Here is a 55987-nt window from a genome sequence, read left to right on the forward strand (position 1 = left end):
GACAAGGCTCCCAGACCCACAACCACACAGTTCCTCCACCATGCTCAACAGAGGGTATTGGGATCTTTTCTGTGTAACTGTCCATTTTTTAGGCCAAACCTACTGTGAATGCCAAAAAGCTCTATTTCTCTCATAGAAGCTGGTTCTAGTCACAGTTCTAGTCGTATGTTTGCATCTCTCCTATGCAGGTTCATTACAGCTCTATTCATGTTGATAAATGAAGGGAATTTGGGCCTCTGTGTCAGCTCAGGAAGTCATGGATGACCACTTAAGAATTCCTAAACATAAAAAAATGTGCCAATATTTGTGACACCTGCCGTTCTATTAAAACATTTCTGTCATATTTTCAGTGTGAGATTAGGCTAATTAACCACAAAAACATTTTTCATAATTTTTTTAACCCATATTTACCAAGGGTGCCAATAATTCTGGAACTAACTCTACTACTGCTACAACTGCTATACAAGTGCTCAGGTCAGATGAATATCATACATTATATTTAAACTGATATATGAATCAAACATGACACATTTGAGCTTAGACAGTATATTAGTGAGAATTCAATTAAATAATAACAAATAAAGAGATAAAAATTACAAAGATTTAAAGCCTGAAAGTAGGAAAGAATCTAAAAGATACAGTTCTACTGATGATGAAGCGAATTTTAGAATAATAAATGAAAAACCTTGTAATAGCTTCTACTGAAGGGTCGATCACACAGAGTCTTAAAAACAGAATACTAAACACACAACATCACACCATCAAACCTCACCGCACAAACCTCACCGCACAAACCTCACCGCACAAACCTGACCGCACACAAACCTCACCGCACACAAACCTGACCGCACAAACATCACCGCACACAAACCTCACCGCACACAAACCTCACCACACACAAACCTGACCGCACAAACATCACCGCACACAAACCTCACCGCACACAAACATCACCGCACAAACCTGACCGCACAAACCTGACCACACAAACCTCACCGCACAAACCTGACCACACAAACCTCACCGCACAAACCTCACCGCACAAACCTCACTGCACAAAACTGACCGCACAAACCTGACCACACAAACCTCACCGCACAAACCTCACCGCACAAACCTCACTGCACAAAACTGACCGCACAAACCTCACCGCACACAAACATCACCACACATAAACCACACCGTGCAAAACTGACCGCACACAAACCTCACCGCACAAACCTCACTGCACAAAACTGACCGCACAAACCTGACCACACAAACCTCACCGCACAAACCTCACCGCACAAACCTCACCGCACAAAACTGACCGCACAAACCTCACCCCACACAAACATCACCACACATAAACCACACCGTGCAAAACTGACCGCACACAAACCTCACCGCACAAACCTCACCGCACAAACCTCACCGCACAAACCCCACAACACACAAACATCACTGCGAAAACATCACCGCACACAAACGTCACCACACACAACCCTCAGCACACACAAACCCCACAACACACAAACCTCAACACACACACACACCTCACCGCACACAAACCTCACCACACACGAACCTCAACACACACACACCTCACCGCACACACACCTCACCGCACACAAACGTGACCACACACGAACCTCAACACACACACACCTCACCGCACACAAACGTCACCACACAAACGTCACCACACAAACGTCACCACACACAAACCTCACCACACACAAATCTCACCGCACACAAACCTCACTGCACACAAACCTCACCGCACAAACCTCACCACACACAAATCTCACCGCACACAAGGCTTGTGTTTGGTGTAATAGTACTGTCACCTACTGGTCCATTAGAGACATAGACAGGTGAAAAAAACAATGTCTTTGTATGTTTAATTAGCACGGATATTTAATAGCCAAGAAATCTAATTTATAATATTAAGGCTTCCGAAACATGAACATAATTACCATAAATTGTCTTTAAACCTTGTCAGCTGATACGCTACAATCAGATAACTTTACTATTAAAACATTACTGCAGTGAGCACTATATTAGCTTAAATTGTAAAATCAACATAACATCTCCAGTATCTATTTCCTACAAGGTTTTTTGTAAACTACAGAATTATTTAACTTAAATAATTAAGAGGAAACACAACAGTTATACGAAAATGAGCCAGTTATGATTTATACACTCACTTAGCACTTTATTAGGAACACCTGTACACTAACTCATTCATGCAATTATCTAATCAGCAGTCGTGTGGCAGCAGTGCAATGCATAAAATCATGCCGATATGGGCCAGCAGCTTGGGGTAATGTTCACATTGACCATCAGAATGGGGAAAAAATGTGATCTCAGTGACTTTGACCGTGGCGTGATTGTTGCTATCAGATGGTTTGAGTATTCCTATAACTGCTGGTCTTGTGGGATTTTCATAAACAACAGTCTCTAGAGTTTACTCAGAATGGTGCAATAAAGAAAAAACATCCAGTGAGCAGCAGTTCAGCAGATGGAAACGCCTTATTGATGTTGAGGTCGATGGAGAATGGCCAGACTGGTTTGAGCTGACAGAAAGGCTACAATAACTCAGATAAGCACTCTGTACAGTTGGGGAGAGCAGAAAAGCATATCAGAATGCACAACAAGTCGAACCTTGAGGCGGATGGGTTACAACAGCAGAAGACCACATCTGGTACCACTTCTGTCAGCCAAGAACAGAAAGCTGAGGCTGCAGTGGGCACAGGCTCACCAACACTGCAAATACAACACTTGGAATCAACTCCAGATCTTTTATCTCCTTAATTTGTAATAAAATAATGAGGTAACAGGCCACACCTGGCCGTGAAACTGCTTATCAGTCAAGTGTCCAATTACTTTTGAGCCTGTGAAGATGGAGGGACTCTGTAAAAATGGCTGTAATTCCTAAACTTAAATTTCTGTTAAAACTCTTCTGTTAAAGCTGAAAGTCTACACTTCAATCCCATCTTAATTGCTTCATTTCAAATTCACTGTGGTGGTGTACAGAGACAAAATTCAAAAATTGTGTCACTGTCCAAATACTTATGGACCTGATTGTATCATATAATGCATATTATTTATTATATTTATTCTATAGTTTAAGCTGTTGTTGATTGTACATATTACACATCAGAAATTTACATGTGTAAGTTAAAATCTTTACAAGTATCTTTTCGAAGAAATCATCAGTACGTGTATACTAAACCACAATTCTTATCAGTCTTGTTTTGAAGATCAACAGTTATTTGTATTTTATTCTGTGATAATATTTAATATTTTAGTCTAGAACCTCAATAGTTCAAATATGAAAAACAGAACAAATACAGAATGGCATTATTTATTAGCTCAAGCAAAGAAGGTCAACTAGAAGAACTGTGCAAGTGTTTGTAATGAAAACTCGTGCTGATAAACCCTAAGCGATATTACGTTCAGCTCCTGAATCACAGAGCATGCAGAAGGAGGTAACAGAATGCTTTACTGAAGGATTGCGGTGTCTACTAATCCCATCGTATACACGTTCTGCGTGGTGAAGTGCGCGCTGTAATGTACCTGATACTGGAGTACCTGTTCCTAATAAAGTGGACTGTGAGTGTATATAACTGTGTATATGTTTGGTTGACATTATGATGTTTTTTTTGTTTTTTTTTGCATTAACATTTGCATAAAACAACTTGTGTTTTCTGCGTATATTTATTTTATTTTTTTATTAACCTATATACTTTTAGATTTTTGGTTGTTTATTATTTAACATATTCACTCCTGTTCAGTAAGCACTATCTGCTTTTGTTGCTCTTTAATAAAGAATAGTGTAATAATATAACAGTAGGAGAAAATGTAATAATTTAAAACATAATGTTTATTTTTAGAAAAAAAAAAACAATAATGAATAACGAGGGATAATAGTATTAATATAGCACATGACATTTTTATCTTATCCTATATATTACTACATACTTTGTTATTAATGAATTGGATTGTTGATATTATATTGTTCAAATGAATATGTAGTTTCAATCCTGTACTTTTGCACCAATTCTTGAAATGTTATAAATGTACTGACTTTGAACACATGGAATTGTGTTATAACTTTTTTGTTTGGCCATAAATAGTCAAACCTGCTGATTGGATAGTGCATAGTAAGCATTATTACACATAAGAAAATCTAACCTTACATTTAACCCCATCTGTAATTTCTCAGTTCCAATATTCAGATGCCCAGAGCCTTAAAGCAGAGATCTTAAAGCTAAACTTATTTATAATGTCTGCATGTAATGAATAAACAATGTAATAAAGACAGCTTCTGCTTAAAATGAATATAAAAGAAACGCATGAACATGAATTGGAAAGAAAGAATCTTTATATAACTAGTCAAGATTAAACATATAGCCAGTTATACAGTAAAAAGGACAGTACACATTTCTGAATTACACTAATCTACTTAACTCTTCATTTAAAAAGGAATTCTTTTATAAAGGTTTAAGCACTAAGAGTTTTCTCTTTTCATCACTTAGCAACTTTTCAAACTAGAACTTTCAGGCACTTTGTGTTTCCCGTACAGAATTAAGGCATTCATTAACTGATATGCTTCATATGAATCATCGATTATCTTTCAGTAGAATGAGATATATAAACACAGTTCTCATGTTTTCCGTTTCACTCTTCACGCTCTCTTCAGCAGGTGGTGGTCTGTAGCTGTGATTCTGTCAGGATGGACGTGATGCTGTTAGAATCAAAGCATCCATCCTCCTCCTCTGAGCTTAGAGTGGACCCCAGCGTGGGACGCCGCGTCTGCTGAATCTTCCTCCTGACAAACATCACAATAACAACAGTCACACACTCGCACACCTAGCTAAAGCCTGAGATTAGTTTCACGATGGCAGCCCATGTCGACACAAATCCAAGTTTTATTATTTGAATTTGTTTCAAAATCAAAGCACATTTAGTCAAGAAGTGCAAAAAAACCACACAGAAGGGCAATGAAGGAAAAGAAGTGCACTTTTACTGTGGAGTCACGGTGGCCTTCAGTATGAACGTGACGTCTACAGCAGACTGTAACGTGATAATTTTGCATGTAAACTTCTGTTCAGTTCTTGTCCTTGACAACAGAAAATAAATAAATAAAAACATAAGAGGTAGCTAAAGCTAGGAGAAGAAGATTCCACTGAGATTCCAGGGAAAGACGCTTACCTTCACATTTATATTTGTTTATTAGGAGACTAATAAAATATCTGTACAGTGTGTGTGGGAGTGCTCCTCTCTCTTTTGACAACCTGAAGGCTTATGGCTTATGTGCAGTTCATTACAGCATGTAGAGCAGAGTCACAATATGTTTTTCTGAGATTCTGTGGATATTGTGATTTTTTTTTTTTAAAAATTGGCTCAAAAGTTTTTTTAAAAAATAATTACAAAACAACTGAAAGCAGTTAATGTGATGTTAATTTTGTACTTAATTTTTTAACTGTAAAATATTAAAATTATTTATAGATATTTAATTGAATTTTAATATGTTTTATAAGAATTTTTTTTAAATATAAAAACTAAAAATAAATGTGTAAATGTGTTTAATGATATGTTTAATAATAAACTTTAAAAAAAAATAAATACATAAATAATTACATCTTTTTTTTCAACCTCAACAACTATTTTGCTGGCAGGTTATGAGCAAACCTATATACTGTGATATGATATCTTTGTCATATCGCCCAGCCCTAACAACATGTAACTGTCCAATAACTTGATCAAAACATGATCAGCATTTAGCTAGCTGGGTTTTAGACATTTTTAGACAGACTGATTAGATTGACAGCTGTTTCTTAAACTGGCTCCTTATTCAGTGTAAGTATCCCATACCTGTCCACCTGAAGGAAATATGGAGATGGGTATCGGGGCTTTAACTGAATGACAGAACTGAGCTGTCACGCTGGGGGAAGCTGAACAGGCTACTGAGCCCAGTGTTGATGTGGTGACACTCTGATGACGTGCCCAGGTTTTGTGGTATAAACTTTTTTGTTGCAAGGCAATTCCATGCAAATATCAACCTTCCCATGGAAAAATAAAGTTGTGAGCACAGGAACAAAACTCCTTTTACAATGTTCACTCGTCTTTCACTCATATTTCACTGTATATAATTCAACCAGAGATGTTAAAAAGAAAACTGAATCATTTATACACCAAATATCTGGAGTACTGGTTCAGACACGTCACATCCATGACGCAAAACGTCACATCCACAACATCAGGTTTTTCTTAATGATATAGTTGCAAAACCAAGAAATATTTCAAAATCAAATCAAAAAGAAAATGTTTCTCCCAAAAAAGTGTCCATCTGAGGTCACATCCATAACGCTGCTAAACTGCTGTGTATTGAAACACGTCAATTAATACAAGAGCTTTTAAGATTTTTCTGCATTTTCCTTAGAGGTTGGAATTGCCTTGTTCACTTTAAGTGTTTTTTTTTTTTTTTTTTTGAAGGGAGATTTTGATTCACAGCTGTGAGAGGACAATAAAGGCAAAAAAAACCATGAGACTTGACAGGTATGTAATCTCTGCAGGTAGGGAGCCAATGCATGGTTAGAAAGTCACCTAAACGGAAACATTTCCATGTTGTGGAATATAGTTATGTAATTAAGTACTATTATTAAGTATTACTGGCAGAAAAACTCAATTTTGGTCCAAACCTACAGGGTTTTGCTAGACTGCCACAAATCTAAAATATTAGCATAATTATGTCTTACATATTAAATGCAAATAAAATTCATACATAGTGTAGCTTCTAGACAATCAGTGTGTTGGTGTTTCTCAGTGGAGTCAGAATGGATGCATAGGACACTTTAAAAGCTATCATTTTAATTATGCTTCAGATATGTGCAATTAATACACCAATTTTAGATCAGAACCTATAGGTTTAACATATATATATATATATATCTAAGTGTGTATATATATACACACACACACACAACACACACACATATAGGAACATGTGCCTGACAGGTGTTTCTTGTTGTCCAGGTGTGCCCTGTTTGATTGATTGTTTAAATGATCAATAGCTCTGAATGTCTGATCTTGGTTTGAGCCCTGGGTTTCATCTCTGAAGACTGCATTTGTTGTTACAAAGGATAAACCAACATGAAGACCATAGAGCTGTCTATGGGAGAAAAGCAAGCCATTATGAAGCTGAGAAAATCCATCAGAGCCATTCCACAAGCATTGGGCACAGCCAATACAACGATTTAGAATGTCCTGAAAAAGGAAGAAGCCACTGGTGTACTAACAACAAGACATCGAACATGTCAGGAAAGGAAAAAAAACGGTAGTTGATAAAAGAAACATTGTGAGAGCTGTGAAGAAAAACCCAAAACAACAGTCAGTGACATCACCAACAACCTCCACATGGCAAGGGTGAAGGTATCACAATTCACCGTTCGAAGACTTTGAGAGCAGAAATATAGAGGCCATACCATAAAATGCAAACCTCTCATCAGCAGTAAGAATCAGAAGGTCTGATATGAACTCGCAAAGAAATACACTGATGAACCACAAAAGTTGTGGAACCAAGATTAACCTCTACCAATGTTATAGAAAGACCAAAGTGTGGAGAAAGAAAGGATCTGCTCATGATCCAAAGCATACGAGCTCATGGGCCAAGCACGGTGGAGGTAGTGTCATGGCTTGGGCTTGCATGGCTGCTTCTGGAACAGACTCACTAATCTTTACTGATGATGGAACTCATGATGGTAGCAGCAGAATGAATTCAGAGTCTACAGAAACATTCTCACTGCCAATTTACAGAGAAATTCATCCAAACTAATTGGGAGGAACTTCATCATGCAGCTGGACAATGACCCAAAACACACTGCCAACACAACAGAGGACTTCATCAGGGGAAAAAGTGGAAGGTTTTAGACTGGCCAGGTTTTAGTCTCCTGAAGAGAAACTGAAGTGAGAGACACCCCAAACAAACAACTACTGAAAGAAGCTACGCTGCAAACCTGTAAAAGCATCACAAACAAAGAATGCAGCAGTCCAGTGATGTCAGTAGGTCACTGGCTTGATGTAGTTATTGCAAGCAAGGAATACGCAACCAAATAGTAAGTGTTAAGTCTATCTGTTCCAGTACTTTTGCTCATCTAAAATTGGGTGGTCTGCCACCAAAGGTGCCACTTTCTAAGTTGTTTAGTAAATCTAGATGTAAATATCAGGAAATGAAACCTGAAATTCTGATCTATTGTTTCATATTTATCTTTTGATCTCAAACCCAAATGTTCCAATACTTTCGGAGGGGACTACTATATATATATATATATATATATATATATATATACACATACATACATATATACACACACACACACACACACTATATTACCAAAAGTATTCGGTCACCCATCCAAATGATCACAATCAGGTGTCCTAATCACTTGGCCTGGCCACAGGTGTATAAAATCAAGCACTTAGGCATGCAGACTGTTTTTACAAACATTTGTGAAAGAATGGGCCGCTCTCAGGAGCTCAGTGAATTCCAGCGTGGAACTGTCATAGGATGCCACCTGTGCAACAAATCCAGTCGTGAAATTTCCTCGCTCCTAAATATTCCACAGTCAACTGTCAGCTTTATCATAACAAAATGGAAGAGTTTGGGAACAACAGCAACTCAGCCATGGAGTGGTAGGCCACGTAAACTGACGGAGAGGGGTCAGCGGATGCTGAAGCGCATAGTGCAAAGAGGTCGTCGACTTTCTTCACAGTCAATTGCTACAGAGCGCCAAACTTCATGTGACCTTCAGATTAGCCCAAGTACAGTACGCAGAGAGCTTCATGGAATGGGTTTCCATGGCTGAGCAGCTGCATCCAAGCCACACATCACCAAGTGCAATGCAAAGCGTCGGATGCAGTGGTGTAAAGCACGCTGCCACTGGACTCTAGAGCAGTGGAGACGCGTTCTGTGGAGTGATGAATCACGCTTTTCCATCTGGCAATCTGATGGACGAGTCTGGGTTTGGAGGTTGCCAGGAGAACGGTACATTTCGGACTGCATTGTGCCGAGTGTGAAATTTGGTGGAGGAGGAATTATGGTGTGGGGTTGTTTTTCAGGAGTTGGGCTTGGCCCCTTAGTTCCAGTGAAAGGAACTTTGAATGCTTCAGGATACCAAAACATTTTGGACAATTCCATGCTCCCAACCTTGTGGGAACAGTTTGGAGCGGGCCCCTTCCTCTTCCAACATGACTGTGCACCAGTGCACAAAGCAAGGTCCATAAAGACATGGATGACAGAGTCTGGTGTGGAGGAACTTGACTGGCCTGCACAGAGTCCTGACCTGAACCCGATAGAACACCTTTGGGATGAATTAGAGCGGAGACTGAGAGCCAGGTCTTCTCGACCAACATCAGTGTGTGACCTCACCAATGCGCTTTTGGAAGAATGGTCAAAAATTCCTATAAACACACTCCTCAACCTTGTGGACAGCCTTCCCAGAAGAGTTGAAGCTGTAATAGCTGCAAAAGGTGGACCGACATCATATTGAACCCTATGGGTTAGGAATGGGATGGCACTTAAGTTCATATGTGAGTCAAGGCAGGTGACCGAATACTTTTGGTAATATAGCGTATATATACACACACACACACACACACACACACACACACACACACGATTATCTGTATATTTGATTGGAATGTATGCAGTAAGTAAGTACTGGTAAGTATATAGTATATGGACAGACCTCAGCTCGTTTTCCAGCGCAGTGACTTTGGCCTGCAGCACGTCCTTCAGCTCCTGCTGCTCCTCCAGATCCCTCAGAATCTTCCGCCTCACTCCCTCCAATCTCTCCACCTCTCCTTCACTATCATCCAGCTGCCTCTTCAGTGCCTTCACACGCAGAGAGAGCTGCACACAAACATTTTATTACTTTTATTACTTATATTACTTTCATTTGGATCCTGCTCCAAGTGCTGCATAAGAAAGACATGCAAGAAAGATCTGCAACAGCTACAGTTAGAAACTCTCTAACTCTCTCTCATAAACTCTCTGCTCAGAGTGTGTGTGTGTGTGTGTGTGTTTCTCTGCTCAGTGTGTGTGTGTTTCTCTGCTCAGAGTGTGTGTGTGTTTCTCTGCTCAGAGTGTGTGTGTGTTTCTCTGCTCAGAGTGTATGTGTGTTTCTCTGCTCAGAGTGTGTGTGTGTTTCTCTGCTCAGTGTGTGTGTGTGTTTCTCTGCTCAGAGTGTGTGTGTGTTTCTCTGCTCAGTGTGTGTGTGTGTGTGTCTCTGCTCAGAGTGTGTGTTCAGCTCAGTATAGTGTTTATTAGCTTGTTGGTTATAGTCACTGGGTTTCTGACTTTTCACTTGCTTTAATACTGCTGATATTTTGGCTGGTTGTTGCTTCTACATGTAGTAGTTTTTTTTACCTTTAACAAAAATGGCACCTGTACCTGTGCACCAGTAAATGTTACGGTTACAAGGTGAACGCTCTGAGTGAGATTAGCAATTAAAATATGATTGATTTGAATATACTGATGAACTCTTTGATAGTGAAACTCACAACCACCACAAGCACCAGGACTGCCTTCCTGAGTCGTGCTTCTGTGCTGAGGAGACATTTACTTTGGTTTTCCTGGTCAGAGATTGGAAATTACGAGGTATGACCTTTAGTTGAATGCAGCATATTAATATTCCGTCCCCTCCATGGTGATGCTCTCAGATGGTAAGAACAACATTATGCTAAACATTGCGCTTTTTGATGATGCACAAAAATGCTCCTTAAACTGTTATTGTGCATCAGACAGTTTCAGCCATATGCCTTTATCCTGTACAACACTTAATAATATAAATAAGTGCAAAGCAGATAATATTTAGTTTGTGTGTTTGTTTGTGTGTGTGTGTGTGTGTGTGTGTGTGTGTGTACCTGGTCTCGCTGTTCAGCATGCTGGTTTCTCTCCTGGTCCAGTGTGACATTGACATCCTTTAATTTCCTCTCCGTCCTCCTCTGGGCTGCTAGAATGCTGCTCTTCTCTCTGATCAGTCATTATTACACATAACAAGCAATTTAATACACAAACGCCAAACATGCCATTTTGTTTCATATAATATTAAACTAGACTAAGTCAAGACAAGTATGAATATACATAGGTGTGTGTGTGTGCGCGTGTGTGCACCTTTCCTCGCTGTGTAACCGATCTTCCAGCTCCTGAATTTTGCTTTCCAGTATGGTGACTCCTGCAGTAGATCGAGGCTGACCTTCCATATCAGCTAAACGAGACTTCAGCTCTTTTACCTGAGAAAGAGAGAAATGGGAGGGAAGTGAAGTGCTCTGTGGAGCTAGTGTTTGTTGGGTAGTTCCTACTTGCGCTGTCATGCACTTGTTCTTGTCTGACTCATATCTCACTATTTGTGCACTATGGTCCTCGACGCATCCCACTATATTTTATGGATGTGTAAAAGTACTCGTTTCCAATTAAAACTTTCTTTCTCACATGAAACCAGACTCAAGTTCCTCACCTCAACAGCCACATAGTAAGCAGTGCTAAGCTAAGATAAATTAACGTTTGGCTGAAGGTCATCATGACGTTGCAGTTTTTAGAAAGAAAGAAAAAAAAAAAAAAAACAACATGAAAAGCCTGTTTTAGATTATAAGGACTTGCAGCAAAAGGTGAAATGTGTTTCTTCATTTTTCCCTCTTATTTTCTCTTTAATTTGGTGATGGCCAATTCCCACCCTCCAGCCAGCTCTCCCCTACTGACAGACATCCAGCTGATCAAACACTGAAAGTCTTTCTGTAAATGTTCTATAGGAAAATCACTTTCATGTATCTGATCCTTTTTTTTTTTTTTTTTTTTTTTTACACACTGTTGAACACTAGGGGGCACTGACCACTCAGGTTTTTCAAAGCTTTTTGCTAAGAAAAATTGTTTTGTACTCTAATTGCTTTTAGGACCATATTTTGCTGAATGTTTAGTTCTATATCTGATGATAAGACTGCAAGACACGGTGCCCCTGTGTGTTCCTCTTTCAAGACATCCTCTGCAATGAACGACAAGGCTTTTTATTTACTAATGCCACACCATTCAATTAACTGAATGATTAATGTTTTACTTGATTAATGTTTTACCACTGAACTGTACTGCAGTGTCCCTGAATTGTTCCAGAGAATTCCTGAGAAAGCCTTAATAAAGCAGGCACTGTGGGAACACATTTGACCCAAATGAGCTATCCCAAAAGGAGTTAGACACTGAAAAAGCTAGCCATTTTGAGTGCAAGCAATTTTTTATTGGCCAATTTAATAAGAACACCTGCTCATTCACGCAGCTATCCAATCAGCCAATCATGTGGCAGTAGCACAATGCATAAAATCATGCAGATACACATCAAGAGCTTCAGTTAATGTTCACATCAAACATCAGAATGGGGAAAAATGAGATCGGGCATATTTGCTGTTGTCAGACAGGCTGGTTTCACTACTGATCTCCTGGGATTTTCACACACAACAGTCTCTAGAGTTACACAGAATGATGCGAAAATGAGGTCAGAGGAGAAGACTAGACTGGTTCAAGCTGACAGGAAGGCTACGTAAGCTCAAATAATCACTCTTTACAACTGTGCTGAGCAGAAATGCATCTTAGAACCCACAACACGCCGAACCTTGAGGTGGATGAGCTACAACAGCAGAAGACCACATCAGGTTCCACTCCTGTCAGGCAAGAACAGGAATCTGAGGCTACTGTGTACACAGGAACACCGAAACTGGACAGTTGAAGACCGGCTTGCATGAAAGAGTAGGGGTAAAGGTGTTCCTATTAAAGTGGCCAGTGAGTGCACTGATATATTCAGTATTGAAACAACTGTGTGGAAATAATGGTTAACTGATCATTTACTTGTACAGCAACAAAAACTGTACAAGTCGAGGATTTTTTTTTTTGTTTAAATGTTTAGTGAAGTGGATCGTTCTGACACAGCGTATAAAACCTGTGTACCTGTCTTTCCACTGAGCTCTTGTCCATCTCAAGGTCATGTCTGGCTGAGCGCTCTTGCATCAGTTCAGAGCGGAGTTGGTCCACCTTAAAAGCAAAAAAACAAAAAAAAAAAGGGGTTATTATTCACAAACTAAAAAAAAAAAAGACAGCACATTTGGCCATGTGCATTTAGCTACCTGCTCTCGGCTGCGTGTCATGCGCTCGTTCAGAAGCTCTGCTCCAGTCTTTTCCTCATCCAATTCTATCTCCAAAGCCTTTACTTTATCCTAAGACATGCAGACAAGTATGAGTGTCAATTACACACACACATTACTATAACAAAGTGCTGTTTCATATTGTGCTTTAGCAGGAAACACTCAGGCCTGTTCAGTGCGATTAGATCCTGCACTACTCCAATCAGACAATGTGGGGTCCTAAATTTGACTGTCAAATTAAATGCCTCTGTACCAGTAGAAAAAGGATATGGAGAACAAACAAATTAACACACACACACACACACACACACACACACACACACACACACACACACACACACACACCTCTAGAAGCCGTATCTCTCTGCTGCGGTCTGTCTGCGAGGTCCTCTCACTGTCCAGCTCACTCTCCTTTTGTCTGAGACGGCTGCTCAGTAGCTCCTTATCCAGCTGAGCACTATCCCTCTCCTCAGAACATACCAGCAGTTCCTTCTTTAGACGCGACACCTGATACACACCACCATGCAGGTCCGTGTGAGATGAGGAATTGAAAATTAAAGCAATGATGTTTAGCAGGTAGATGACTCAAAACACTTTGCCAGGATTAAAAATAGAAGAGCAAACAGCAATAGTCTCATGAGAGAAGGGGGTAAAAACCACGCCTAGAGTAAATTTCAAGCCACCATCAACTGAAACAGACAGGCACTGAGTGACATTTCCCCAAAAGAGAAACAAACAAAATCTGACTGTTTCACTACATTCCTCAGCAGTCAGGTGTCTCCAGGAGGGTAATTGGCTATCTATTCTAGCATGTCCTCCACAATTTCCTTATATCTGTAACACTGAAAGAGTCAGTTAAACTGTCTGGGTGTATTTGCAGTGTGCTGAAAACAATTTGTTTGATCTGATGTGAAGATGAAGTAGGTGGCATATGGCTAGTAAGAAAGTACAACCAAGAAAATATAAAAAGATCATATATAAGATGCTCCCCTTTTATCCAAAGGCTCATATAGTAAGTGAACTCTTCAGTTAAATCTCTCATGTCTGATTTAATGATGAGAAAAGAGAATGTGGTATTTCATTTTTACACCACATCATGGTTGAATTCTCGAATCTGATTGGACAGAAGGTGTGCAGTATTTCTGTATAACAGCACGGCTCAGACAGTAGCTCCGGCTATAACATGAACGACAGGTTTATATTAATGCTCTTGCTCTAATGCTTTATTGTTTCTTTAGTAAGAGCTCATATACAGGGACTCCACATACTCTAAGACTAATAATTAAACATATAAGAAAAAACATGTTTAACAAAGAAAAGTGTATCATTAATATGGTGAATTTTTTTTTTGTTAGGAGACTTTCACTTAATATTTATGGAAGGAGTCTCAAGTGTCAGCACTTTGTAATAGTCATGGTGCTTTGCAAAGTTTCCCAGCTCAGGAATGCGAATGAGAGAGAGAGAGAGAGAGAGAGAGAGAGATGCTGGTGAAGAAGTACTGTTTATTGTGGATATAATGTAAGTAAGAACAGGAACGTGACTCATGGATGTTCCACAACATTAAATCTTAACTATAAGTGTTAAACTGTGTGATGTGTCGGTCATTAACACTGTAATCGTTGGCAAATTGCTGTGGTATAAGTGGAGTAACACATGACAGACCATGCTGTTATACAAAAATAAGCCGCACTGGGGTGGTGTGATGCCTTTACCACCCAGCAGTAGATTAATTTTGTATAACTGCACGGTCTGGCGTGTGTTATTCCTTACTTACATAATAAGGATAATAGTTGTTTAACCCTTTAAGACAGTTCTATTTTATGTGGAATGTGAACAGGATAATCAGACTGCACTTGCCGAGGAAGATTCATGTAATTTATGCTTAGAGGAAGGTCTTCTGAATGGGACAGGAGCTTTCATATCAAGAGCATGTAACACTGTTCAAAACAGCTATCTACCTAAGCAGTGGAAAGATAGTGTAGTGACAGGATCTGAAGTCCAGAATGATGCCACTGGGTCTGTTAATCAGTATACTGATTATAATAGGAGGTAGCAAGCCAAAGTCATTGTTCTGAAGTTTTCTTACAAAAATCTCTTTCTATATAGACACAACAGTGTGTCATTACACACTACCAGCTGTTGTTTTTTCTGTTTATAGGTGCTTTAGATAATATTAGTCAAGACTGGAGCTGTAGCTCACCAGCTCAGTTAAGGAGGTGAAATATGACACTGAACCAATCTTTTACTCAGTGAACTCGCAAGGCCACCAGGGACCCAGGTTATAAGTAAGAAATTAAAAAAAAAAAAAAAATATCATGTATACTAATTAAGACATGCAGACAAGTAATACAGAGAAAAAACAACAGCCAACTAACAGTCCTGCGCTTCTGCCTCACCTCTTCCTGTGCTGCTTTGAGGTTGTTCTGCGTTCTTTGCAGCTCAACCAGTCGGTCCTTGTTTAGTCTCTGAGATTCCTGAAGCTCTCTACGAGAGCGATCTCTAAACTCATCCAGCTGAGACTGCAGATTCTGCACAGACTGCCGAGAATCACCCATCATCAGGTCTATCTGTGACACAATAATACAAACATGTTAAACACTGTTTACAGAGTGATCATACTGATCACAATATTTTGTTCCAACAATATGCAATTAAAAATCTCCAACTGATGACTGGAAAAATAACCTCATTCATTAATGCTGTACATCTAACAGGTAAAAAATGTAGAGATAAAAGAAAAACTCTTGGTGGAAATTCAGTGTAAGCAGGTGGGTGATGGAATTATAATTATTATTAATTAACTTTTTGTGCTGTTGTATATTAAAAAACAAAAAAACTGTAAAACTGTGTGATTATGGAGTGCATAAAGACCAATGTCTGTATATATGAGTGGACAACATGGTGCCATTCACTCCCAATGTGGATTTTTGATGCCTTTTTAGGGTCGAAAAGGGAGTTGCCATCTTGTAAAAATTGGAGCCAGAGCATGCGCAGTAAATACAGCGGGCCCACACTCGGACCTACAGGCCCACAATGACTTACCTAAAGTGCAACTTAAAACGTCGCAGTGGCTAGCTCAAAGTGGTAAGTACAGCGTTATTAATTAATATGTAAAATCTGTAGTCATATATGCCTCGCAGGTATATTGATTTTAACGTTGTCAGGAAAAGATTTTAGAGCTTTGAGTCATGACTGATTGAGCTACCACTCACTAGCTAGCTGACATTGGCTAATCCATCACTTTAATGTAAATGTAAGTAACTAATGTAATGCATCAAATGAAAATATGAACATCAGTCAACAATTACACTCAATACAAACTGTTTTTAAGGAATAAAAATTGCTGCTCTCCATGATTTTCATCTAGCACTACCCATCTGAAGAAGTGCATCATCTGGTAGTTCTGTTAGTGCAGTTTGTTTAAAAAGAAGTGACTGGTCAACCCTTCACCATTCACACGATGGTGTATGGGTGTGTTTATACACTGCCTGGCCAAAAACAAAAGTCATACACTCTAATATTTCGTTGCACCGTGTTTAGCTTTGCTTACAGCACACATTCGTCATGGAATTGTTTTGACAATGCAACATCAGAACATTCATTTCCGTCCAGAGTTGCATTAATTTTTGGCTGAGATCTTGTATTGAGGACGGGAGAGTCAAACGTTAAAGTCTTTTCCAGCACGTCCCAAAGACTCTCAATGATCAAGTTAAGGTCAGGACTCTGTGGTGGCCACCTCACGTGTGAAAATGATTCCTCATGCTCCCTGAACCACTCTTTAACAATTTGAGCCCGATGAATCTTAGCATTGTCATCCTGGAAAATGCCTGTGCCATCAGGGAAGAAAAAGTCCATTGATGGGATAAACTGTTCGTTCTGTACATCAGCTGACTTCATTTTATTGCTGCGTAATGAGGCTGAGCCTCGAACTGACCAACTGAAGCAACCCCAGATCATAACACTGCCTTCAGAGGCTTGTACAGTAGACACTATGCATGATGTATACCTCGCTTCAAGTGCTTCCCTTATTCTTGGAATAGGGTCAATCTGGACTCTTCAGACCACATGACCTTGTTCGATTGCTCCACAGTCCAGTCTTTATGCTCCCTAGCAAACTGAAGTCATTTTTTTCGATTGGTCTCACTAACAAATGGCTTTCTTCTGGCCATCCCAAGCCTGTAAGTTCTCATCACATTGTGTTTGTGGAAATAGTTTTACTTTCACTATTAAACATAGCCATGAGTTCTCTTGTCGATTTTTTACGACGTGACTTCACCAAGTGTTTTTAAAGATCTCCAATCATGATCATTCAGAATTTTTTTCCAACCATATTTCTTCCGCAAAGCTGACAGTTCGCCACTATCCTTCCAGGTTTAATAATGCGTTGGACAGTTCTTAATCCAATTCCAGTGATTTCAGCAATCTCCTTAGTTGTTTTCTTTGCTTGATGCCCCTTCTAATTTGCCCCTTCTAAAACACATCTTTTCCACGACCATGGGATACGTCTTCCGACATGGCTGTTTAAGAAATGAGCAGCTACACACCCCATCAGTTCGGGTTACAAGAATTGTTGCCAGCTGAAACATATTAATCACCGCAATAATGATCCAATCATAGGCTCATAAGTGTTTGCTTATTTAAATCCAAACGGCGATCTTTTTTTTTTTTGTGTATTTCAATGTTATTTTCAGGGATGTGACTATTTAAATATGCAACAAGATAGGGCTGGGTGACATAATGATATAACATAAATATTGTGATAAATTACATCACAATATGCTTTCCTTAGATATCATGAATTTTCATAATTATAACCTGACTAGAAGCAGCAGATGTTAAAAATTTTCACAGATTTTTTTTCCTTTTCAATATTAAATAGTTTTCATTTATTTTCTTTAAAAAATGTAATGTAAAAAATTAAAATAAATGAAATTTCTATAGACAAAAATACAGGCAACACGTCTATTTTGCTGGTAGTCTATGCGCTATATATTGTGATACATATCCTGTAATGTTGAAATGCCTTTGAGAATCGTGATATGATTTGGTGATGTCCATGGGTCCCAGACTTCAGGCACTCACTGACTGCAAAGGATTTCCATCCAAGCATTAAAAATAATCTTTATATTTATGATTGTTAGTTTGTCCAGTTACTTTCGAGCCTGTGAAAATGGAGGGACTCTGAATTAAAGCTGAAAGTCAACACTTCAATCACATCTTGATTGTTTCATTTCAAATCCACTGTAGTGATGTACAGAGGGAAAATTACCAAAATTGTATCACTGTCCAAATACTTATGGACCCAACTGTATGTCATTTATTGTTGCTCTCTTTATAAAGAATAAACACCATAATGTGCCAAAAATCATGTTATCATACCATAAAAGGATTTACACCATTAAACACCTCACAGCGAGCACACTTTCACATACACACTTACCTCTTTGTTCATCTTCTCCAGTGCTCGGTCAAGCAGCCTCTTCTGCTCTTCAAGGTCTGCTTTGGCATGGCGCAGAATTTCTCTCTCTTTTTCTTTTTCCTCCAGTTGGCGGCTGAGTTCCTCTTTCTCGTGGCTGAGGCGGGATGCTGCACGCCGCGCTTCCTCCAGCTGCGTCTTCAGGTACCGGTTCTCCTCCTCCAGGGCATCTGAAGCCCCACTGTCGGGCAGACTGGTGTGCAGCCGGGACTGTGCGAAAGAAAGTGCACAGACTGTATTTATTATAAATAGTGTATTTGTTTTTGATAACTCATCTAAATCTATATGTGGTCACTGTACCATGCGGGCAATTCTCTCTCTAAGGCGAGTGTTAGCCTCCTGAAGGTCCAAAGCACTGTCTTTGGTAGGATCCTGAGACGATACTAAAGACTGGGGAAAGGGCAGATAAGTAAGTAAGGACTGATAAAACAAGGAGAAGAAAAAGTCACAACTATGATTATGAAGTCACATCATTAGGAATGAAAAGAGATTAAAAAAATTACAGCCTAAAATCTTTATTTATTATCCATCCACTCCACCACTGAAAGATTTTTTAACTGAAACAAAAAAATACTGAAGAAATACATTACTAGTAGCCTGCAGGGATCCTGAAGCCGTAGAGGCTGTCACTGCTGCATCCTCGGCATGGCACATATAAACCATTTTCCTGGAGGCTTTTACTCTACAACTTTCCTAGCATTTAGTGGCCGTTTTGCAGCACACCAGGTAAAAAGTCAAAGAAAAGGTCCAAGGTGTGGAACTATTCTGCTAAAAGTCAATTGCTCAATTCTTAACCCAATACATCTTTCTCTGGTTAACTGTGGTATCACACACGTTTGCCTTTTTAAGGACAGAAATCTTATAGCTATCTAATGCTCACTTTGGCATTTCTGAAGGTTAAACTATGGTGTGTTGTACTAAACACCACTGCATTAACAATAACAGGCATGGCAGGGAACATGTTTTCCAGCCCAGGTTGGTGCATTTACATACATCAGTGTTTTATTACTATAAAACCCAGCATTTCCTAACTAATGGAATTGTAACCCAAATGTTTTTGTTGGTGGAGCTGAAAGATATTCACAGCTGTGCTGATCTCCAGCATGAAAACATGTCCCCTGGGATAATGATTTATCTAATTTTCTCTGGTTCCACAAAACAAAAGTGTTATACTCATACATTGCCTCAGATTTCAAACTAAAAGGAAAAAAAGAAATAATATTTAAATCTTTCGTGGAATAATTGTATTATTTCAGAATAAAAATTTTAATTAATCATTTTTTCTAAATGCTTTTTCTAATGGTTTATCAGTCCAATCTGTGTATATTTTGTATGTCATTCTGTTTATCTTAACAGACAAAAGATTAATTAAATCTGTCACATATTAAGAATTTCTTCGTGTCGGGGCAAAAAAAAAAAAAAAAAAAAACTAACCTGTTGCATCTTCTCAAGCACTTTGGAATGCTCCTCTTTGTCCTTCTTTGACTGGTCCTTCAGTTTGTCAATCTCAGCCTCAAGCTCCTGTTCTTTGTTTTGACTGGTTCTTTTCAGAGACTGGAGCTCCTCCTCCTTCTTCACCAACTCGGCTTTCTGCTCATCTATTTTCAGACGTGCCTGTTTAAGATCATCTTGACATCGCTGCAGCTCCTGAACCTAATGAAATATGATATTTGAAATGACCAACAATCAAATGTCACATAAGTAACTTTAGTATCTTACTGCTGCATTTGATTTACCGCTGAACTCAGAATTACACCACTTTCTACTTCTGTGAGTTCAAGCTACAAAGTACAGAAAAAAAAAACACAGACACCTCATATTTGTCTTTTGTTAGCAACAAAGCAGAAACAGTGTTATAGATTTAACAAGTGAAGACGTCTATATGTTGATTGATCTAAAGCTAATGCCTGTATATACAGTATAAATACAGTGTGTATACAGTATAAATACAGTGTATATACAGTGTAACTCATTTTAAGGTCAGAAGTGCTGCTGTTTACTGCTCATGCTGTGAGCTGCCATGTTGATCTGACGTCACTTGCTGAACTCGGGTTTGAGGAGACGGTTGGAAATGACAAGTTAGTTGAATGCAGCCTTATATTTGATTCCTTTAAGGTGTGTGCAGCAGGGTAAATCTTAAATTAACACTGATTTAGAGTTGATTCATCATGACAACTATGAATTATTGATTGTGTGTGCAATGGTGATTCAAAAGCCATCTTGTTTTTCTGATACAATTCAAATTAGCTTTAGCTAAGCAAAGTGTTCAGGATAGTCTATATTGCTTCAGAAAATCAGCAAGAAACAAGTTAAAAATTTAGGGCTTTAAACGTCATAATAGGTGTTGGTAGGTACTATGAAATGCTACCCAATCTGACTGAACATACTGTTACGTGCTCTGACGTTCTTTCCCTGGTAAAGGTCACAGGCTGCTGCTTTCTGAACTACACTATATGGCAAAAAGTATGACCATCACACCCGTCACCATCACACCCATATGTGGTTCTTCTCTAATCTGTTGCCGCAAAGTTGGAAGCACACAATTGTATAGAACGTCTCTGTGTGCTGTAGCTTTACAGTTTCCCTTCACTATCACTAAGAGGCTCAAACCTGTTCCAGCATGACAATGCCCCTGTGCACAAAGCGAGCTCCATGAAGACATGGTGTGTGAAGGTTGGAGTGGAAGAACTCGAGTGTCCTGCACAGAGCCCTGACCTCAACCCCACTGAACACCTTTGGGATGAACTGGAACACCGACTGAACCCCAGACCTCCTCACCAACATCAGTGCCTGACCTCACTAATGCTCTTGTAGCTGAATGAACACAAATCCCCACAGCCACGCTCCAACATCTAGTGGAAAGCTTCCCAGAAGAGTGGAGCTTATTATAACAGCAAAGGGGAAGAAATCTGGAATGGAATGTCAACAAGCACATGTGGGTGTGATGGTCAGGGGTGCACATACTTTTGGCCGTATAGTGTAGCTGAACTTTATTTACAAAGACCGCTGTGAATCTAGCTATGTTTTTCAAATGATAATGAGGTGTTAGAGATCCTATCTGAATTGGTATCAAATAGCAGACCCTTTACATCTACAGATGGCACCTGTATGGTAACTGTATCTGATAAATGACCCATAAATTTAGGTAGAAAAACTGTCTACCTAATAAAGGTAATGTCCTTCTATTAGCAAATCAATCTCACTGTTCGTGTTACCTGAGTGAAAGAGCGCGAGTCTGTTTCACAAGTCTGCTTCTTCACGCTGAGCAGTTTCTCCTCAAGTTCCTTCTTTTCCTGCTGAGCCTGCAGCAGTCTAGACAAGCAGACGATTCAAAATTATATCACACACACACACACACACACAGACAGACAGACAGACACACATACAGACACATTACTGAACACTAAACACATGTTAAAGCTAGTTACAATAAACCATACATACTACACAAGCCCACATATTCAATCAGTCACAGGTCTAAAATCATTCTCTGCAATGCATGAATAGGCCACAAAAACTCTAATACTTGTTTAACAAATTCACTTCTTTAAAGATATTTAAAGAAATGAACACAATGTCATTTAAATATGGAGTTTCTTTTAAAGGAAGAACCTTTGACAATTTGCACACCATGGAGGTTCACTCAGTTTTTCACTAATCAGCCCAAATACTGTCTCGGTTCTGTTGAAGCAATTAGTTAAACAAGTATACACCTTTACATGGCCTAAATGCTGGCAAGATCATAAACTCAGTGTCCATGAGCATGCACACACATACACAGACGATTAAAGAATCATACATATTTGTAACATTTTTAGTAAGTAACCACCGTGTTAGCAAAAATACCACCTGAAATGAATGTGATTGATGTGGTTAGTTATAACAAGATTTGATATCCCTTGATTTAATCCATTACATGATCAATAATATGCTGATAATATGATTTGTTTTCTTTTGCTCATATATCAGTACTTTGACAGAATTAGCAATTGCTTGTAGGGTCAGATTCAAAGCTTTCAAGGCCAAGGTTGTATTATGAGTTGTTGTTGCTGTTTTTCAAAGAAGCAGTACATAGCATTTCAGGTAACGCTTTACATTAAGGTTCCTTTATTATTTACTGCATCAGCTGACATTAACATAAACCATTACTGTAATCTTCAACATTAATAAACCATCAGCATTAATAAACCATAAAAACACTGACGCTTCTCTAACTGTTAACTATACACATCTGCATTTAATAATATTCATTCCATTCACAACCAAAAAATAAGTCCACATAAATCAACATAAAATAAATGATGGCATGGTGTAGATAAAAAAAATGTAGATACTCAACTGGACTCAGGTCTCCAAGTGTAAATACTGACAGCCATTATTCAGCATCATTTATAAATTTTGCCAAATAACCACTGAAAATCTAAATCAAGATATTTATTCATATTAGTCATTGCAGATGTATTATTCGTGATTGGTAGAAACACTGACTGATGCATGTGTCTTATTTGGTTCATTGTAGAAAAAACATTACTTAATAAAAATGGTAATAATTTTGTTAACATTACTTGTAGTTTATTAATTCTGAAGTTTATTGTTTGTTAATGTTTACTAATGCAGTAAATAATCTTTGTTAAAAGGACCTTTATATAAAGCATTACTGTTTTACTGTCCTGTTTTATAATAATAATAATATTAATAATAATAATTTAAACATATTTATTGTGCTTTATTTCATAAATAGCTCTGGTAATTCAGATACTAAAATTATGTCGCCAATTATACGCCTAGAACTGATCAGTTAAAAGGCAAAAACAAAAAAATGTTATATATTGCTTCTTTAAGTAGTCTGAGGCCCTTCTGTAAATCTAGAGATCTCTCTCACTTTTGAAACGTGCTGTGCGGCCCGTGCCTGGCAAACACAAACCAGAGGTGAAGTCATTCATCAGAAAAGGGTGAATGAAAACAATAAAAAGCACATGAAAGACCACAAAACTGAAGAGACATTAAAGTTCAGAGTATTTTTATATTATCCACTCAGTTTAATAAATTCCTCATAACAGGCCTACTTAAATAAAACATATAAACTGAGGTCATTCCTTACAGAATTTAACTCAAGATTCCTAACTGCGCTTTGTATAAGGAACTGCCTGACATCACCTGCTCCCAGAATAGTCCCAACTAGTTTCATATCAACCAGAAGAAAAATTATATCTGTATCGGGGACTGATGCAAATCTAGAGAGTAATTATTCTTTAACAGCCTTCCACACATGATAGACAGGCTGTTAAGAAGAATAATTAATATTAATACAAAGTTTGCGCTTTTTGTTTAGACTATAGTAAAAAGAAATTAGAAAAATAAGTTGATGGGGCTTTAAAACATACTTCTGACTATAAAATACACTGGAACTAAACTTTTAGCGACACAGATGAATGGCGTTGTGTTCTCAGCCCAACCCATGGACATGTTTACATATGATAAACCTGTGACACCTTTGATAAATACTGGGTTGAACTTTGGGCACTCTCAGGCTGCTTAATCACCAGGCGTGTATTTTGTACAGAAAACGCATCGGCTGAAGTATAAAAAAAAAATGCTCACTTAACATGCACACTGTAACCATAACAACACTCCCACTAAAATGAATAAAGATAAGAATTCATTTTCAACATTTACGCTAACAATGGTGAGGAGGATGCGGCTTGTCTGAGCTTTGGAGACAGAAAATCAACAGAAGAGGAACGCTTGTGCAACTAGTCAGCTATTAGAGGCTTAAAACTCTCAGAATAAGCATATCATTAAGCTTCTAATTCACTAACAACACAAACTGTTCTACTGGTGTGTAAACGCTGCCTGTATAACTGCATGAAGAAACAGTGGAGGGAAAAAGCCAAGTGTGAAAGCAGCCTCATGCAGGGGAAAGTCTTGACTCATAGAGCAGCACATTGCCATGTGAACGTGTCACTGTGCTACAGCAATCTAAAATACATAATAAACATTAGGCTGCAGATAAATCAAAACCCAGATTGGCAATTTGGCTCTGCATTTTCCATGTGCAAAAGTCTTAGGAACTTTGTTTGTATGGCAAAATAATTAAATAATTGTTTATAATTATAAAAGAAATACTATACTAAGAGCTGTATCAAATAAAATCAATATTTGGTCTTAAAGTCTTAGGAATGCCACATTTTTATCTACATATTAGATATTTATTTCATGTATTCTGCTTTAGCTTGTTCCTAGGAAAAAGAATATAAATAATATAAAATAAATAAATAAATAAATAATAGTAATACAGAGAATTTTTTGTATTATGTAATAAACCACTTTGAAGATGGCTGTCTGAGACCTGTGGATATGTAATTTTCCAGAAAATTATGCTTAAATTAAGGTTAAATTAAAATTATGCTTAAGGTCCAGAAAGTTTCCCCTTTGGAAAAATGTACATGAGAATGAACATATCATGTCTGAATGTGTGTGCAATATTAGAGCTCACTCCTGTTTGACTGAGGTCATCTGCTCCTTCCAGTGCTCGCCCTGCTCCCTGTAACTGTCCAGCTCGTCTTCCAGAGCCAGAATCGAGGCGTTCACTTTCTGCCGCTCTTCCTCTATCTCCTGCTGGGACTAAAAGAGACATGATGTTAAAACAGGATCTCTCAAAGTAAGAGATAGTGGTGCGAATAAGCCACATTAATGCCTGAGAAACTACAGGACCATCTCTTCATCTCTTAAAGAATGCAATGATCGAGGAATATGCATAAATATGATACATGGAAAGCCCAAGTCCTCTGGCCATCTTAAACCCCCTCATTCCCCAGTACCATGGTCATGCTTCAGAGTTACCTACAGCAGACTACACTATGACAGAAAACTAGAGGGTAAATTGTGGAAACACAGCTCTGCATGTACTAAAGAGTAGACATCTGTTTACAGAAATTGCAAAACTGTTGATGTATCAAAACAATTTTAGTTTTCAGTTTAGTTTTCAGTGGTAATTTACTGACACTTCTCACTGCTACTGTACAGCTAGACAGAATATGTAACTGCTAGCAAACTCGCTCCCACATGGAGCATTACAGGGTATATTATATAAATCCTATATCAGCAAGATACACTTACACAGGCATCATTTTTCCAGCACAGCCATGATACAGAAGGTGCAGTGCACTATAGTGTTTGTAACCCATAATTTCCAACTAGGAAAACCCAAAGTAAATGCCCCCTAAACTTAGAATCCCAGCTCAGGAACTTGAGATAGTTTCCTCAACCCTGAGTTCAGCAAGTAACGGCAAATCAACATGGCAACTCACAGCATGAGCAGTAAACACAGCAGCACTTCTGACCTTAAAATGAGTTACACTTTATATACACTGTATTTATACTGTATATACAGGCATTAGCTTTAGATCAGTCAACATACAGACATATTCACTTGTTAAGTCTAAAATCTATACTGTCCACTGATTTGAGGAGGTAAATATAACACTCATCACAGATAGCTGCTAGCTTGTTGCTAACAAAAAGTGAGCATGGAGGTGTCCATGGGCGTGGACTTGGGTAAAACATGGGGGGGGAATTTTACATTGAATGAGTTCAAGGTTTGTTTCTGAAAGAAAGTAAGACGGGAAGATTGGTTGACAGTGACTAATCACAGCAGTGGGAACATGCGTCTTATTTCCCAATACATTCATATCAACACCACCCATGTCCCCGGCGCTGCTGTGCTGAGAATCAGTGGTCAGTGGTCATCCCTTCCCACAGTCTGTGACTGTACACATACAAAGTGCATCTATTAGGCTGGAAAAACTGATAAAAGGGCCAAAGACTTCAGCTGCAAGCTATGTGTACTTAATAAGCAGCAAACTATAAGCTATACACTATATACATGTACACACTCAGACACACACACCTGTGATACATGCTCCATGCTTTTTTGAAGTGCCTCCATATTTCGGCCGTACTGTTCTCTGAGTGCCTCCATCTCTCTGTCGTGGGCGGCCACCTCGTCCTTTAGTGCCCCCTTCAGGGCAGTGAGCTCCCTCTCCCTCATGTGCAGCATCTCCTCCTGCTTCTGCCTCAGCATCACCGCCTCAGCCAGCTCAGTCTGAAGCGTCACCAGGTCCTGATATCAGCAAAATGAAAACCTGGACTGTTTAGCTTTGGGCTGCATGTGGTTATGTACATATACTGTTTATTGTGCCTTGGTTTGGGTGCATGATATAAATATTCCCATATAATGCAGACTCTAATATTAAGCAAACAGAAGTTATCATGTGCCAGTGTTAAACACGCCTCAGATAAATCAACAGACCCCTTCAGTGTTTGTAAAGAAAAAGAGATGTGTGCAACCTGGCTGCAAAAAGACTCGAGGTGCTAGAAGACAGGGAGCGCTATTCGGCTAAACTAACTCTTTCACATGGTGTAACTCTAGAAGATTCTTATGGCTTGGCGTCCTGTCAGGGGCTAAATGATGCTCAGCAATGGTCTAGCCTGCAATGACCAGACATATATACACATTACGATTACAACATCGAGGACGTCATGGCACTGAAAGCCGAGGTGCTGTCCAGCCAGATACCGTAAACTCACGCTGAATAAAGTTAGCTAGCTAAATGTTTTCCAGATAAAAATGGTCCATGGGTGTGGTGCGACTGTATACCATGTGCATTGAGTCTGTTTGAGGTGTGCTCTCCGATACTCTCCTCAGCTCCTCCTGTAGCTGAGCCAGCTGATCCTCCTGCTGGTGAAAGCGAGACTCCACCCCTTCCTTCTCCAAGCGAAGCTCCACCAATCTGAACACAGCAATGACAAGCTCATCCAAACTCATCCATCACTTCCAAATGGGACAAAATAACTAGCGCTGACCTCAGATTGCACACTGTCTGGGATGACTGCTGATTATATTATATATATATATATATATATATATATATATATATATATATATATATATATATATATTTATATATATATATATATATATGTATATATGTATATATGTATATATATAAAAAAAGGGACATTCCTAATTGTCTAAATTTGGATCTAAATTTCCAAGTGTCCTACATTCATCTAAACAAACGTTACTCTACTCTGTAGTGCAAAAAACAATATCAAGTGAAGACATCTTGAATAAAAAAAAAAAGAATTATCTAATATTTCTCCTTATAAGATCATGATATAACCAATGTAAGACCATTAAACCTATTTCTTGACATATTTACTAATTTCAAGCTTAAAATCATCTTATTCTATTAGCAGATAATTTTGATAATTTTGATTCTTCCTGGAAATAAATGCTTTAAATAAGCAAAATAATCTGCTAAAAGAATAAGACAATTTCAAGCTTGAAATGAGCAAAAATATCTAGAAATAGGCTTAATAATCTTATATTTGTTTAAAAACATTGTAATAAAGAAAAAAAACGAGTTGAATTTGCCTATATTCAAGACATATTACTTGCTAAGATATCTTTTTCTGCATTGTATTGAAGTAATGACAAGTAGGAAGTGAAACATCTATATCTAAGCTAAGTGAAGGATGGATTTCAAAGGAATTCCTCCAAAATACGCAGTGTTTCCTACACTGGCCCTCTGGGTTCATATATATTCTTTTGTCCCAGCTCCCAACATGCTTTTACCCAGTGTTTACCAAGTGTTACACATTTACCAAGTGTTCCTGATTGCTGGCTTAAAGCGTGAAGAGATCAAATAAAATGTGGGCCACCAAAACCTCCATGCTTGTCTACTGTTAGCAACAAGCTAGCCAGCTAACTGTGATGAGTGATGTATATTTACCTCCTCAATTCAGTAACTGTAAAGTCAGTGTTAAAGATTTAACAAGTGAATCAGTCTGTATGTTAATAAGCTAAAGCAAATACATGTATTCAGTGTAACTCATTTAAAGGTAAGAAGTGCTGCTGTGTTTATTGGTCATGCTGTGAGCTGCCATGTTAAGTTGACGTCTAAGCTGAACTCGGGGTTGAGGAAACTGTCCCACATTCCTGAGTAGGGATTCTGAGGTGAGGGGACGTTTACTTTGGATTTTCCTAGTCGGAGGTTTGAAATTATGACATACGACCTTTAGACGAATGCAGAACTTCTCTCTCACTCTCTCTCTCTCTCTCTCTCTCACACACACACACACACACACACACACACACACACACACACGCACGCACACGCACACACACGCACGCACACGCACACACACGCACGCACACACACACGCGCGCACACGCACACACGCGCGCACACGCACACACGCGCGCACACGCACACGCGCGCACACACGCACACACACTATTTTTTTTACCGATCCTGGGCATGCTGCAATTCTCTCTTGGTCTGATCGAGCTGCTGCTGTAAGCGATTGTCTGTTGCCTCGTTCTCCTCCTGCACAACGTATAAACACATCACAAGATTTAACAGAAAACAAACCACACACTCATAGGACAAACACATGCGCGCACACACACACACGCACATTCTATGTTCTATAATTCTAATAATAATAATAATAATAATAATAATAATAATAATAATAATAATAATAATTTTTTAAATTTAATTACTACATTATTATTTAATTACTACATTTTCTTGGTATTTTAAATATTTAAACATTTTTTTCTACTATGAACAAATTAACTTCCCCTTGGAATATATTCCCAAATCACATTAGTCACCTGCCTTCTGATTAAATGTCTCTGATTCAATCCAATTCTATTTTATTTGTATAGCGCTTTTAACAATGGACATTGTCATGAAGCAGCTTTACAGAAATATATAAATATATCATTTAAAGGTACAATGTATTAAGTACAATTTATAAATTTATCCCTATTGAGCAAGCCAGAGGTGATGGCAGCAAGGGAAACTTATGAGGAAGAAACCTTGAGAGGGTGACACCGGATAGTGCGATTATCTGATCATCTGTAGGGTTTCAGGGAGACAGCTGGCAGAGGCGACCCTACATTACATGTGTTTTTGTGCTATAAAAGCCCACTGTGCACCTGGCCTCTGAGGGAACACAGCACAGAGGACTCCATTCACTCACATACGCTGTTAAAATATATACCCAAAATTAAAACGCAAACAATGCAGGGTTCAAAACACTCAATCATGTGCAAATTGTTACCACCTTTAAATATAATCTCACACAAACAGTGGTGAAGAGAGTGGTCTGATTATAACAAATGTCACCTGTTATCAGATATAAACATCAAACCATAAAGCCCAAATGTTAATGTTAAGCTCATTGAAACAGCTGAAAGGGGATCACATGAAGCTCAGTTGACACTTTATAAAGATTAGTGTCTAATCTAATATCTTACTGGCAAATTGTCTCCAAAGACAGCTGAATAAACACTCATAATCATATAACACTGAGAAAATATACTAAGGTACAAATATTCTCTACAAAACAATTGCCTTAAAGGGCTTTTGTTACATTAAAAAAAACCTTATCAAACTAAAAATGGAAAAGCCAGCCAAGACACTGTTTCATTTATGTCCAAGACATGTTGATTTACACACCACTGCAGACTCAAAACCAGTCAATATCTGAAATTATCTTTCCTGCAACAAAACCACGCCTTTAGTAAAGAGCAGAGCAAGAGAAAAGTGGCTTCTGGTGCCAGCTAACGCTGACGGCTACGTGGCGATCAGCATGTGCTTACTGCTTATTCACAGTGTTGCGGTGTGGATAGCATGTGCTCCAGCTGTTGCCTAGGGAAACAGCATTTTAAACAGCGTTTATACACAGATAAAAGCTGTCATATTTATAAAACTGTCCTGTCTGTTTGTTAGATCCAGAATCACATAAAGACTCCTCCAGTCTTTCTAAAACAACTTCCTGCTCACTACACAGGATACACAAATGGCACTGTAGTACTAATATAGTGCAGATATACCCCAGAACGCCTCTAATAAACACCTGTTACCAATTTTAACTACTCACATATAATATCATGTTTAGAAAATTCTATCGTAAGTTTGCCATTAATTACACGGCATTTATTCAGAGACACTTCGCTATGTTTAGAAAACACTTAGTTGCTTTTTATTTTTAAATAAAAGTATAATTTTAAGCATTCAAATATGGGTTAGCGTGTGAATACATAAACATTATTAACATCCTAACAGATGGATATTCCACGTAGGAAAGCATGTTTAGTGTGTTGTCCACGCCTGAAACCTCACGAGCAACATCATTTCTCTACTGACCCAAAACAACCGCAATACTTTCAGTTGTTTATTTCCTCATACTGCTTACTGTTGTTGTTCTAAGAAGCATTCTTTTAAGGATAACTAAAGCAACAAATTAGAAAGAATCTGAGTAACATTCCAAAATACCGTGCCTTGTTTACGCAGTGCTAATTAATCTCATATCTGCTGCCTCCGCAGCTCAAAACACCATTTTACTACACCCAAATAAAACCCTGAGGGTTAAGTGACTAGAAAGGAGGTCTGGTTTCAGAGTCATAAATAGTGTAGTGCAGGTATATCTGAGACTGAGGTATACCTGACACTGAAAGGGAACCTGTCTTCAAAGGTATTAGCTTCTGGCCTACCTCAATTATTAATGCATCACAGACTCGCGCGACACTCTAATCAGCTGTCTTCATTAAAGCAACGGTTGCCAAGAGACCGGAGGAGGATGACTCACAAACACGGGGCCTTAGGCAAACAATGAATTACCACTAGTCATGTACACACACACACACCACTGGAGCACACATCATGCCACACCGCATATATCATCTCTCTACATACACTGACAACGGCACAGCTCCAGGAAATGCAAATTGTTGTGGTGAATGTGAACATGCTCACCTTCAGCCCTCTGTACCGCTCATGAATGAGATTTGCTTTTCGCCTCAGGGACGTCTCACTCTCAGCAGACCTGATGTAGTCAGATACAAAATGGAGAAATAACGCATGTATGTGGAGAAGAGTAAAGACTATCATGTAAAATGCTCACTCTGTGTGAGAGGTAACCTCAGCTGGTATTAGGGCTGGCCAATATGACGACGTAATATAGATATTGGGATGAATTAGGTCACTATACACATTTCTGAGACATGAGAAAATGTCTAAAAAAATTTTAATACTGAGGAGAAGCAGTGAATTTCATGTTAGAGTTTTGTACAGAACCAATTTTTATTTCTTATTAGAATTTACCATTTTTTTCCTTCTGAGTTTTAAGTCGTTTTTGTAGACATTAAATAAAAGCCTCATTTCAAAACATACAGCTGTATGTTTTGCTGGCTCTTTGTTAGCAGCCTTGTGATACATATTGTGTATCTTAGGAATGCCTTCAAGTATAGTCATATAACGTTTCTGTCATATCGCCCACGCCTACCTGGTGCATTTACTTGTTGTAATGTGAAGGATGCTTACCCTTCTCTGAGGACTTCATAGATCACCTGTTTTTCTTCAGCTTCACCTCCATTAATGGAATCTGTACTTTGACTTCGGCTACTCAGAAGATCAGGAGTTACCTAAAATGAAGGCAAGAGCATTTAAAAGTGCTGCTACATGAAAGATGGAAACAAGGACACAGAGGAGCCCTAGCATCGTTGCCACTCAAAAATGGAGTATATTTCTTGGAAACCTCCAGCCACAGATGACATGGCAGAAAATGAACAGTTAGTCAGAACACTGTCTTCATGCTAGTAAATTAACTGGCCATGAAGTTAATTTCTCATGTGGTTTTATTCATGTTTAAACAGAGCTCCATGGTTTGTGATTAGCTGTCATGCTACAGACTGAACTCTTTCTTTTTTGCATTAGCAATCATTTTCAGAGCTTTTTCTGAAAAGACAGATGTTTGTAAATGCTGCTATGGTGGAATATAAGTAATATCCATCTTAACACTCTAGATAACATTCACTTAATTTATAATATCTTCTGTATGTGTGTTATACAGTTTTGTCTTTTTTCCCCTGAATGTTAAATCATGTCAGCTAAGTTTGTTTATCAGTGGTGGAGTAACAGCTCTAGTCAAATGTCTGCTGAAGGAAGAGCAAGGTCGTGCTGTGGCTCAGTGAACACAGGCTATATCCTTAGGTCACGTGATAGCTGGTGATAATGTTGGCACAGTATGTTTCGGATTTCCTTCTACAATCTTCATAAATGCTTACCTGTTTCTTTGATATAGTAGATGGCACTTCCTTGGCAACAAACATCCGTGGAGTTTGATTAATGGTAGGTGCCTTTGAAGTAGGAACAGCGGGCACCTTTGCGATGGAAGGAGAGCTCTGTCCAAGACTGTTGTAGGTTGTATGTTTGGGTGAGGTAAGACTGGAGCTTGAGCTGGTGTTTACTGTAGGAGCGTAGGGGTTTATGGTTGGTGAGGGAGGAGGCTCTTCTTCCTGTTCCTTGCGAGCATCCAAGCTGTGAGAACGCTTTCGCTCGTCAAACTGTAGACATGCTCGTGCTCGAGAGCGGCCTCTGATCCGGCTTGGCATGGTGGAGGTGGCACTGCCATTAAATTTACTGATAAGTTTATTAATGGGTGCTAAAGATTTTGTGTCGATGGCTTCAACTGGCTTTTCCTCAACAGTACCAGGTGCTGAAGCTCCAGGGAATGGCTCTGTAGAGGTATACTGATTCCCTCTTTTCCCTGTCCCATTCACAGTTCCACCAATTCCAGTCTGCCGCACTGGCCTAAGACCAGCTTCATTCAGCTCTCCCAAGTCTTTCTTCTCAGAGTCTTTGGATGAAGGAGCAGATACAGGATTTTCTGTAGTCCCTCTTTCTCCATCTCCTTGACTTCCTGCTTGCCCATCACCAGGTGGCCTCTTCAAAGGACTCCCAAATTCAACAGTCTCTTCCTCTGGTGAACTTAGTGGCCCAAGTGAGCTGTAAGGAACTTTAGGAGTCTGTGGACTATCGCGTGGTCTTGGAGGCAGGCTCTTAAATGGGGACGAAAGTCCAAGAATTGGGGTCTGTGGCTGAGGCTGGGTCTTCAGTCGTACTCCATATGAGTCACCCTTCTCTCCATCCTTCAGCACCACATAGGGCTGTCCAGAAATGCCCTGAACCCTCACTGCAACACCATACGTAGAGGATGCAGGAGTGCCACTGCCACCAGCAGCTCCAGCTCCTCCAACACCTCGACTCCTCTCTGCATAACCTCCACCCATATCATCCAGGTCTTTGATGAAGCGGATCTGCACACCATGGTCCACTGGAGGCTTTCTATCTGCTGAGAGGGAATTCATTGTGGCTCACTGTGAAAGCAAGGTTTAATAAATAAGCAAACTGTTTTGTAAAGCAGACACCCAACTGCAAAAAACACTAACAGACTGAAAAATGGACTAAGTGCCTAAACAACTTTGGTTAAAGAGAGTGGAAGTGAGGAAGAATTCTGCATTATTTTTGTATAACAGCACAGCTCAGAGAGTAGTTCCGGCTGTAACATGAACATATTAATGTGATCGTTCTAATACATTATTGTTTCTAAAGTAACAGCTCATAATCAGCTCAAATCACATTTATTTAACATTTATGGAAGGAGTCTCCAGTGTCAGCACTTTGTAACAGTCAGAGTGCTTTGCAAAGTTTATCAGCACGGGAAAGTCTTCAGGACAGAGGAGTTACGCTTTCTGGTTTCTCTTTAAAATGACAAGCTGTGTTTTTTTTGAGAGAGAGAGAGAGAGAGAGAGAGAGATGCTGGTGAGGGAACAACTGTTTACTGCAGGAATTGTTAACTGAGAACAGGAATTAACTTGTCTCTAGGATGTTCCACAACATTAAATCTAACCATAAATCCTTAAAATGTGCAACATGTTATTCATTAATAAATCAAACACTGTAATCTTTGGGAAGCAGCTGTGGTATAAGTGGAATAACACACTTATTCTTATTCTTTACAGAATATACCCCCAACTTTATCACAAGGCAGCCATAGTTCATAGTTCATATACTCAAGTACCAGCACAACAACTGCAGCCGGGTTCCAATTTTCAGCTTCCATGATGTAAGTTAATACAACTGAAGCAACGTCTCTCTATAGAGTCTACATTTAGTGGGGAGTAATAGCAGCACCATACAGCAGGGCTGTGACAGCTTTCTTACGTCAACGCACCAGCACGGATTTACATAGAAACACAACTCTGCCTTTCTTCTTGTGTGAATCCTCTTTGAAACAGAAACAGCCCAGCCTGGTGTAATGCTGAGTCAGGAGTCCCAGCATAGCCAAGTCTCAGGAAAAGTCAGTACCAAGCAGTTAGTAATGTCCAGTCTGCTGTTTCTGAGAACAGGTAACGTCTCATGCTTGTTGAATTGTTGAACACTGCACAGCAAAATGCTAGCAGTAAGATGCTGAACCAAAGTGCTGTCTTTTTCCCCTGATCATATTTTAATGATCATGAGTTTTGCCATACTAAGTTAATTAAAACACATTAGACTATGACACTGGTGAGCTTAACATTTGTTAGCTTGCTAACATTACATATCAGTGTTTATTGAATCTGGAGAATTAAGTTATCAGAACCCCATTTTTATGTTTTTTCTGTCTGTCTGTTTGCCTGTCTGTCTGTCCGTCTGTCCATCTGTCTGTCCCATGCAGCCAAATGTCTCAGGGTTTTGTAAGCAGTAACTAAAATTAAACAATAAAACAACTGTGCGCACATTTTTGCAGTTAAGACATTTAAACAGTATCTTTAAGTGAGTGAGTGAGGCGGCTGGCCTGATCACACAGAGCAGTAGCAGCAGACACAAGGTGCTGTAAATTGTGCGCACACACAATGGTATTTGTGAGCATAAGGTAGTGACGTGAGCGTGCAGAGAAACCCATGTGAGACTACTTCAATTCTGCAAGCACTGAGCTAAAGACTAGACTAAAGACTAAAAAGGTAAAACGAAGTAAGGCCTTCACTCCTAACTGACAGCCAGTAAAATCAGATTAGAAACCTACATTAAAAACTTTGTGATCATGGTAGTTTGCCAGTATTGTGCAGTCCTTTGGTAATCTTGATGTGTATTTTAGCAGATCTACGAATCAAATTACCAAATATCTCACTGCAATGTCGCACTGTTCATTCCTTTAATTCAAACTCTTTTTCTTGGACAGCGCAGCTTCAGCCTCTGAAGCCCCTGAGACAGCGCCAGGGACTGTGTCCAGTAAAACCAGTGAAGCCTGGCTTCTATGGCAGATTCAAGTACTCTGTGTTTTAATGGGAGCAAAGATTAATGCTCACTGCACAATAGGCTTTTAATAATTCACGTCCTGGACACACAGCTTCTCCATATGATGATTGAGAGATCTCTCAAAGGGGCAGAACCTCGTAACCACCTGCCAGTCACTAAAATGGTAATGAACATGACTGACATCTCAAACTTAAATATATCAGTGCCTAGTGAGTCAGTAAACTAATCCATAACAGTTTTATACAACTTGTATTGCTAGTTATTTTATTAATGTAATTGGAAAATAAAGTAAATAATTTGTTATTTTGATTATTTTGATTATTTGCATTTCACTTTTTTTGTTTATTTATTGGTCTATATATCTAGACGTGACTACCTTCTTCAGTGAAACTGAGCTAGCAACACTATACTGCCAAAAGTTTGGGTGACCATCACACCCATACGTGCTTGTTGAACATCTCATTCCAGATTTATTCCCCTTTCCTGTTATAATGAGCTCCACTCTTCTGGGAAGCTTTCCACTAGATGTTGGAGCGTGGCTGTGGGGATTTGTGTTCATTCAGCTACAAGCGCATTAGTGAGATCAGGCGCTGATGTTGGGATGTCGAGGAGGTCTGGGGTGCAGTCAATGCATGTCCATGTCTTCATGGAGCTCGCTTTGTGCACAGGGGCATTGTCATGATGGAACAGGTTGGAGCCTCTTAGTTCCAGTGAAGGGAAACTGTTACGCTACAGCATACAGAGACATTCTATACAACTGTGTGCTCCAACTTTGTGGCAACAGACTGAAGAAAAACAGCATATGGGTGTGAGGGCCAGGGGTGCACATACTTTTGGACACATAGTGTATTAGCAGCTTAGCTGGCAGACATTTATTTTGTTGAGCTGATGTTAGATGCTTGATGAAGTCTTTTGATGCTCTTACTTATGAGGAGAGAATTAACAGGAGACCAGTGCAACACAAATACAGAAGACACACAGATATGTACTTCAACAACAGACCTGTGCTTCCCCTATTTTAAAAACCACCAGCAGCCACTGATATCCAAATATGTTAAACATTCACTAAAACACCTAATGGGTTTTAGTAATCGATCAGTAACTGCTTGGCTAGAATAAATAACTGGCTGTAATGGAGGGCTGGGTTACACTGTAACAGGCAGCACCTCTGTGAGGCCCACCGCTGATCAGCCATTGTCATGCGCACATAGCCAGAATTCCACACATTCTCACTACACATGTCCTGCTCCATGCGATTGCACAGACTAGTTTCAACAAACACAAGAAACAAACTTCTTCAAGCTGTGACATATCATTTTCCATATCTCGAAATACTCCCCGAGAATGTAACAAGTGACACAAAATGTATAGTTACATTAGATTTATTCTTTTCAGTGGCTGAATTTGCTGTTTGTTTTGAACAGACTCGCTGTGTCTCGTAGTCTTTGTGTAAGGCAAAGTGTCACTAGTTCCTGCACTTTTATTCATATGAAGCTTGGTAAACTTCAGGTCATGATTTACTTCTTTTTGTTTGTAGTGTTTTACTTCCTTGCTAACATTACAAAATCACCTGAAACTGCAGCTTCGATCTGCTTTCACCTCGCCTGCCCCAGAAACCGCTGTGTCATTGTCAGAGGGAATGTGACCAGACAGGATCATCTGGTCTCTCCACACACACACACACACACACACACACACACACTCACATGTGCACGCACACAAACGCATGCACACATGCATAAGCACATACACACACACACTTTTTTTTTTTTTTAATTTTTGTTCCTGTCATTTTCCTTCTACCTTTTTAAAGCCACGTCTGTTCCCTCAACTGTACTTAGTTTGTCTAATTTGGTTATCTCACTGTCTGATTTTCGTCCGATTAAGACGACACAGTGTATTGAATCATGTTGTTCAATACAAGGCTCTGAATTCAAAACATCTGCGTATCGCACAATACACTCGACAGACTGCATATATGCAAATATGCTAACACACTAGCGTACTAACTTGGGTGAAAAAAAACAGCAATGGCTATGGTCAGCAGCAAGCAGGAGCTGAAAGATTCCCCCAAACCTTTAAGCTCTGGTGTAATGAAGCACTCCGGCTTCCTGGTAAGTTACGACGCTGAGGGCCAGTGAGTGCTGGACTGAAAAGTTCCAGTGTGTCAAATACACCAAATATCTGTCCAATACCTCTGCCCTAATACCCTTTCCTTCCCATTCAATCCAGGCTAAAGAAATCACTGCAGTGATTGTGAAGTTTATATTCAAGAGTGGATTCATGCAGGATTCAACAAGCATCAGAGAGCTGCATGACTCTGAGAGCACAACTACCAAACAGCAGAACGGACAAAGCTCTGAGCTTCAGACACGCCCCCTTGTCAGTCACACCAGTGAAAGCTTGGCCATGTTTAATTTTCTTAAATTCATTACATTTTGATGGCATTTGGCAGACACCCTTATCCAGAGCAACTTACATTTCTCATTACTTACACATCTCATTTTTTTATAGAACTGAGCAGTTGAGGGTTAAGGGCCTTGCTCAAGGGCCCAGCAGTGGCAGCTTGGCAGTACCGGGATTTGAACTCACTACCTTCAGTAGTCCAACATCTTAACCACTGAGCTACTACTGCCCTTCTAATGCACAGCTTTCATTACACACTGCGAAGAGTCTGAATAAATCACTAACACTGTCAGTACTAAGTGTCAATTACTGTCCTTTTCTAATGGTGAACGTTTTTAAACTGAAAATGGAAACTTAAGGAAGATATTCAGGTAATGCTTATTTTTGTTGTGTCGTTATACCCCTATAATGTGTCAAAACCAGAGGGGCTCCTATTCCGCCCTAGGCTGTATTTTTATTTAAATATATACCAGAGTAATGAACTGTGAATGAGGGACTACAAACATACAGAAACTCTGTTTGATTCCTCCTGGAGTTTAATTACTCTGCCCTGAAATATGCATCAAGCTCAGCTGTTTGTGCACAGTTTAGTGTAAACAAGTGGAAACTGTGTGCGAAAATGTATAGGAGATAAATGACCATGCCAAAGACCACTGTTACCAGTCACACCTAGCATCTTATCTGCAACAATTCATAGGAAGTTTTTACTTTAGCAAAAAAAAAAAAAATGTATTAGTACCCTTAGGGGGTCATTTGTACTTTTGTCATCCATTCTCCTCCGAGCTGACACGAAACCAACAGAAACATCCTCACCTGTAATCTTGCGTTAAACAACATAGTTATTTATTTTAGTCCAAACATCAGGGATCACATTTTATTTCTAAAATTATTCCTAACCTCAAAACACTGTGTCTGAATTAGCACAGCCTATGCAACAATGAGAAAATATTAATCTATATTATGATTTTACTGTATGTCAAAAAGCATAAGAGTGAGAAAATTGTGAATAAGACTTATTTGTGGTTAAGGTGAAGTAGACACTTATGAACATCCCACTAATATAATATGCAATCTGCGACACAGCCAATGGTTTATAGCTTAGATAAACTACAGAAATACTATTGTGACTCATTATTTATTATCTAAATATGCAGACTGAATTGTAGTTTGAATTGAATTGAACTGAATTGTAGCCCTAATTGACATACATACTATACTCACTCACTCACTCTCTCTCTCTCTCTCTCTCTCTCTCACACACACACACACACACATATACACACTCACTCACTCACTCCACATTTTAATTGCATCATACTAATCCAGCAGGTTGGTGAGTTTCAGTCAGATGGAATATTTGAGCTTTGACCAAACACTGAAACTCAGCTTTTAAAATGTAATGATCCACTACAACAGTTAAACACAGAACACATGCCGTATATAAAACAAGTTTGAATGGAACCGATGAAAGCTATAAAAGTTCAATCTGTCAGACCTTACACTCGCTGAAGATTAATCATTACATTTAAACAAACAACAACAGATATTTAATTCGGGAGAGGAAATGTGCTGTTTTTCACCAGGCCAATATTTCAGCTTTGCTGTATTTGTCCCGACTCGCTCTCAAAATCAGTGTATCTGTGTGTATTATCTTTATCTGTATGTCAGATGTTTTTCTTTTCTGGATTATTGTGCAGAACGTGCACGCTGCACACTGAAGCATACTGTACATGTGCACATCAGCGTATACGTGTGAATCGATCAGCACTGTAATGTACGTAACTGGAGGCAAGTAGCTGGACAAAATCTGTTCCAAGTCATTAAACAATTTTTCATTAACAGACAGAAGGTGTCTTATTGCAGTCAGTGTAAACGTCAGCAGGTTTTAGTCACTGGCACTCTGTAGCTGATACACGCTGATATGGGATTGGGGTGTCATTATCTCTGCACTTATATAATAGCAGTGTTCTAATTTATTTTTTAATTCAATACAACATTAGAGTTAATGAGAATGTCAGAGCAGTAGCCATCTGTTGTGTCCACATTTAAAAAGAATTGATTGTGTACAGGCTACGTCTCTTCCCTATGTAAAAAAAATAATAAATAAAGTGTGAAATAAATATATATTTATATTACATACACAATTAAATTACATTATATTTAAATTGATATATTTTTATTACTCTGACTTTCACCCTGTTCAACCATGGAATAGCTGGAATATATTTACATTAGTTAAATACATACAAAAGTTACACAAAAGTTGTATGTTTTCCCTGTGAAAAGAAAATCATGTCAGGTACACATTAGGAGTAAATACATCAGAGATGGCAGCAGCCTGGTACCAGTATCAGTACTGAAGTGATATCAGCAAACAAACAAACAAACAAACAAACAAACAAATAATTCTCTTGTTAGGACTGATTTCTACTTTATTTTTAGTATATTTACAGTGGAAGTGATTTTTGTGTGAAAGAGTTTAATGGTGAAGTATTCAGTTTAAAAAGAAAAACATTTTAAAGCTTAGTCTGGGTATCGGCTGATGCTCAAGGCTTCAGTATCGAGAGATATCGAGAAGTATCGAGAAGTATCGAGCCTCCTGTAACACACTGAAGCCCTGAGCAGCACATTTCCATGCTGTTAGAAAACAAGCAGAAACAAGACAACCTGGAAGCAACAGGTCATCTCTCACCTCATCTCACTTTATCTCATGTCACTTTATCTCATGTCACTTTATCTCATGTCACTCACCGGAACACACGCGCTCTGAGGAGGAAGCAGGGGCTGAGCTCCAGCTGGAGTGAATGTAGCGCTGAATGGAGCTGAGACTGCTGCAGTGTGGAGAGGAAACATTAGTGTCCTGTTCTCCTATAAACTAAACAAAGCTGCGCCAATCTTCCACACAGCTGTACAGTCAGAGGCAGGTCCGCTTCACGCTTACTGCTCACCATGTGGTTCTGCAAATGCTGCTTTTAAAATAAGGATGGAGAGATCACACAGTCCAGCGTCGGGAATTAAATAAAACCCTCTCGACAACCTGTTGCGCTGGCGTCACGCAACCTCTCCATCGCCCCGCCCCCCTACGGCTCCAATTAGTCGGAAATGTCTCGTGGCCTGCCCTCAGACGCACGCTATTGGCCAGGAGCACATGTCAATCTAATCCGAATATTTCTGCTCGAAGTATCTGAAAGTGTGATCACTGTGTGCGTGTTTAACATCTACAGCAGTGTGAACACACAAACCACCATAAACACTTAATGTTACAGTTAATGTAGAGAGACTACATCATTCCGGACAGCGGGTAATCCTACAGGACTCATGCTTATTAAAATAAACACTAACCAGAAAGAGATAAAATAATGGCTGAATTTAATCTTTTTAAGCTTGAACTGGACTAAAAGTACATTTTAAAACAGTATTCCAGTTAGAGGAGAAGTAGACAGAAGAGTAAGTGTGTGAGGAACTGTGTGAGGAGGTGAAGTGATGGTCACTGAGAGCACTAGTGAAAAACTTCTGCCTGGCTTCTGTCTTTCAGTTTAACACAAAGGTTTCATTACAAATGATATTATCAGCAACAACTGGACTGAAAAGTAGAATCTTTGTCATATTTACATGGATTTCAGTATTTGGTTCATTCTCTTTTCTCTTTAATGACAGTGTGCACTTGAGCTGGCATGGACTCCACAAAACCTGATGATCCATTTTACATCAGATCCATCAGAGTGTAGTCTGATCACACTCTTCAGTAGAAGGGAAGAGACTCATGGGAAATCTGACCTTTTATACAAAGCCATTACCATGGTCAATATCACACATTTGCTTACATTTAAAGAGCAACCTAGAAATTGTACAACAGCTTGACTATTGAATAGTCAAGATGTTGCAAATTTCCTCTTTTTGTATTTTAAATTTTCAAAATTGTAAAACTTTATTTACAATTTTAAATGTAAAAAAAAACAGACTTTCAGTGTTGTCCACTGTGTGTATAATATATATATATATATATATATATATATATATATATATATATATATATATATATACATATGTGTGTGTGTGTGTGTATAATACTCACCAATGGTACAAACAGAATAAACAGCAGTCAAACTGTACAAATAAATTATACAATCTTAAACAGTAGTGTAATATGTGTAATGTGATAATGAACAGTCATCAGTAACATCAGAATGGAACAGTATAGTGAAAGAGAACACACACACACACACACACACACACACACACTCTTAAGGCACTACAGTTAGTAATACCAGTGATAATTTGGTGAAATTGTGAACGCTTCTGTTCATAAAGGTTATTACATCTCTGTATTTTATGAACAGGATTACAGTACCAGTCATTACACTGGCTTGTGGTTTGTAATGTACATTTATAGAAATCTACATATTGTGATACACGTATACAGTGTCAGATGTTTTGACTGGGTGGTCATTTATTTTGGTATGTTCATGCCAACTAAGCTAAGCTTAATATTTGACCCCTTTGTGTACCCTCAAGGCAAAAGCTTACAAACCACCATCTCTCATCCACTTTACTGTATATGTTCATGGCAAAAAAAAAAAAAAAGAGCGTTAGCTTCTTGAGAGTTGAGAATTAGCTTCTTTCAGTGTTAGCTGTTCCTAAGTTAATTTTAAAAAGCCATCATAATAAAATATAGACCTAAAATGGAGCAGGCCTCAAACTTTGAATGCAACTTAACCAAAGTCTGAGTAAAATTCTGACCCAACCCACAACACCAACCTGCACTGTACCAATCAGCATGGGAGTATAGCCTGACAAACCCGTCAGAAATCAACCAACACCTTGCTTTACGTCACTCACATTCATGTCCCTAATAACAACAAGAGTGACTGTTAGAAATAAGAAGAAAGGACAACTAGGCTATTTTTTCTTCCAAATATAAATTATGTAGAATTGTGCAATAGGAATTGTCTTGGAATAGGAAAGTATATGATGGCTGCAAGGCCAGTCCCATGTGTCTCTTACTTCCTATTCAGATGTCCATCTTATTTTGGTGTCATTGTATGATAACGAAGTCCCCTTTGTGTGAGATGGTTCTCTATTACCACTTCCCACTCCGATGTCAGCTGCCTGAACTTTCTTTCTTTCCAGGCCTGCTAGATCATTTCTTACAGCGTAGGACTGCTTGGTTGGATCAGTAGCACTTATGTGAGCTTTATTCAGGCAAAGGACACTTCTAGCTAAAATCCAGAAGACTCCAAGTGCTATTTTGGATCATCAGTGCCCTTCTGGTGGTCTCTTACCACTGATGAACAATGTAAAGGGAGTTCACAATCAACAGATGGACTACTGTTAGCATCTGTACGCCTGCAAAGTGCATCAAACTGCATGGTACCTTTACCTGATAAAATGGCCAACGAGTACAGGTACATGGTAGGTGTACCCAGTAAAGTGTACATTAAGTGAATAGTTTATTTCATTCCTAAGCCATGAAATGTCAGGAGACAAACTCCCTGTTCTGCTTTCAGTGCTTTGAAAAGTGTCACATTGTGGCCTTGAAATTCCTGACTGTCTTTAATGATTTATTGTGAATTTGTAAAGTGCACCACATTCACTCGTCATTTATTTAAACAGTAACGATACTGAAGCACTAATATGTCTCTAAGATAAAATCCATGATTAGAAGTTTTTATTCAAAACACTAGTAAGAGTGTTTCATACTATATAGCCAACCTTAAGGGTTTCACATCAGAATACACCAGATAAAATAATAACAAAAATATTTAATAGAGAGGTATTGTAATAACAGATAATAAAATATATTACTTCCAAGGATGTTTTCAAACAACTATCATAGAATGTCTTAGTTGTAACATGTAGGATATTTCTGAAATCCTAAAATGCATTAAGAAAGTAACCTGTGGAATTACTTACACACTGTGGCAGACATCATGATTGAAATAGTGTTGTTATTTGACATTTATATTATTTGGAAGGAGAGTAGAATGGAGTGCTAAGGCAGTGAAAATTAATTAAATATGAGCCATGTATCTGAAAGAAAAGAAGGATATAACATTAACTTCATGACTTGGTTTACTGGGTAGTCAAACCCAAATTTAATGCAACAATAGTCTACAAAAAATGGCAAGTAAAAATACAAATACATTTTCCTTTACTTCTTTCACAACATTACCTTACTTCTGCCCACCTCAAACTTTACTGCACAATTCTGGACAACAGAGGGCACTAGAGTCTGCACACTAGACATCAGTACAAAAATGGATAATTGCTAAGAAAAAAAGGCAACCTGGACAGAAATGTGGAAACAAGAAAATAACATCTTTTTCAGCAACAGAAACATGAGCTGATTTGATTTCATTCTGTTATTTGGTCTACTTCACACCCCTCACTGAGGCCTAGAAAGAAACAATACATTACAAACAGTGGACAAATTACTGCATTTGGTTCACATGCAATCCAAAGACTATACACATCTGATATGGTTATGTAGCACTACTGCCTATGTAGCCAACCATCCACACTGACCTCTCAGTGTTCAGTTTTAAATAAAAATGGTGAATGAATGTATATTCAGACAAAAACTTGGCAACAGCATGATTAAATGTCAGGGATCTTTCTGTTTACAGGACAACTCTTCCCAAAAGGAACAGAAAAATTGTGACTAATATTCATTATATACATGTGTATACACCATTTCTCTCAAAGGTGAAGAAAGGTACTTGTTTCCTTTGGACACACTGAAATGGAAACCATGGACTAGAGGAGGTGGTGTAGGGAGACCTCACTCTAGCTTTAGATAGCAGTCAATCTGTGCCAAAGCATGTGTACAACTGTTAAATCTGTGAGGTAGTGAGTTGTTGTCAGTGCTTTGCTGGTAGACAAGCTGCTTTTGGAGGGAAAGTTTACTCTGACTGGAATCTATACTGGATATTAGTTAATTACTTTTAAATACGACAATATTACAAAAATTCTTCTGCACTTTTACAACCATGTGTTCAATTGAAGCAATAACAGAAATATTTTCTTTCCCTTAAATGCGAGCCAAATCGTACTGGTAATATGATTCATTACTGGTTATCATAGTGTTCTTGAAAAACCATGCTCAAACTTCCCCCAATCAAGAAATGTAAGCTTTAAAAGTGCTTGTGTGGTTTGCAAGAGCACTCAACACAGGAAGTACAGAGTCCACATTTTCCATTCGTGTTCCATCCATTGGTTTCCCTACATTTCCTACTCTGTCCACTTTCCTTAGCCTACTTGCTGTTCCTGGTCGCTTAGCCTTCATTGGCAGCCACCAGCTGTCCCAGGCTCTGGCGTACATATACTGCCTGAATCTCCTTGGTCTTGAGGCAGAAATCGCAAGCCCATACCGCAGCACTCTCTCTGGTTAACAGGCCATATGCAGGCTCAGTCAGGCCTGTGCAGTCTCTGTGGAACCAGCGTTGGCATGATGCCTCACAAAGAATGGCCTCCTGGTCATCATGTACCTCTAACAAGCAGAAGCCACAATGGAACACCATGCCACTTCCCAGTTTTGGCGGTCCAGAACCTGGACCAACCGAAGGTGGAGCTTGGCCAGTGGGAAGTGGAGACTGCGTGTTAGGTGTGGAAGCTGAGTTAGATGGAGGGTTAGGGTTACTGCCACCGGTGTTGTTTAGATTGTTTTGATTGGTATTAGGTGGCTGGCTTGCCATAGGTCCACCACCAGGAGCACTGTTCTGCTGATTGTATGGGGCAGAGCCTGGGTTGGAGTTGGGTGGCGTTGGCTGCTGCTGATTGGATGGAGTGTTGGGAGCAGGGCCACTTGCGGAGTTAACTGGAGTGTGCTGATTTGGTGGGACTTGCTGGGGTTGTGGACCGTTTAGTGGACCAGTAGGGGAGGAATTAGGATTGGGTGGAGGAGGTGCTGATGAAGGTTGCCCAGGTGTGTTGGGTGTTGATTGCTGAACATCAGGGTGACCAGGAAACCCTCCCCCAGTCTGTGGAGGTCCAGAAGCTGGGGATGGACCTGGGGTGGCATTGTTGGACGGAGGGCCAGATGGGTTGAGGTTTGGTGGCTGCTGAGGTGGACCTGGTGGACCACCGCCTGGTCCACCAACAAAGTTTTTGCCTTCTTCACTACCAGGAGTGCCTGGCCCAGGATAGGGGCCATCTTGCGAGGGAGGGAACGATCCCTGGGGGGGCAACCCTGCGTGGCCACCTACCATATTACCTCCACCCATTCCACCCCCCATACCACCCATCATATTCATTCCAGTCGGCATGCCACCCATCGGATTCATTGGGCCATGGGGAGGACCACGAGGGCCCCCAGGCATCGGAGGACTGTTGAAAGGATGACCACCCTGTCCATGCTGAGGCTGCTGCATCCCAAAGCGTGGATGAGGAGGACCACCACCTCCAGGACCACCACCCATTCCACCAGGTGACAGTATAGGGTTAAAACCTTGCCCTGGGTGCATAGGAGGGCTGAAATTAGGTGGCATGTTAAATTGTGATGGTCCCCCTGGAGGAAAACCACCTCCACCACCACCACCTCCTCCACCACCTCCAAATCCAGGCATTCCTCCAAATCCAATTGGGTGATGTGGTCCTGTGTTGGGTGGTGGAGGTCCGAAAGGGGGTCTTCGTCCAGGCTGTCCACCACCTGGTCCTCCAGGGCCACCCATGTAGGCCATGCCCCCTCCCATTCTACCTGGTCCTCCATATCCTCCACCTCCGCCACCAGCCCCTGGGCTTGGCAGAAAAGGTGCGCTTCCCGGACCCCCGGCTCCAGCGGGACGTGACGGCGGGCCAAAGTCATCATCAAATGGGTTTGAGGCCACAAGATGGTCTACCATAGGGGTTGGAGGAGGCGCAAACTCAGAGAGGTGGGAGAAACTTGCCCCCTGTGCACAAGAGAAACAGATGAGAAGACTGAACGCCCAAATTAACATTAACCTGTGACTTTAAATCTCAATTTAAAAATATCATTAGATGCATAAAAACAATGACAACTGAGTTTCTTTTATTGTTTAGATAATAAATAATAAAACAAATAATAAAAAATAATGCACTGAATCTATGTGGAACCATTCATTTATCTTCAGTAACGACTTTATCCTGGTCAGGGTCACAGTGAGTCCGGAACCTGTCCTGTGAACACTTGATGTGAGCACCACACACGTACACACACACACACACACACACACACACACACGTACACACACACACACACACACACACATACATACACACAGGTACACACACACACACACATATACGTACACACACGTACACATGCACGTGCACACACGCACGTGCACACAAACATACACACATGTTCACACACACGTACACACACACACACACACACGTACACACACACATATACGTACACACACGTACACATGCACGTGCACACAAACATACACACATGTACACACACACACACACACACACGTACACACACACACATACATACACACACGTACACATGCACGTGCACACAAACATACACACACACACATACGTACACACACACACACATATACGTACACACACGTACACATGCACGTGCACACAAACATACACACACACACATACGTACACACACACACATATACGTACACACACGTACACATGCACGTGCACACAAACATACACACACACACATACGTACACACACACACACATATACGTACACACACGTACACATGCACGTACACACAAACATACACACATGTACACACACACGTACACACACACACACATATACGCACACACACGTACACATGCACGTGCACACAAACATACACACGCACACACACACACACACACATATACGTACACACAAACATACACACATGTACACACACATGTACACACACACGTACACACACGCACATCCAGGGGCAATTTAGAGTAGCCAATCCACCTATCTGTTTGTATTTGGGAAGAAGAACATGTGAGACTCCACGCACACAGAACCCAAGCTCAGGGTCGAACCGGAGATCCTGGAGCTGTGCAAAATATTTCCATCTCTATTTTTACATCTCCAAAAGTGAAGGTTCTAGGAACTTATTTCACCTGAGTGCTAGACTTCCTCTTCTTTTTCTCTGGGCTTTTCATCTGGGAACCTAAACACAAGCACACATGGAGATAAGGGAGAGAGAGAGGAATAGAAAAGAACAAGAAAATAACCTGTTAATGGAAGATTCGTGAATGTTTTATTTTTGAAAAGCAGGTTTTGTACCCATCAGCATATATGGACCTGTGAGATTAATGCAGCTGTGTGCATTAACTTTACTTGTTTACTGGAATTTACAATGTCATGTCTTTTTCTCTATGCTGTGTACATATAAGCTCCAGCCTGGATCCAGGTGTAATAGTATTTATCTCTTGCCACTCTGCTAAACCCAATACAGGTGTAAAAGTGTCTCTGCGCGTCATGGCGTGTAGTTGACAGATAACGTTTACAATGCAAGAAAGCAAATGCAAACCGAGTTCCGCACCACACTGCGTGCTCAGGCCCAGCGTGTAAGCTGGGTGAGAGAGGGCTAGAGGCGAATGGCAAGTAGGAAAAAGACTCGAGCACAGAGCGTGTGAGACTTGAGTGGACACAGGACGCAGGTAGAGCCCAGTGGACAGACAAGCTGACATACAACCAGCTCCCCATAGAGAGAGACAGAGCCCATGAGGGGAAAAACAGGGCCATTGTACACACAGGGACAAGGGTGGAAAGGGCAGATTTGAGCTGTGGACTCCGCTCGGACACAGAGATGCGCAGATGGCCGTTTGCCTACCTTTGCCACGCTTCCCTTGACCTTGTCCCGCCTGCAGTCTCCCCGATTCGGCAGCCATTAAAACGATCGGCGGCGCGCTGCCATGTCACCGTTCACACATAAAAAAAAGAAGCAGACGGACGTGTCCTCAGGTCCAAGTAACGGCAGCGCAGCACTACAGGCTGACAGCTAAGATCGCAGAATCCCTCACAGAGTACTGAGCAGGTAGCGGATCTGCCTTCATCTGGGGTTTTGTTTCGCAGTGAACAGACTAACCTTACTCAGGACTGAGATTCTCCTGCTGGAAAAGTGAACACGGAGAAAGACGGAGAGAAAAAAAACCCCGAACCAACAAGCTGGTAATGTTATTGAATGAACGTGCCTGCGAGCCCCCCTCCCTCCTCCTCCTCCTCCTCCTCCTGTGATCACTTACAGATGTGCTGCTAACTGGCTAGCGGTTAGCTACAGCGCTACACAACCCGAGTGTAATGTGAAGACAAGGCTAAGCTCTGATTGTCCCGATCATAACGCAACGCGAACGAGCTGCACGCTACACGCACGCGACATGAAACCCCGCGCGCACTCACTCCATGTTTAACTCGATGCGGTTTCTGTGAAAGCGCCCGCCAGATTGCTAGCTAGCTTAGCTACATTAGCTGTTAAGAGCCGAGTAGCTAGCATAGCTAGTAAACCAGCTAGCTCAGGCTTTGACTGCAAGCTGTATGTGGCTCACGCTAAGCGTTGAATCAAACTAAGCAGTTACATTATTCCATATTTATCAATCCTCATAAAGCAAACAGTCAATGTCAAATAGACTTACAATTAAAATTTATCCTCAAACGCGAAATTGGCCATGACTATTACGGCCTACAGTCGCTGCCGGACAAAGAGGGACAGCCGGGCGAGACGCTTACACTGGATGACGGAAATATAGGGGTGACTGTGTTATATTAGTTATTTGACTTTATTGAATAAAATGATGTAAGATGTTTTTATATCCTATTTTCCATTAATTACCGCTATGGAATAATTTTCACCAAAGGTATATTATGAGGTTTAAAGGTGTTGCTTCAAAGTGCGATTGAATCATTAGGGGACACCCCCGCCGGTTTTAGACTGTGGACTCGTCGAGATCAACCCATGAAGGAGCATGGCTCGAGGCACTCTTGTTTCACGTGGAAGAGCGCGCGCAGGCTGTGTGCGTGAGTGCCCGCGCGCGACTGCGTTGTGGTGTGTGTGTGTGTGTGTGTGTGTGTCTCTTGTTAATATAACCCTCAGCTAATTTAATTTATGCTCTGCTTTAAAGAAGACAAGACACTAAATTTCTATTTGTATGTACACAGACTATATAAAGCATAAACACGGCTATAGATATTTTTCAAGACTGTTTTATTGCTACACAGTAGTGGTGGTAATTGAGTACAGTTCAACCATCAACAATAAACAAAAGGATACAGTGCAGGATAAGACAACACGTGCATTAATATGTGCACAGTGCAAATTTAGCAAGAAAGCATGTGCAAATGCAATAGTACAGACTGAATGCAGCAGCAGTGTGTAACAGTAAAGTGATAGAAAGTCACTCTGAAGTAGAAAATATTAGTGTATATTAGTATAAATATATACTGCACTGTATATTATATTTAAAGTGTTAATAACATGTTAAAGCCCTCTTGCTCATAATTACGTGGCAGGAAGTGGCAGTGTATCTCAGTATGTCTCCACAACACGTCCCTAGGACAAGGTGTACTTTAATTAAAGAATCTTTATCACTAATGGAGACTTGGATCTGCATGTGCTTAGACTGAGCTGTAAGCTGCTTGTTCATGGGCATGTGTTCTAAAGAGGAGTGCAAAATAACTGAAAGCAGCAATTTAGAAGATTGAATATTGAAAAAAGCATTACCTGATATTTTTACAATTGTTAACTGTGCAATTTGGGTGATTATGTGCCCTCTGTAGCCTCAGAGTCCTTGGTGGACAGGAGCAGAGCCTGATGTGGTTTTCTGCTGTTGTAGCCTTTCTTCTTCAGGGTTTAGTGTTCTGAGATGCTTTTCTGCTCACCAGTGTTGTAAAGAGTAGTTATTGTGTTACTGTAGACTGTAGTTTCTGCCCGCAGAACTGCTGCTCAACTGATGAGTTTTTTTTTTTTTTTTTTTTTTTTTTTTTTTTTTTTTGCTTTGCACCATTCTGTGTAAACTATAGAGACTGCTGTGTGTTGAAGTCCCAGGAGTCTCTGAAATACTCAAAGCAGCCCGTCTGGCACCAGGACCCATGGCAAAGTCACTGAGATCATATTTTTTTATTCTCATTTTGATCTTTGATGTAAACATTAACTACAGACCTTGACCTGTATCTGCATGATTGTATGTGTTGCACTGCTGCCACAGAGTACAATCAGGAAAAAAGAAAAGAAGTAGTCCTACATGTAAATGCACAGTACATTCATATGTATTTACTATCAAAGAAATCTTGTGCTACAAGGGTTTCATCATGCAGTTATTTTGGCAAACATAGACTCTTCCTTGAATCCTTGATCATTGGATGGATCTGTGTTGGAAACTGGTGCCATGCCATTGCAATGTATCAGAAAACTGCGTACCAGCTGCAGTCATTTAAAATGTTAGCTGTTTCTTCAAAATGTAAACATTTGAGGTTTTCTTCACATTCTTTACCTCTACAGAACAGCAGAAGGCTGTAGACAGCATTAATGTTGCACGTCTCAAACCTCATGCACACTGCTTGCAGCTCTTCATGCAAATAATGCAAAGCTGTTTTGCATGTCAAATGTTATGGAGTTGACTTGCTAGGAGCATTATTATGGCTTTTCTTCCTGAAGTTTATTGTAATTCTTCTTTGTTTTTATGGCTGTGCTGCTGAAAACTTTAGTGCTGAGAAAGAGTTAGACCGTGTGCGACACACAGTCCAACACACAATTCACTGTTGTTTTTGTGGTAATCTCACGCTAAAGGCCATCGCCACTGGTTCTGAGCCAAGCTGAAGTCTGAGTTTGAAAATCTACTTCATCTCTGTTATTAGTGAGTGGCTTTAAAGTGTCTACAAGCAGTTTTAAAGATTTTTTTTTATTTTTTTTTTATTTAAAACACACTCACATTAGTCATGAACATATTCTATACTGGTTGTTCTGCTACTTTCACCTGTTCTCAATATCTCACACTGCCCAATTTCTATAAACTCTAAAAGAAAAAGGTAGGAGACTTTGAAATTGAATTTATAGAATTTATATGTTAATCTGTGTACTGACTCTATGCATTAAAAAACAACAGTATTATTAAATGCTATAGTCTAAACATGATTTTCACCTATTCTTAAAACTGGAAATAGAGTATTCCTGACAAATACTGAGAAGTGGTATGTTTTACATTTCTGAAGCATTAAAACCAAAAGCCTACTCCACTGCTTTATTACTAGACATGGCATTGTATTACTAAAGCATAGTGGAGAGAGGTCTATTGCTGTGACTTTGTCAATGCAAAGTAGCTGGTAGGTAAAATGCTGACCAATTGAGGGCGTCTGTTATGTTAGTGGTTCACATTCCCAGTCCAAAGGGAACAGCAGGGTCTGTTTTTTGTTTGTTTGTTTTTGTTGTTGTTTTACATATTGTACCTCCTTCCACCTATCAGGTAATTGCGAAGTCCATCATGAACTCAGCAGGGTGTATTATAGGGGAAAAAGACTAAGGTCATTTTTATAATTTAATTAATAATAAGAAAATTTAAAGCTTGAAATGAGTTGAAATGTCTAGAAATAAGATTAATAATTTTAGATTTGGTTCAGTGTAGTTTTTGCAGTGTGGGAGTTTAAGGAGCGCTGAAGCTGAGCTGATGTGCAGCAATTCAGACACAAAAACTCAGGTTCCCTCTCCTGGCTGTAACGTCACACTGCAGCACGTCAACCGTAGAAATTCTAGAAACACAAAAGCATATGTGAAATGCCTAGATATTAGCTCTAGATATTCAGAATCGTATATACAGTCAGGTCCATAAGTATTTGGACAGTGACACAGTTTTGGTAATTTTGCCTCTGTACACCACCACAGTGGATTTGAAATTAAGCAATCAAGATGTGATTGAAGTGTAGACTTTCAGCTTTAATTCAAGGGGATTAAAAAAATATTGAATTAACTGTTTAGGAATCCATTTTCACAGGCTCAAAAGTAATTGGACATAACTAACATAGCCTTCAGTTGCTACTTGTTTGTGAGTCTTTCTGCCATCAGTTTTGTCTTCAGCAAGTGAAAAGCCATCCTGTCAATTTTGCAGCATTTGACTGAATATGAGCAGAAAGTTTAGCTCTGTACACTTCAGAATTCATCCTGCTACTTCTATCAGCAGTCACATTATCAATAAACACCAGTGATCCAGTTCCACTGGCAGCCAAACATGCCCATGCCATAACACTGCCTCCACATGTTTGATAGATGATGTGGTATACTTTGGAACATGAGCCCTTCCTTTCCTTCTCCATACTCTTCTCTTCCCATCATTTTGGTACAAGTTATTCTTGCATAAGAACTTGTCAGTCTTTTTTTTTTTTTAGAGGTTTTTAGCAAAGTTTAATCTGGCCTTACTGTTCTTGAGTGTGTCTTGAGGTAAACCCTCTGTATTTACATTTGTGAAGGCGTCTCTTGATTGAAGACTTTGACAATGATACGCCTACATCCTCCAGAGTATTCTTGACTTGGCTAGATGTTGTGAAGGGGTTTTTCTTGACCAAGTAAAGAATTCAGCAATCATCCACTTTAGTTGTGTTCCGTGGTCTTCCAGGCCTTTTGGTGTTGCTGAGCTCGCCAGTGCATTCCTTCGTTTTAAGAATGTACCAAATTGTTGATTTGGCCCTCCTAAAGTTATCTCTAAAGTTATCTCTAAAGCTATCTCTCTGCTAGGCCTGTTTTGTTTTTTTCAGCTTAATGATGATGGTTAATGCAATATTTTTGTTAAGCCCCTTGAATTAAAGCTGAAAGTCTACACTTCAATCCCATGTTGATTGCTTCATTTCAAATCCATTGTGGTGGTGTACAGAGGCAAAATTACCTAAATTGTGTCACTGTCCAAATACTTATGGACATGACTGTAAATTTCATACATTTCCTACTTAAGTCATAACCTGATAAATGAAGAGTATAGGCCTTTGTGTAAGTATGGGATGTGCAGTGCTTTTTTCCATGAAAATTGTTCATGCATCCTGGGAGGTGTAACGTATCACCCTAGTCAAATAACATATGAAAAAAAGGTTTAGAAATGGCTCTACAGTAAATGAGTGAAACAAGCATGACTCTCTAGAATAAAGACAACTGAACTTTTTTTTCCGTTGACACAAGTTATAGGGAACCTTGCTTGTTAATTTGTGCTTTATACACAACCTTTATCAATAGAAAACAATAGAGTGTGTACATGTAAATGCACTTAGTTTGTTTTCCCACTCCATAGTTAACTGTATATATTATGTGTATAAGAAATTCTCTGAATATGAGTTTGTGTGTATCTTGTACTGCCCCTTGTGAACACAGAATTACCGGAGAAATGGCCTGGCAAGGTGAGGTATCTGTTTTGAAACTAAGCAGCTCCCAGCAGTGCTAAAATCTGACAACTAAGAAATATTTTAATATCAGTATAGAAAAAGCAATTATTTTTAGACAAACAGTTACATGACACGATTTCAAAACAGAATGGAGGGAGCTGCATCTCAGTGAGATTTAGGAAAAAAGCCCCCATCTGTTTCTTCATTTAATGGAAGGTTTTGCTGATGTAGGCTAATGATTACTGCATGTCAGTGACTAAGCCCTTTCACATGTGAGGAAAATGATCTAAAGGTCTGTGCATCATTCCGTCTTTGTCATATTCATCATATTCACTTCCCTTTGGGGAAAGAAAAAAAACGTTGCAAGAATATATGGAAGTATTTTGAAACTATCAGAAAGGAATTATTAGTGATCTTGTGAATAAAACCCACTAGCCATTTGTAGTACAGGAAGTGAGAATAGACATGAAATGGAGTGAGATTGAGACAGCTGTTTTTCTACTGTAAAAAAAAAAACTTTGCAAAAAGAGTCAACAAAAAAGCATCCCAGAAGCCTCTACAGAAGGTGTGTAGGCATGTCTTACCTGTAAAAATGGCACACTGACTTTCTACACTCGAAATATTGCTGTGTTAAAAATAGCCCATTGGGTGAATTTGGATAGCCAGCACTGGGTACATTATGGACCGACCCACAATGGCTTGTTTAACCCAGCGAGGTTGGGTTAGGATGTTGACCCTGTTCCACTTTTTTTAACCCAACTGTTGGGCTGTGGACTACCAAGTTGCTATATTTAGAGTGTGTCCATTGCAGCTTTTTTCTTATCAGCCCCAAAGAAGCTTTAGGTAGCGCCATTTCTCTACAAAAACACCTAGTGAAAAATCAGCTTTACTCAACTAAAACATGACAACTCAACATTATATGTACATTTTGAAATTTGTCTTACAGTGAAAATTCCAGAAAAATTAAAGTTGAAGTAACCTGCCTGTTCCCTTTCAGGTCAATGTCCCAAACCCAGCATTCTGAGTTACCCAGTACAACCCCACCTCACTTTTTCTAATGTTTAAACCTTTAGGCTTTTTGTTGAGTTTCTCTCAACCAGTTCTATCTCAGTTTTACTGATCAACTGTTGAGAGTATTTTATCATTAGTAACTGTGTGGTTCAGCTCAGCATCCTTCTGCTTAAAGGCCAGACTGCAGTGAATTGTGCACACCGCAGAAAGACTGACTGGCCAGCAGCAGCTGTCGATTCAGGAGCTGCATGACATCAGGGCCAGGAACTGAGCTGACAAAATCTCCATGGACTAAACACACCTGGGGAACTATCTGGTTCAGAAACTCCCCTCAGGTAAACAGTACCGCTCTATAAGAACCAGTACCACACAACATCCAAACACATCCGAGTTTTTTACCAACAGCGGTCGCTCTTCTCAACAAGCCATCTACAACAAACAAGCAGAACTGACCCTGCCTTC

General features: G+C 39.6%; 2 protein-coding genes across 5 annotated transcripts; both read right to left on the minus strand.

Moving 5' to 3' along the window:
• Positions 1-4351: 4351 nt before the first annotated feature.
• On the minus strand, positions 4352-41261 carry cgnb (cingulin b). 3 transcript variants are annotated; one of them, XM_053231440.1, is made up of 21 exons: positions 40963-41261; positions 32793-33856; positions 32050-32150; positions 31483-31552; positions 28961-29040; positions 27306-27438; positions 26556-26768; positions 25143-25270; positions 23529-23555; positions 21862-21958; positions 20081-20299; positions 18947-19036; positions 18611-18856; positions 15567-15737; positions 13516-13677; positions 13153-13242; positions 12977-13060; positions 11162-11280; positions 10912-11020; positions 9735-9898; positions 4352-4816 (listed from the first exon to the last, which is right to left on the minus strand). In XM_053231440.1, exons 2-21 carry the CDS (start codon positions 33795-33797, stop codon positions 4684-4686), a joined length of 3441 nt encoding a protein of 1146 aa, XP_053087415.1. In that variant the 5' UTR covers positions 33798-33856; positions 40963-41261; the 3' UTR covers positions 4352-4683. The 3 variants fall into 3 exon arrangements, with proteins under 3 accessions (XP_053087415.1, XP_053087413.1, XP_053087414.1); XM_053231438.1 differs by having other exon boundaries at positions 32793-33884; XM_053231439.1 differs by lacking the exon at positions 23529-23555 and having other exon boundaries at positions 32793-33884.
• A 3009-nt stretch (positions 41262-44270) lies between these two features.
• Positions 44271-49893, minus strand: pygo2 (pygopus homolog 2 (Drosophila)). 2 transcript variants are annotated; one of them, XM_026928285.3, is made up of 3 exons: positions 49795-49893; positions 48280-48329; positions 44271-47099 (listed from the first exon to the last, which is right to left on the minus strand). In XM_026928285.3, the coding sequence occupies exons 2-3, from the start codon at positions 48319-48321 to the stop codon at positions 45486-45488; spliced, it is 1656 nt and encodes a 551-aa protein (XP_026784086.1). In that variant the 5' UTR covers positions 48322-48329; positions 49795-49893; the 3' UTR covers positions 44271-45485. The 2 variants fall into 2 exon arrangements, with proteins under 2 accessions (XP_026784086.1, XP_053087469.1); XM_053231494.1 differs by having other exon boundaries at positions 48996-49893.
• Between the last annotated feature and the right edge of the window lie 6094 nt (positions 49894-55987).

Source organism: Pangasianodon hypophthalmus, chromosome 29, assembly GCF_027358585.1.
Source record: "Pangasianodon hypophthalmus isolate fPanHyp1 chromosome 29, fPanHyp1.pri, whole genome shotgun sequence".
Classification (NCBI taxonomy): Eukaryota; Metazoa; Chordata; class Actinopteri; order Siluriformes; family Pangasiidae; genus Pangasianodon; species Pangasianodon hypophthalmus.

Excerpts from the sequence above, each read along its gene's own strand:
- cgnb (XM_053231438.1), bottom strand. The coding sequence starts at position 33,875 with ATGAATTCCCTCTCAGCAGATAGAAAGCCTCCAGTGGACCATGGTGTG. Across the intron at positions 13,243-13,515 it reads GAGAGATACGGCTTCTAGAG|GATAAAGTAAAGGCTTTGGA; the intron begins GTGTGTGTGTGT and ends TGCATGTCTTAG. Across the intron at positions 11,021-11,161 it reads CGGTTACACAGCGAGGAAAG|AGAGAAGAGCAGCATTCTAG; the intron begins GTGCACACACGC and ends ATGACTGATCAG.
- pygo2 (XM_053231494.1), bottom strand. The coding sequence starts at position 49,053 with ATGGCTGCCGAATCGGGGAGACTGCAGGCGGGACAAGGTCAAGGGAAG. Across the intron at positions 48,330-48,995 it reads TCAAGGGAAGCGTGGCAAAG|GTTCCCAGATGAAAAGCCCA; the intron begins GTAGGCAAACGG and ends GCTTGTGTTTAG. Across the intron at positions 47,100-48,279 it reads AGAGGAAGTCTAGCACTCAG|GGGGCAAGTTTCTCCCACCT; the intron begins GTGAAATAAGTT and ends TCTTGTGCACAG.